Source organism: Seriola dumerili, unplaced genomic scaffold (assembly GCF_002260705.1).
Source record: "Seriola dumerili isolate Sdu_G_001 unplaced genomic scaffold, Sdu_1.0 BDQW01000149.1, whole genome shotgun sequence".
NCBI classification, from domain to species: domain Eukaryota; kingdom Metazoa; phylum Chordata; class Actinopteri; order Carangiformes; family Carangidae; genus Seriola; species Seriola dumerili.
Window position 1 is genome coordinate 8,729,261 of NW_019174404.1, and position 72,089 is coordinate 8,801,349.

Genomic DNA, 72,089 nt, shown 5'->3' on the forward strand with positions numbered 1-72,089 from the left:
TGAGAAACAGAGGACGAAGGAGGAAGAGAAGAAAGGGACATTTGGCTTCTCCGAAATACTGAAAGGAAAATTGGAACTGTTTAAAAGGATGAGAGATTGGGGAGGAGATGGCAAATGAGAAGAGTGGTAGTAGAAACAATAACAGAGAAAGCACAGAAGGACCATATGATCATCAAGTCTTGGCATGAGCACTAAGAGCTCTGAACAGTATGTCTGGTCTGTTTTTGCTCTATCAAAAAGTCAAGCAGTGGCCATGAAGAGGACACGTGACACTCTCTTCTGAGGTTGAGCTGCACCCTCCGACTGACAGACAAATCTAGAGGATGTAGCTTTTTGGGTGGTGCGGTCTATATTCTTTAAATGGGTACTTTAAAGTTGGGTTAGAAAAAAAAAAGGCTTTTTCTCAGGGAACCTTGTTCTGACGTAACTCAGGGAGGAGTTCCCACGGAGAAAGTATTTTTTTCGCTTGAACCAAAATACAATCACTCCAAATGTAAAAAATATATATGAAGTTCAAAAAAAAATTAACCTTACAACCAGTACTACATGTCATTTATCTGCTCAGCAAGTAGAAGCACATGGTGCAAGTCTGAACTTATTGGGACAATCTAGCTTTCTCACTGTATCTCAAGGCACAGATGAACATACTGTTGATATTTCTAACAAAGGGTAAAAGTAATGTAAATTAACATTAGTGAAAATGTACATTTTGAAGGTAAACAGACATTTAGTTTGGACTTATCACTACACAGCCACCACCTATGATCTGTATGATCCGAATGATGACTGACAGTTACAGACATTGCATGGGGGGTGGGTGGGTGGGGGGGCAGTTAGATTGCATATAATCTCCTGCTTGCATAAACAGTAAAGTGACAAAGCGGCAACAGACCGGGCTCCTGCCCACAGGCGGACCTCTTCACAATATAAGAACCTGTACATACTGTTTATGGAGACTAATAAATATTACAGCTAGATGGCGGCTGGTAGAATACAGAAGAACTGAGAAATGTAATAAGACTGAACCAGATCATCCCCAGCGGGGTCTGACTCAACAGCACTTAAATACATCACAGCAGAACAACCAAATGAAGAGCAGGCTTTGAAAGTTCTTCAGCAGATCCCACATGTTCAGAGTTGTCACAGTTATGGTTATGTTACTTTGTCTGCCATTTAGAAGATTGAGGAGACAAACAACACTGTCCTGTTGGGACTGGTGCATCAAGCCATTAAGCAATTGGTCATTCAGCTGCATTCCTTAGCGTCGTTCATAAATTTTATTCTGGGATCAAAGTTTACATCATCTGTCATACTGCAGTTAATCTTGTGTGTTAAACCTAAAATCCAGCAGGATCCTGTTGAAAGACTCAAACAATGTCAGTGAGGTTTCTGTCATAGATATGCACCATTTACCTCAATCAAAACAACTTATTTCATTACTGGCCACAACTAAATCACTTTCTATGGCACCCCCCATTGCTGCTATGGCCCCCCACCAATGAGAGTTTGCTCCAACATACCAACCACAAGTTGATATTTTATGATGTAACAAAATAATACACCTCTATAGAAATATGAAACGGAGAAAGCTTGGACGATTCGCACGGCGAACCCAGTCGCACACGAGCTGGACTGTCAGTTCCTCGTTGTTAAAAGTCCAACCCTCTTGTGTCTTTCCTATGACTGGCTGGCGTGTACACAGTATTTACAGCAGCCCTGAAAAAAATGTCCGCCCTGCCAGGCCAGGTTTGCTGGTAATCCAAAGTCCAATGTTCAGTTTAATCAGAAACTCCACTTTGCTATGGCTCTCTCAAAATACATGACTGAGGACAGTTGCAACAGCTGTAAGACAAAGCACCATGGAAACTGTAGCATGGTTTGAGGTTATAAACAATGCCCCCCCAATCATTCTTTGTTTTTTTTTCTACATGTGCATTGCATTTCATTACGTGCAAACTACTTTTCTTCTTGATATGGTTGAGCAGAAAGGGAAAGGATGATGCAGAACAGGAAGCGAATTACAAAAAAAATCTAAACAACTGGTGAAAATGACAAAAAACATAAATAAGGTCCCGGTCTGTCAAAAATAATGAGTGTTTGTGTGTGTGTTTGTGTGTGTGCGCACTCCAAAAATGCGGCAAACCAGCAATCCTTTAAGCAGAGTGCATGCTGAGTCACAATCTTTCAAGTGCTCTTCATTTATTACTTAGAAACATGCAAATGTTCACGCAAAACATCCCAGACCCCAAATTAAATCCAGTTTGAGGTCACTGCATGCCAAAAAGTGGTGATACTGGTTAAAAATAACCCGAAAGTTTGAAATGTGCATGTGTTCGCTTGTTGTTTGTGCATTTGTTTGTGTATATATGTGTGAGAAAAGCATAAAGAAAAGTAGACGGTCTGACTGAATTGTCGAAGCAAAAATGAGCTCAGTAAGAAAAAGAGATACGGATATGCAGAGAGGGTAATTCGCTTCCTGTTTTTGGTCACATTTAAGGTAAAGATCCTTTAGTTTGTGAAGTATTCTGCATGAACATCCAGCCCCTGCGAGATGAAGATACGTCTTTAACATCGTACTGTTGTTAACTGCAGTTTGGGTTGTTTTTCAGCATCCAAGAAAAGGTTGAAATTGTGATTCAAAAGCGACATATCCAGCTGTAATGGTCCTCTGAGAAAGGCATTCTCAATGTTTGAGTCCTTCTTCCTCTAAGAGTATTTAAACCCTCTCTGGCAGGCAGGAAAATCTCCAGATGTCCACAGCAAGCCAGCCTCTCCCTTGTCAAATTTCGGGATTACACTATAATACATCCAACACAAGAAGCAGAAGAGGATAGGTGGGCTGGTGAGGCGACCTCCACAACGCTGTGCAGGCAATGTCTTTCCATTTATGCCTCTTTTGGGACAGAGAAAGTTCCGGATAGGAAGAGCCGTTCACATCTCCGTGGACGCTCAGGGTCAGATGTGTGGTTTGTTGTTCTATATGGCTGCAACTGCTATTTTTCTTTTCTTTGTTTGTTATAAGAGCTGCAGATGTTGGAGATGGTGGTAATAGGTGCAGCCATTAGTTGATGGGAGACTGGTGTTTGGCTCTGCTTTTGCCGTTGAGAGCTTAATGGAGTGCTGTTAAGGAAAAATGAAGAAAAAGATCTTGCTTAATCTTTCATATTTTAATACTTTATCACAACTATTCATCTTTAGAAACATGATTTGTCCATAGTTTGGTAGAAAGTTTGCCAGAAAGAACAAGGTAATTGGGCACTAATTATGGGGAAAATAGAGCCTGTGTTCAATTGGTACACTTCCAAACAAAATTATTACTGTTAATTTCAAGGGAGTCTTTTAGTCAGTGCACAGCAGATCAGCTGGACATGGAAAAATGTGAAATTTGTTTCAAGTTTCCAATTATGAAGAATTAATTAATGAATATTTAAATGGGTTTAAATTTGTCCTTCAAGGAAATTCCAGCTTCGACAGAGCTCTATATTATGGAAATTTTATATTTGGAAATTACGAACTCTTAAAAAAAGAGGATTTCTCTCGAGGTTAGCTTGCAGGTTTAGCTGCAGTATTGTCTAGCTTTAAGGACACCTCGACAGACTGTTAAATGCAGTGAACCTGGGGCTTCCCGCTGAGGGGTTGCGGGGTGGGGTGGGGTGGGAGGGTGACCCTTATTAAACCACCACAAAGCTGCAGCTTCATGCTGCAAATTTGATGTGAAAGTCTCTTAAGAGATGTGGCATCATTGCACAAGGGTAATAAAAATTTGTTTCCTTTAATTAATGAGTTTCAGGAGTCAGAAGAGAAGAGGAGACTAGACAAGAAAAGCCCACCTGTTCTCTTTGTTGTAGAAGTCCTGTTATGACCAAAGAGGTCTAATGATGATCAGTCTGACGATGGCTCCATGGTCGGCTCCCCGCTCCACCTCTTCCCTCTGCTCTGGCCCCTGATCCTTGACTCCGACTGGACCATAGGTCCCCTCCTCTGGAAGAGGCCCCTGCTGTCCTAGATGCCCGGTCATAAGAGCTCCCCAGGTGGTGTGAGTCGCTGCTGGGTAGCTGTCGTCTCCAGGAGGCCGGGCTATGGCTCGGGTTTGGACTGGGATCTACGCTATCAGCAGCCTAGAGGCAATAGAATATTGGATAAAGAAAGAAATCAGATCAGATTAGAGCAACTCCTTGTTCATAAGTGGAGTGGGTTGGTGGAAATGCAAACAGAGGCCAGTTCATTCAATCCCATATTCTGGACTTGTGTTTAGGAGCTTTGGGCATTTACTTTGGATGGTCTTGGGATGGGCCTTGTTTAGACTTTTTTTGTATTATGTGGGCATTAAATACATGCTGTTTATGTTAACTGGTGTGTGACAAGGAAAGTCTGCCATGTGGACTTTTGCCAGGAGAAAAATCCCCAACCAAAAACCCCAAACATACCCCAAACTGAGAGATTTATAATTTGGTGGGCTGACTAGAAAACAAACCCCAAGTTACTAGTCTGTGGTGGCTACAACGGCACGTCCCCTCTCATAACCTCAGTAACCCTGCTCTAAAAAAGTGAGAGTTAGATGACGATGCAGTTCCTACAGCACACAGAAACAGCACCCCGCTCCTGTAATTTCAGCTTTAAAAAAGCACCATAATTAGTGACATTTGGTGGGTTGGAGTTGGCTTCTGATGCAGTTTTAGAATGCATTCTCGCTAATTGGCTTTAATGGAGCCCTGCTGGACTGCCTTTCTTGGTCTCCCGGGGTAACAGACAGGAAATCAGTCACCAGCGAACCCTGCCAAGTGGGTGTGTTCAGTGTGGTCACTTCCTGCTTCAGTCACTGGGGGAGGAAACGGGAAAGTGGCATATTCTCCTTCTATGGTAAGCTGCTGCTGCAAGACCGTGGGCTTTCACAAGGTTGCCATGTAATGCACTTCCAGTATTCCTCCTACACTCGAAACAAGGCTTGTTCATTGTTCAACACATTGTAACAGACTTAAAATAAGAAAAATCAACACAAATACACAAGATTATAAAGATTTGACAAGTAATAATGGAAATTTACAAAGAAAAAGCTTAAAAATGACAATGAGTGTATTGCACTATACAACTAAACAGCTTTTTAAAGATGTGTTGCGTCAGTAGCAAAAAGTTGCTGTGCTCCACAGAAAACTTTTTCCCATGCAAGTGTTAATTTAAGACATATTTGGGCAAGAGGAACATCATCCTGTAATACATGCTGTTAAGTAAGGTGATGTGCAACAGCAGAGGAAATCTACTGGGAACAGCAAGTGCTGTTGTCATCACAGACCTGCTCCTGCTCACATGTGAATGCTTTCAGCCTGGAAAAACCCACATTTACAGGCTGTCATAATCAGCAACACTAAATTATCTCTGGTAAAACAGCATTTGACAAAAAAAAAAAAAGAAAAAAGAAAAGGTGGGATTAACAAAAGGGACATAACTTGTACCAAGTTATACATCAAATGAACAGGATAGTTATGGTCTGTAATATTTAAAGCAATCTTGGAAAATAGACCTGTTAAACTTACTCACTAATAATTAGAAAAGAAGAGAATCGATACCACTCATACGGTGAATATGAAACAGCCAATTAGCTTAGCATAAACATTGGAAACGGGGGGAAAAAAACTAGCCTGGCTCTCTTGAAAGGTAATGTAAAAGTTATGGGGTGAACTATTTATTGGCCGGTCTTTATGCTAAGCCCAGCTAAGCTAACTGGCTGCAGTAGTAATATTTGCTGTACGCACATAGGAGTGGTTTCGATTTTCTAATTTAACTCTCAGCAGGAAAGTGAATAAGCCTGTTTTCCAAACTGTCAAAGGATGTTTTATTCTTTATGCGAAGCTAGTTATTCTCTACAAATCCTTCATTCAGCTCATGCACTCTGAGGTTTTAAGACAAAAAAAAAAAAAAAAAAAAAGGCTCTCCATTTAAGAATTAGTTTTCCAGGAGTTCATTTTGAAAAACAGACCAGAAAGTGTGAGAAGACTCTGCTTTCTAATACAGAATCAAGGCTAGCCAATTTAAGAACTAACACACATAGGGTGTCAGAACTTCTGCAGAACAAATTATATCCCTGCTTTAAATCTGTCTGCCCTTGGTCTCACGCCCAATTTTTGGGAATTGTGTTGTCTTGCCAACCCAAACTCTTAAATCTGCTCTCCAGAAAGACAGTACCCTTGACGATCCAAGTGAAATGTTTCAGAAAAGGTGAAATTTGAGTTTTTTTTTTTTTTTTTTGCTCAAATGATGATCTGTTTATTGGTTATGATTTATAAAAGCCGTTCATTTATTGCTTTTCAGGGGTCATTTGTACTGTGACTGTTGTCTGATGTTATAACCTACTACTGAAAACACCATGCGGTCCAACTTCAGCTGCTGTGCAGACTGTTATTCCAGAGGGCTTTTTCTGTGCGGGTCACATCAGGCGAATGGTGAATAGTAGAGCAGCTCTGATCCCACACTTTACCTTGCTGCCACTGGTCTTTGATTCAACAAAGGATGTTTTGGTATCTCGCTCATAGGCCATATCGGCCCCGCTGTCCTCAGCCAAACATAAGTTCACGGCTCATTCATGTACAGGCTGAGGTTTCCTACAGCTACAGCAGGGAGGAAGTACTACAATGCTGTTCTGTTCTGTACTCTGAGGTGTGGAGTGACTGCTGCAGAAAGCAAGCACTCCCAGTTTTAACACTGAGCTGTGAGGCTTATTCATATCAGAACTGGGCCTCAAGTGTGTTTCAAGTGTCTTTCCCTGCTACCAGTTCTGCTCACCATGTCCATTATCATGACTGTAACAAGAAAGAGTCTACAGCTACTGGATGTGGCTGTGCTTGTGTTTTGACCTAAATGCTGATGCCAGTATGCTACAGTTCAATGCTCAATGGACTGCACGGCAATTCATCTAATAGTTATTGAGAAATGCTCGCCAATAACACTGGACAAACCAAGGACAAAAGTCAAGGTTAACCAGCAGCCATGATGATACAACCATGACCTTTTCATAGATGAAAAGACAGTCTCGGTCCCATAAGGTGTTGAATCAATTACATCCAAATTATCTATACATGAGGTTAAAAAAAGAAAGAAAATCAATAACCTATTTTCCCAGGCTGCTGCAGGGTACTTCAAAGAATTGGAAGTGTTGTCTCCTCCTTAATGATCAATGATCAATAGTCTTTCTGGTCTAAGGCAGGCTTATTTCAGTCTTCACTACTCTCATTACTTGGACGCCTTTCATGTGAAAGGTCAGTACGTACAGATACCCAGCGAAAAAATGATCAATGGGATGTTAGTAAATGATGACCAGCTACATTCCACTCCCATCAAACTACATGTCTCCATCTGCAAGCTTGTAATAATACAACCCTCTTCTATCAACCTTTGACACTGCAATCACAAACTAATCCCAACCTCCCACTGTCCTAACTACAGCTGTATTTATCCAAACCTCTTGGGAATGGACGGTTTTCAGACCACTGAAATGTTCTGAAAATCCAAACCAAAGATGATTGGCTGTGCTCCAAGACATGCTTCAAAGCCCAATTATGATTTGAAGTATGTTTTTTTTGCACTGTAGCAATTTTCGTTCATAATTGCTTTCCAAATGAAGTGGTCAGTTCATGCATCAAGCATCAGGATGAACAAGGTTTTACTGTACCACAGCGCCAACCAAGTGGGTTTAGGAAATTCCCATAGTAAAGTACAAAGTGCATGACTGACAAAAAAACTGAAGTGGTGACAATAAAACATGCAGTTCATCAGGCCGCTGATGATTTACCACATTTGTGACAGGGCAGGGACCGGTTCGATAGGATATTTCCAGGGTAACCGGGGATATTAGGGGTGAGTGATGTGGGACAGGGTCAGAAAGAGGAGAGCAGGAGACTTATGAACTGAGCTGAGGAAGGAATAAGTGATCGCCGCCCGCAAAAGCAGAGCTGGGGTCAAGGCTATGTGTTGGAAATGATGTGGGCGCTCACCCTGACAGAGCTCCTCAAATGCATGATTTAAAGTCACTTTGTTCATGTCAGGACTTGAATGACAAATTAAATGGGAGGGATGGGGGAAGGATGGAAGAGAGAAGGCGGTAGGAAGGGAGGGGAGGAGTCAGAGACAAAACAAAGGTGGCTGTGCCCTGACGCTCTTTCTACCATTTTATATCGGTGCTGAAGAGAGGGTGTTAAGGGTCAAGGCTCAGTGGCAGACAGATTTCATCGAGGCTAACGAGAGGGATAGACCCTGTAGGCAATTACAGCTCGAAGGCTTCAACGTCCGTGTCCATTGTCTTTGCTTTGACTTAAGCAGTGATGTCTTTGTCTGCGTATCCTAAACAGTTACATACACAAAATGCCAATTCTGAAGATGTGAGAAAGATAATGATTTTTCTGGTAGTGCTGGTATAAATGCATGAGTTTTGGAACCCATATATAAACATATTTTTCTACAAAAACCTTTTTTTTATTTAACAAAAGAAGCCAAAACACTTACATGTTAAATTTTAGATGTAAGTTAGATCAAAACGCAAGCAGCTATAGAATAACTGCTTGGACAAAATTGTCTAAAATTCAAGATTATAAATTTGACCAGGAATTTGATGCAAAATTTTGGTACTTTGGGACACATTTTAGTTGGCACAAAAAAAAGAGATGGTCAGCACTGAGCTGGGTAAAGGGTCTCAGATGAAGAGAAGCCATGAAACTGAACGATGGCCACGACAAAAAACCCTGAACAGCACTGTGTGGCCATGAGTCTTGAGTATAAAAGCTACAAAAACAAGAACATTTTGTTACATCACAGGATTTACTCACCTACAACTACAGATATCTTTATTGCCCTAGACCATGAATGAGACCAAATATGATGGATAAGACAGCAGACACTTCGCATATGTGGGTCTGTCTCCTTGGCAACATCCAGTTTATTTATAGGGAAAACACAGGGTTCTTACCCAAAGGCCTCTAGTCCAGTCTAGTTTGTCAAAGTGACACACTGACATGTTATTGTAGCCGTGGAGCCTGCTCTGTAAGCAGTATTGCAGTCATATATTATAAACTAATAGACAAGTAAGTTAATACTGTGGCCCGTTGGTAGTTTTCACCTCATCTTTCTGATGACGACTGTATAAACGTTCACACTCCATTAATTAAATCATAGATATGCAAACAATCTCACGTGTGAACGCATGTGCACATGTACATGCAATCACCGGGCTCAATCTACCTCTTTTCTACAGAAGCAAGTTGACTATAACGCAGCTCTACAATCAGTCTGAAGCGTTAGAGAAGTTATATGTCAGGTTGTGCTGACAGTTCTGCCATACTGGATGTGAATATAAAAGCTAAATATCACATTATTGCTAATTGCAGATGAAAACTTACAAGTATAAGCTCTTGCCCAGTGACTTATGTACACAAGAGCATGTGCAAAAAAGAAACTTGTATGTGGATCAATTCACAAACACACACCTATACATATACTATGTGGAGGTAAGTTTGATCTTCAGCATGTTTGTATAGAATAGAAAACGCAGCCTGGCAGTGGCACAGACTGAAATGTGGTCGTGCATTTAAATACAAGAAAGCTATTTTCTTCTCCTTGAGGTTTTCCTAACCTTCTTTTCCCCCTGTTGAGGTCTTTTTCATTTCCATCCTCCCTCTTCTTTTTTTTTTTTTTTTGTCCCACCCTTTTTTCTTTGTCCTTACTGGGGCAGCAGGAGCGGGGCCTACAGAAGTGCTGTGCTAAGCTTGAAGTTGCAGAGCCTGGCGTCAGGGAAAAATACAAGCTGAGCTCTCATGCAAAGTGGACACACCAGGAGCTAAGCCCTGCGGCTGTACTTTCTGGACTTTTATCTTCGAGACAAAACTATTTGCAGAGGGTTACAGAAAATTTTATCTGACAGAGACTTTTTTTGAAGCCACATTTGCAGTATCAGCTTTGGAGGATGTTTGTTTTTTGCCAGAAATGTTTGTGAGAAATTTACAATGAATGAGAGGGGCAGGACAAAAGTGTCAGTGAATTACAACAACCTAAAGACATACATTTAAGGAAATATTTGTCATAATAATTGTGACAAACAGAAAAAAAATAGTTTTTCCTGTTAGAATAGTCTCTGTTGTCCAAAACAACAGCAGTTATCACTAACACATGGTCTATTAGCATCTGTTGGTTCTTTCTTGAAGACCCTGTTTTCCTCCCTTATAGTCAAAAGATGAAGTAAAAAGTAAAAAGTTAACCAAACCTTGAAAATTGGTTTGTGCTTTGTGTTTCTACATTGTGCATCCCCTTTAAAAGTTGGTTGTCCTACCGGTGGTTGTTGTGTGTAAGATCGGCTCCAGGACTGGGAGGTCACAGGTGCGTGGGGTACGGTCCTTCCCAGGCCTCCTGTTTCAACGGTGGGAGACTGAGAGCGCTTGCCTCGGCGCGGCACTGGTTCCTCCACTTCTCTAGTGTTAGTAACCCCACTATTGATCCTACGCATGTACACCTAGGAGAGCGAGAAACACAAAAGAGCAACATAATGCAGCCATGAAGTCTTACACCCCTTTCCTCCAATTTCTTTTCACTTTTGTGTGAGGACTGCGGTCATTCTCTCACCTCTGCGGGGGATGGCTTGGCTCCCTTCTGTGCTCCAGCATTCCCACCAGCTACTGTGCCACTGTTTATCGTTTCTTCCATGTCAAAAGTGGTTGCCCGGTAAGCCCTCCATGTTGTTGCGGCTTCTGCCTCGTCTTCAGACCCACCATCTGTCATTGTCTTCGTGGCTCCTCTTCCTCGGGCTATCTCATCCACTGACGTAGTGCCTCTGTTCTTCCAGGTGCTTCTCACAGTCACATTTTTCATATCTGGTAAACTGTCTTCTTGGGAGTGTTGGTTTTGTCTTTGGCTTCTCCAGCTGGTGACCGTGGTGGTGCTGCTGCTGCTGCTCTCGAAGCCTGACTCTGTGTCATTGAAGTCTGCGGACGTGGCGTCCGGCGACTGGAGGCTGAGGTTGCTGCGCTGGCAGCACAGATGGCTGGTGGTGGTCTCCACTCTGGAAGTGTTGTGGAGTTTGGACCTTGATGAAGAATCACTGTGGTTGTCTGCCCCACAGTCCTGGTCCTGGCAAGGTCGCAAGGTGATCTCACTCTTTGGGATGGAGATTTCATATGGGACGGAAATACTGCCATGGTGCTCATTGCTGGGACCTGGCAATAAGTAAAATGATATCAAATATTTTTGAGAAAATCATTTTATAGATGCAAAAGTAAAGAAATATTATTCATAATATAAATATATTTTTAGGTAATGTCAGTCTTTGTCTAGTACTTCAGTTTATGACCAAAGAACCTGCCAAACTAATGGCATTCTCATCAGCCTCACCTTTACTTTGTGTTTAATGCTCAGTGAAATGTTTGCATAATATGCTCTTGTGAACATGGTAAACATTATATGTGCTAAACATCATGTTAGCATTGTTATTGTGAGCATGTTAACACGCTGACATTGGCATTTAGCTCAAGTGTAGCCTCACAGAGCTGTTGGGTCAGGCTGTAGACCTTATGTGTTATGTATTAGCAAGTTTAATTCTTTGATAGTGCCGATAGAAAACATTAATGCCATTTTTTTTATAGAAATCATCATGTGGTACTTCAACTGATCCATGAAAACAGAAAATAACTTCTCAACACCGGGACAGGATTTCAGACTACAGATGGCTTCTTACAGATCGTATGTGTGTAAAGTGCCTGGAGAGTTCAATGAAGGGAAACTGGTTTGTGTATTGTTTAAACTCACCTATGAGGATGTTACTGGTAGAAGTGTGGCGTTCTTTGACAGGCATGGTTTCACTGCACACACTGCTGCTGCGGCTGCTGGTTCTGGAAGAGCTCGGGTCGTTGGGGTAGATGGTTATACTACTGGTCATTTTACTAGTGGTGGTCACAACTGGTTTGGTGGAGATTTTGGGTTTGCCGTTGGTAGGCAAAGGTTCTGAAATCATCATTTCCTTCCTGTCAATCTCAACAATAGCAGGCTTGATGACAGCCTTTGACCTCAGCGCCTCACGTGGGCTGCACAATCGCTGGATCTCAATCCCTTGGGAAGAAAGCACGGGCGCCTGCTGGCCCCCCTCCGCTGACTGTGTTCTGCTGTGGAGTTCCTCGTCAAACGAGCTCCTGGAAGAAGAGCCCTCTGAATGCGAGTCATGGACATGGGAGTATCTTGGGTATCTTGAGCTTGAGGTCTTACTGCTTACAGTTGTAGTAGTCTTCTCAATCACGGGCTCTGGCTCAGATGGCCTTGAACCAGTAGATTCTGTTTCTGAGGCAGAGGAATGACCCTCTGACCCCTGGTCGTTGGTCTGCAGAGGAGTGACGTGTGATCTGTAGGCTGTGTACGATCCATTGGCTTTGGACAGGGAGGAGGCGACCGAGACAGATTCCTGAACCTGGTCTATTGATTCCTGATCCGAGGCAGACGCTGTGTCCTTCTCCAGTGCAGAGATACTGTTGATGTTACTGGAGCTGTCGGGCATTACATCAGAGTTGTTCGATTCGCTGTCACTACCTACGTACAACTTTGAGAACTTGTCTACTCTGGTCTTTTTTGTCTCCCCATCAGTCTGTTTGTGAGTTGTCCTCATTGGCTTCTGGTCATTAGCAGCTGGAGGGTAGCGACTAAGAACAGACACCTTTTTGATATCACTAGAAGCTGTATTTACAGAGCTGTACGTGGCTCCTCTCGTCTTCTCCTCAGTTCCTCGTCCTGTGTCTCTTATTCCGTTATCAGATGAAATTGCAGTAGTTTTGGGTGTCCTCCTGCCTTTGTGAGCGGAGTGAGCAGGACTGAGGGCTCTCCTCACAGACTTAGGAGAGCTCTCCTCTGAGTGGCTCAGGTCTTTGCTCCTAAGCTTAGTCTCTCTCTTATGCTGAGGAGAGAGCTCCCTGTTCCTGTGTTTGGGGGAGCTCGGTTCTGAGACAGTTGCGGCGCTCCTGTATTTAGGCTTCTCTTGTCTGAAACCACCCTTCACAATAATCTCTTCACTCTCAGCTTTGCCATTCTCCAGGACATTAGCAGGGCTGTTGGGGCAAATGTTACTGCTTCCGTTGCCATGTTTCTCCATATTACTGGTTCCATTTCCACCTTTTCCACACAGCAGCGTCCTGAGCTGTTCCACCTGCTCACTCAGTTGGCGAGCCCGGTTTCGTTCCATCTGGAACTTCTCGAGAAGTTCGCAATTTTTGGACTCTGAGTTCTTCAAATCCCCCTCTACTATCTCCAGCTGTTTAAGGCGATTCTTCAGCCTCTCTACTTCCTGTGTCAGCTCCTTTACTTTGTTGTCCTCCTCCTGTGAGCCTTCAAGACTGCTGTTCTTCTCGTTTTCAGATTTGTTCACAAGACTGATGTTGTCATCAGGCAACTTGAAGTACTCAAGGTTCTTCTTGTGTCCAGCCAGTTTATTCGTAAGGATCCCTGTGGATGACAGCTCATCTTCAATTCGTGTCCGCATGAGATCTGCCCGGCCAGGGTCTGCTGACATGCCAAGGCGATTCTTCTGGAGCTCCAGTTTTTCTGTCAGCTTGAGAATGATCTTCTCGTCCTCTCTCTGTTTCTCTAGTAGCCTCTTACGCTCACTCACAAAAGTCTGGGTGAATCCCTTGAGCTTCTCAAGCTCCATAGCCAAAGCCTGCTCTGCTCTGTCCAGCTTTGTCTCAGACCCTTCCACCTCCTTCAAACGGGCTTTGAGGGTCTCCAATTCAGACGAGAGCTTCTTGGTCAAGTTCTTCTCCTCGTTGAGGCTGAGGCAGAGCTGGCTGCAGTCAGACTTGCTTTTCCCAAAAGCTTCTTCCAGTTTCTCCAACTCGGCCATTCTCCGTTGTAAACGTTCGATCTCGGCTTTTAGCTCCTTTGTAAGGTTTTCCTCCTCTTCCAGTTTCTCTCTGACTGTGCGGCAGAGGTCCTCAGCTTTGCGTACCTCCTCATCTTTTCCCTGGATCTTCAGGAGACGTTTCCTCAGGGCCTCGATGTCACCAAGCAGGGACGAGTTGCTGCCCTCTGCCTGGATGATCTTGTCCTGTAGTGGAGAAAGAGTTCAGCCATTCATTAATCTATTCTTGCACTGCATTTCTGTTGTACCTCACTGCAATCTGTGCTTCTGAAAAGCACACACAAACAAACACACCATCACAAATCAACCAGTTCTGACCTGTAGGTCGAGCAGCTCGTCCTCAGACTTCTGCAGCTTGTTGGTGGCTTCTTCAAGTTCATCCAGTCTTCGGCCAAGACTCTGTAGCTTGTGCCGCAAGTGGCGATGTGTCATGTCTTTATGATCAGACATGGCTACAAACCTCTATGTTTTATCGGTTGTGTTTGATTTGTTGCTCAGATTATTTGATGACAGTGTTTCGGGAGGTCCACATTTGTGTGGTAGTCCTTTAGGCTCTCCAGGAAATACTCTTTTCTCTGGGCGGCCTGTCTTGTTTTCTTTTTGTGACTGTCGCTTTAAAGCTTTGAAGATCCTTCAGAGTGGTGTTTAGCAGGGGAATCTGTCATCTGTAGGAGGAACACAGGCAACAACAGTTAGTCATTGCTAATTTGTCAATGACAGTCATTTGCATTCTCAAAACTCAGCTCTCTAAGAGAAGAAAAGGAGAGAGAGAAGATTAGCTGACTGCACACTGGAGCAGACGAGCACAGAAAGCATACTGTATGATTTTACAGTTCCATCTAATTGCTATGACACAAACCATAGGACAGGACAAATGAGGCCAAACACCAACGCATGGACTATAAAAACACACACAATTTGGCACATACACAAATAAACCTTACTCTGGCTACATTTTATAGCAATTACAGATATGACAGGGAATTGGTTTTTCAATTACCATGAACTGCACAGTTCTTCCTTTTTTTCCTTTGAACCACCATGTATTTCACCTTGTGTGTCCTATGAAGGACTCACCTGTGTAGTATGGGGGTTTCAACATGCCTGCACAGACATACTCACAACAGACACACAGACACACACACACACAGACACACACACACACACACAGACACACACACACACACACACACACACTTTGTTCTCTCCCTGCTGTTGTATCCAACATCGATTTCCGCTTGCCTGCCTGCTTCTGCTGACAGCAGCATATCTCAATAACACCAGCCTCCTTCACATACCCTATCTGCACACATACACGGCCGTCACCGTGGTAACCACATCTCAGGCCCGTTACAACATGACACCATTCATGGTCACTTGGTTTCACTTTGCAATAGACACTATCAGGCATAAATAAATTCGCTCTGATGCAATAATCGCTACAAATAAGGATATCGAAGCTGTGTTGTCCTTAACCTTGGTAGTCAGTACAATTATGTCACAGGCTGGCTCATATCTATGTTTCTACAGCCATTACAATTTGCTAGTCCCCATCTGTGGACCCAGCGAGGCTCAATGTGATGAGAACATGGACTATTAGCACACAGCAGTCTACCTGTCAGCACGACCTCCATAAATCTAACAGCAGATGCTTTTAGATTTATGCATGATTCAGGTAGCGGGCTTTCCTGCTCCTTCTAAATCCCATTACTCCCCTTCCCCCCGTCATTATGCTGAGCTTCCCCCACTGACCGCAAGAGAACAAAACTGACCCGAGGCTAGAACATAACATCTGCACACATCATCACTTATCGATCCCATGACAACCAGCCACCACTACATGTCTCCTCTTCCTCCTCACATACAGTACCATGTTCAAAGACTGCCTTTCTACAGCTAAAAACCACTACACATAGAGGCTACTGTAGTTTTCTTTTACATTAAATCACTTTTAACGCTGTAAAAACATCAATTAGAGCAGTAAATTTACTAAATCTTTTTATGTATTTGAACATGGTATACAACAAGGTATAACTTGCCATTATGGTTTGCTCCAGCATTGCTTCGTATATTTTCTATCGTTTCATTTGGTGTAAAAAACCCAAACCACTCTTCCCACAATTCATTAAAAGTCTTGCTGAACATAAACCAAGGCAATAAGCTTTGAAAGTCAATATGGCAACGATTACTTTATGAAGAAGTTCAATCTAAACTCAAAAACATTTAGCTGTAGCATTTTAATTATTCTTTACTTTCATGAGGTCTAGTGGTTTAGTAATCGTCTCAGTGCAGTACAAGATTTTAAGGAAATAAAGAACGTGGATTGAAGAGGGAGCAGGGGAAAAGACAAATGGGGAAAAATGTTGGAGAGAAAACTGCTAGCCTAGCTGTCCACTTGAATGCCAAAACACCTTAGTCAATAAAGTCATTTTGTGTTACATTAGCTTTGCCCAGCTGTGGCTTGTTAAGTGAGTTGTAGACCAATTTTTCTCTGTTGTCTTGAGGTGGTCGCTGTGGTCCAAACCTGTCTTGACTGATCCCGTTCCAGTGGAGTAAAAATACTATGAAAAATTCCCATATATCCATTAAAAACAGAAAGCGCTAGTTGGCAACAAAAATAGTTCAATTCTTTATGACAGCTCTTCAAACTGCACTATGCAACTCAGGGAAAATAAAACCACTGAAAAACTTCAGAGAATTACAATGTGCCTGAAGAAAAAAAGTGATTTCTGGACACCAAAGTAAATTAATATTTTTACGATCTGGTGGTCCTACTGTCCTGTTCCTCTTAATAATGAAACATCCTTCAGGTTCAGTCTTTATAATTTTGGCTTCAACAGATTCCTGATTGGAGTTTGGATGCCTACATATGATTTTTGAAGTTCAACAACTCTGAGAACGACTCTGGTCGAGCCTCGTCCTGGTTAATAATGACGTTTTCGTTAGGTCCAGCTACTCCTGGCTTGGCAGGCTGCCTACCTCTCCTCTCATTCTCCCTTTATTTCTCTGCCAGCTCTCTACCTCCCTCCCTCATCTCTCCGCTCCATCTCTCTCTCAGACACGCACACCAGCATGGCCAAGTGGGCGCTTTTAAGGGGCGGCGGTGCGTGCAAAGCGACTCTGGCAAGGGCCCGCCTCTGCCAAACCAATCAACATACCTGATTCACTTATCGCAGGGCTGGGGCCTCATTAGCTACATTCACGACAAGACGAAGGACGGCGGGTGAGGCGGGGAGAAGAAGAGAAGAAACCAGTGGAGGAAAAGGGAGATGAGAATTGAAGAAATGATGGAGAGGGAATGTAGGCCATCAGTATTTAGTCTTAAATCACAAATTCATTCCATTTAGAGCCGTGACCCACATGGATAAGTTCTCATAAACTCTAATTTTCCTATACTACTTTAATTTTCCAGACCTGGATACTCATTAATCAGGAGGATATTCCTAAATTTATTACTCATCATCAAGACTGCAGCATAAAAAGCAAAAGATGAGGAGTTGTTTGGCCAAGAACAGGTTTGGAAACATAGAGAAGGGAGAGAAGGAAGTAAGGTGGGAGGCCGGTTGCTGAGGTATTCAGCGCTTGGCTCATATTGAGCGCAGAGTTTCATTCCCCTGTTCTGTGCTTTGTTTGACAATTATGGAAAACCTTGAGGGGGGTAAGGGGCTGTGAGGCAGGGAAACTGACCCCTTTTATGCAGACGCATTCCTAATGACAGACTAACCAGGGCACTGCCAGTCCCTCACTCTGCCTTGAATGCTCTTAACCAGGCCACTAACAGGCTCTCCTCAGCCCTCTCTCGATGAAGCTCATTCTAAACCAGAGCATTGTCTGGGTTTTAATGGTCAGGACTCAGAGAATATATAAAAATGTTCCTAAGATTTTGCTTTAGTCTGTTCTGAGCATCAGATTGAGTCAAGATTTCAGTCACAGAGGTCCAAGTGATTGGTTTCTGCCCGATTGTCTTTTGTAATAGTTGTATTGTCCTGACTATGCAGCGAATCTGTGTGAAATTTTGTGATTATCTGACCCAAATCTGACCACAGTGTATCATCTGTATCTGAAAACACTGAAAACAGCTTAAACCAAGCCCCAACTGGCTACCCAGTACAACACTGTGTGATTCTGGCACCTTCTACTTCCTGAAACCTGGACAAGAAGTTCCCTACTTGACCTTTCGCTCCATTTTGCACTCCTACTGCCGTTGATACGAGACACAGGGCACCGAGACTGTTGATCGACAGGAAAAGGGTCAGCTGCCAGAGAGCACAGTTAGTTTGAGATGAGTATCGGAATAAGTCTTAAGGGCTCTGCGAATAGACAGTGAAGATGGAAAGTTAGTGTGGAGGCGAATCAACTGAAGAAGAGGGTAGAAAGCCGGCAACTGCCTCAGTGGTCCTGAACCCTCAACGGTCTCAAAGATTCAACGTGTGGCAATTAGTTTGAGATAAATTAATTAACTGAAAGTGTGTCGTTTAATACTGTATGCACAACTAAAGTACATTATAAACTGAAATGATAGGGAAACTGGCTGCATTATAAGGACATTTATTAAAATGTAGTTTTAGGACCTTTAATTCATTTTTTTCACATTGTGCTTAGATGATGCTTTTAACATCTTGCCATCTTGAGGCAAGGAATGCAACAGCGTCTGCAATGTTAACACTTGAGCCACCAGCTAGACATGAACATTAGGACTGCAGTCTAAGGAGTTATATTTTATCTTTTAAACAAACAAAATGTAGGTGTTCTGGTACCTGCAGCATCCTTTCTGGGATACTGGGAAGTGTACATAATAACTATAAAAAAACCCTATGAAATTATTTTTACTTTAACAGCAATTATTAATCTCTTTGCCTGTAGGAGGCGACATAAATGCGTCTTCATCTTTAGGTCTATGCTGCTGCTATTGTTGTCCTTTGCTGTAGGTGGCGTAGGTTGGCATGTGTAAAACTGGTCAGAACTCCCCCTTGTGGTGAGTCTGCAGCCTGCTAAATATGAATTAATAAGCATGTGAATGAGTAGCAACCATGTTCCACTAGGTGCTTCATAACTAAAAAAAAATAAATGAGGGCTAATACACACTGACAGATAGATAAAGATCGAGGGTGTGGGGATGGGAGACAACAAACAAAGAAAGGGAAAACCAGAAGGGCTTCATTTTGTCTTTAATGAACAATACCAAAGGACTTGTAAGTTAAACTTTGAGAGAGTGCAAGCAGAGTGGATGGACCTCTTCAACAAACACACACACTCTCTCTCACACACACATACAAACCAAGGTTACAATCATATACCATATCATTAGGGCTTTAGCCACTCTCTTCCTGCCTGCCTGTTGCCTTCAGTACATTCTGTTCTCTCCATGAAAGAGAGAAGGGAGGCAAGAAAGAAAGAGAAAAAAAATCCCCTTCTCTTTTGCACTTGACGTTGGGTTGGAACTTATGGGTTTGAAGCTCTTCTGCCTCATAAATGGTAGTTAATAAAGGGCCCGAGTCCAATCAAAATGCCTCAACCACATCTTCATGTAGGAGGGTTATTGCTCGCTTGAATATGTGAATGTGTGACAAACACTGTATGTGTGTGTGTGTGTGTGTGTGTGTGAGAGTGTGTGTGTGTGTGTGTGTGTGTGTGTGTGTGTCTGTGTGAGAGAGAGAGAGGAGGGATGACTGCAGTGGATGGATGCTGGCGCAGCAGTGGAAGCCACAAGATGGTGGAGACCTGATGCTTGGCCTGAATTTTTCCGTTTTTCCAAGAAAAAGAAAATCTGCATCCCATAATGTTCGGTTTGTCGTTTCCTGTGCTGTCATGTTACTTCTTTCTCTGTTTCTTTCACCCTTTCAGTTTTGCACCGCTTCTGGAAAAATGGTAAAGAAATGAAAGGCAGTGTTGCGTTTCAGCAGAAAAATGGATAAGGAACTAAGGTCATGTAGCTAGTTCATACAGCGAGCTGAAATGGGATGGGAACACCTACTCTCCTTGGATTTTTCCTTAAGATCCTGGGTGAAATGACCACTTACAGTATAAGTATCGAAATGTGGTGAAATAGTGGGGAAACATAATGTCTTCTCTGGTAGAAAAATAGATTTGTTTATGGGAGAGGACATGGAAATTAACCACAATACCACCACAAACGACAAAGCAGATGCTGTCTCCTTGTCAGGGCAACATCATTTCATGTTAAATGTTATTCTTTAATGACATTTTAGTGACATTATTTCCTTTTTTTCATATTTTATTATTTTCCACCAGTTATTTGTCCCATATAAAAAATAGACTGAATGCGAAATAAATCCTTTCTCCAAGGCCTAGCTGGAAGTTTTAACATTTTAGTATAATTTAATTTTACATTTTAAGAGGAACAAGTTCCTCTTTATGGTTTTGGACGCTTGCATGGAGTGAAAAAATCAAAATAAGAGAGCGAGAAGGAAGGAAAGACAAATTAAGATAGAAAAGTCTATTGCTAGGTAAGGAAGTTGTTAACAGTTTGTGAACATAAAAATTCTATATATTTAATCTTAAGAATTTGGAATATCAAAAAAATAAGGTTTACCCCATCTGGACAACGCTGACAATTACAGGTAAGCTTTCAATCAGAGTATAAACAACAGATTACAAAAATAAATTAAAAAAAAAACAGAGCTGAAACAATTAGTCAGCTAATTGATGAGCAGATAATGAACCAGCTGCAGGTCTCAGGCGAGCCACTGAAGTCAAGGGTTATGCTTTATAGGTGAAGGTTCTCCTCACGACAAACTTAGATGAATATCATGGTAAGTTTTATTTTGAAAGCTTGGCTGGAAAGTTAACAACCCTCTCTCCGGTCTCAGACCAGTAACCCACAGCCTTTTCTGGGTCTACTCCTCCCCTCCCTGTCTCTCTACATCAAGAGTCTTGTTGCCAGGGCTTAAAAAAAAAAAAAAAAAAAAAAAAAAAACAGCACTCTGCTTGTACAAGAGGGCATGATAAGAAGAGAGAGTGAAATATGGGGGAGGGGGATGAGAAATGCCAGAGACAGGAGGAAGGAAGGGTGAGACAGGCATGGCAGGATGGGAGAAAAAAAAGCCAGAGGAGTTACAGTGTCTGACATGTCAGCTCACAAGCAAGAGCATGATGGTTCTACACATGCACAAAATTTCTGGCTCGTCTGTTTATGACCTGATTGAAGATGCGACTTTGAAGCTAGACTCAAAGCCCTCGAAGCTTTTCAGCTTTGCTCCTGATCTTAGTGGCAGAGGAGTAAATTAGAACATGTTCTTCATCAGGAAACAGCACTACACACACGTCGGATTACATGCACCAGTCACTGTTGCTGCGTTCAAGAGGCAGAGCAGGGGAAAGATATTAGATGCTCTATTTAAAAACATCGGCAGCTGAAAATACTGGCCAGTCAAGCTGATAGCTGGTCCTCAGGCAGAAGTGCAGCCAAGGAGATCTGGAGCAACTCAAATCTAGTCAGCTCAATGAAAACACAAAGTATCACACAGAGCAGTCGGCGATGGGATTCAGTATCTTGCTCAACAACACTTTAGCCAAATGGATGCTCACCAACACAGAGAGCGGGTTTCTTCACTCTCTACATTTCCCTGTCACAGATAATATCGTTCCAGTACCTGCCTGTCTCTTTCAGCACTCTCAAAAACCAGCTGAATCAATTGCTGTGTGTTTGTAGTTATTGGCATTTTAAGTGCTACTACAGATTAGAGGCCGTAGCAGTATTTTAAACTAGTAATCTTTGAAATGATACTGAGTATAATCAGGTCAGGCAGAGTGATAAATTGGCCCGGATGATATATCGACTGAAACTGTGATTTTTGCAGATCACCTGTATCATATCAGCAAATATATATCAGCTGATAGTATATGAAGATATTGTATGTTGGAAGTAACTGAGACACCGTGTGTGCATCACTTAGATTTTTCTCCACATATAAAAAGACTGTTATTGACGGGATTTTTTATCAAAAAGTGTTATCTTATATGACAGCAAAATTAACAAACTGATACGTCATTGAGTTGTTCACAGTCCAGAAGGTGTTGTTTTCCTCCTTTCTCAAAACTCCTGTCCTGCTAAAAATCAAATTTCAAGTGTGATGGTGTTGCTATGGACAACCACTGAATTGCATAATGCAATTATCAATTTTAGAAAAAGTAATCAATGCAAAAATGATAATTTTTAAAATTGCAATAACTACATACAAAACTATGAATATAAATACATGCACATGCATCACTGATACATATGAATATGTGAGGGGCTGTGTGGATAAACACTTGAATATGTGCTTCAGTCAAACCACAAGTTTGGCAATGCTCTTGTTATTGTTGTAAACACACAAATTTATGTCCCGTGTGACTTGCCATCAAGCTTCCATGAAATATTTCCTAACTCTACTCCGGCATGTCCTCAGCCTGCTGCCCTCTGTGTTCGGGGTCAGAGGTCACTGACACTGTAAACATGCAAAACACCCCACACGAGACACAGGGGCAAACAGGAGGGAGGCCCTGATTAGGAGAGCAGATTGTGTTGTTTCATACTGCAGCTAAGCCAAACTAAACTGAGCTGAACTGCATCTGTCTGAGTTGGAAAATGAGATGAGGGTTTTTGCTGCTAAATAATGCGGTTGTTGTACAGATAACAAAAACCAAATGGATACTTCAAATCTGGGGGTAGACAATAAAATCTTAATGATCGGTGCTTTGTACAAAAACTTCTCTAACAAATGAGTAACTTAAGGATTTTCCACAGAGTATATGATCAGACAGCAACATGAGATAAAAGCACTGCATCAGTCATACACATGAACTCATGTGTCCATAAAAGCCATTTGCAAGCATAAACTCTTATCAAAGCAGAAGCAATGAAAAAAACATGTTTCACATATAGACGTACTACTTTTGACCACACAACAATAATAAACATCTTTCAAGGCCATAAATTTAGACTTTAAGAATTTAAGATCTTAAGGGTCAGCAGACTTTATTGGTTTGTGAGTTTATGTGTATGTGGGTGTCATTTGCTGTCTGACTGAAACCACGGGAAGTCCCTGATGTGAAGTGATAGACAGGAAGACTCCAGTAGAAGACGTAACCGTCCAGCCTCGCTGACATGACATTAATATGAGCCATGATTAGATAGCGTGACCAGTAAAGAGCGAGAGGGAGAGAGAGATAGAGATAGAGAGAGACATTTGTGTAAAGAAATAAATCATTCAAAGCCCCAATGATACTGGATTTTGAGGCCTTGGATTTTTTTGAAGAAAAAAAAATTACAATCTGATAACAATATATTGATAGTGATAAGATAATATCAACCTGGCTGATTCATCAGACTTGCTCTAATATCATTGCTGGATTTGTTCAACTCTCAAATATTGATTTTGGCCTCAAAAATGCAGTAAAGAAAAAAATTAAAAAAATAACATCAGCACTGTATTTTTCATGTTATTTTGGAGACAATCAAATGTCAGCCGCAAAAGTCTTCAACAGAATTAAAATGAAGCTTCTTTCTAAACATAAATATTCTTTTGTTTTCCTGATGTAGTCACCGAGATTTCTTTCACTATCTCTTTCATTTTTGTAATTTTTCTGCAAAGTTATTTGGAAGAGTTGGAGGCACAGCGATCTTGGGTCATAAATTCAATCTCCACAGCAGCCAATGAGTTCATGAATTGCTGTGTGTCTGGGTGAAATGGTGGGATGTGAAGAGCCAACCTGTTCACCTACTCTGGTTTACAGCATCAACCTACTGTATATATCAATGCCTAACCCTTTTAACGTGCACGTGATTTTAGAAGGGTAATGTAAAAATACAAAATGTGATCACCACGGAGAAGCCTTGAATTTGTTTCTCAGCCTTGAATTTATTGACCTTGAATAGGTGAATTATTAACAAAAGAATACAAACAAACATCAAAGCAGACACAGACACTTCAGGAAAATGTCCGGCAAGCTAAGTCTGCCTAAATCCAACTGAAGAGAAACTCTTTGACCTCCCATTAACACAACGTTTCTGTCAGGACCAACACTGGCTACCTATTTAAAGCTATGCCTAACAGCTGTTCAGGCACTCTCAGGTATCAGCAGACGTCAGCTGCAGTCCTTATATGACTCAATGAACACACACGCATATATGGAGCAGTGTGTGATAATGACCTGCTCTGGAAGGAATGTGTGTGTGTGTGTGTGTGTGTGTGTGTGTGTGTGTGTGTGTGTGTGTGTGTGTGTGTGCGCGTGTGCATGTGCGTGTCACCGTTTCACACCGATAAGAGAACATGAAAACATCACAACATGATGACACTTGTTAAAGTCAACACTGGGTAACTACTAACAATCTGCGCCTGTGTGAATAAGTATGAGTCAGGCTGAGAAAGAATGAGGCGAGGCAGAAAGACAAAAACTCAAGAGAGGGCTAAAAAAAACAGAGAAGATAAAGATAAAGAATTTTGTCTTTTATTGATTAATTACCTGCGCCTAAAGAGTTCATGTTTTATATTATGTTTTTTTGCCCCTTTGTCTGTGGGATATCTCAAAACTAACTCAAAATTTCAATGATATCTGGCGGCAAGTTCAGCCAAAGGATTTAAAAAAAAAAAAATTTTCTAAACATTGCAAGACTGAGTATTTTTGAAGATATTCAACATTTTCTCATAAGCTAGAAAACATGGTAAATGTAACCAGAGATTGTCTATAACTATGTGTATTTAATGTAGATCTAAATTTAAAAAAAATCCAATTTTTTTTTGATTCATTCTAACAAATTGGAGTATTGCCTTGGCAGATGTATGCAAGCTCTCAGTGTTTTCTACCTTACTTTAGACTATGCTCACACTCTCTCAACCAAACATTTCCCAACGTAATGCTTCATTTCCAGTCAGAAGATAAGAAGAGCGACTGACAGTTGTCTGCAGCATCCGCAGAGTGCCACTGGCAGAGGGTGTCTGCAGACACACTGAGCAAAGTGTGAGAAATGTAACTACGCACCAGGTGTGACAGAGCACACGAATGCATTAACAGGCTTATCAGACTGCTGAGGTGAGATTTATGGTGAAAACTCATCCCAGATGGACCGGGTCAAGAGACGTAAAGGAACTAACTGTAAATCAAGCAATAGTCTGTGACTAACAGGAACATAACACAGGATAGAAATCATGTAGTAAACTATGTAGTCAATGACAATGCCATTTGAATGTACTGGTGTTTGCTTTTTTAATAATGATTCTCATGATTGTCATAGTGTGAAACTGAACTGAAGGTCAGCAATTATGTGTTTTGCCATTTTCTTCAGCAGAGGTCAAGGAAACAACAACAGCGCCCTATTACTATTCATTTTGTTTCCTCACATTCTCTATTTCTCTCCTCTTTACCACCAGTCTGTCATTGTCATCCCCCTTTCATGTGACCTCTACATAACACCCCCCCCGTCTCTGCTGCTACATTCCTCCTGTTTCCTTCCCTTGCACTTCATCCTCATTCCCCTGACGCCCTCCTGCACGTCTATGTCCCCTGTACCTGAGAGAGGAGGAGATGAAAGCTGATCATCAAACTCTCTGGCGATGAAGGGTTGTGCATTTTAACAGGCCAACAGGCCAACCCCCCCCCCCCCCCCCCACACACACACACACACACACTGTCAATTCATAGACACATCAATAGCTCTTAACATACAGCCCTTCCACCTTCTGCCTGGCTGCTTGACATCCTGCTCATTCATCGGTTTCCCATCCTAGCACAGAGTATACACACACACACACACACACACACACACACACACACACACACACACACACACAGAGCTTGGTTGGCAGAGTTTGGCAATGCTTCATCAGCCTGAGCCTTGGCATTAGCTGCATGCTGCGGCTGAATGGAGACCTCAGTGGCTCTCTGATGAGGAAGAAAGAGAGAGAGAGAGAGAGGAGAGAGACAGAGAGAGAGAGAGAGTGGCGTAGCAGCAGAAAAGCTTCGATGAAGCAAGTGTGTGATAACGTGAGGTAAGCAAAGAAAGACAGAGAGAAAAACAGACGAGGAAGAGAGAGAGCGAGGGAGACAGAGAGGTGAGATGAGGGGAGTGACTCCACAGAATGCAGAGCAGGTAGCTGCCAGAGTGGATTACTGCAGCAGGAATGCAGCACTGGCTGCAGGATGGAAGGAGGGAAGAAGAGACGAGGAGAGCAGGAGAGGTAGCAGGAGGTAAAATGATGAAGCTGTGTATCAGGGGAGAGACACAGACATACTGAATCATACAGTTAGAACGGATTGTCCTATTAAGTAAATAAGGTATTTGGACTGTGTACTGTATGTATGTTAAGGCTAAGAAAGAAACTGATGAGCTGAGCTGCTTTTGTATTTCTCATCAAAGCATTCAAAAACACATGAACTTTTAATATTAAAATTTCATTATAAAATAATCTAATATTAATAGGACACTTGACTTGGATTTTGATATGACTACATCTCCATTTGCTGTGTAACCAATTGATACTGTACGGTAGACTTGAAAGTCAATATTTGTGCAGTTCATGAAGCTGTTTCATTTACAACTTTTTAAACAGCCAATGTTTTTTCCTTGAAGTGACCTCTAGTGCTCAGGAAGCGGGTGACATTGTTTGTTTTCAGCACCAGCGAGAACTAGAATTAGGCAGTTTGCATGAGGAGCAACAGCCAACATGGCTGAACAGACAGTAAGAAATGCGCCAGCACCAGAAACTTCACAAACAAGAAAATCAGCATTAAAAAAAAACAGCCTGGAAACCTATAACAATTAGCCTGGCTCCAATTTCTGGCAATCTTTTCATGTAACTTTCAGCAAGGAAAAAGTATAAGCATGTTTTCCCAAAACGTCTAACTATTCCTTTAAGTATGATTCATTCTTAACTGCAGTCAATGACGTCTCTTTTTTAAAAAGAATCTCACTCCTGATTATGAGAAACCTAAATATAAGTGGGATGTACGTGCCTTTAGTAGCAGGACACTGACATTAGAAGATCCTTTTCCTGTTTTACTGTCGGTTTTCATGGTCTTTGTTAGTTCCGGGCTATTTAAGATGAATTCGGCTCAAGCAGGATGTGAACTAGCATCTGGAATAATAAATGCATGTAAATGCAGCTCAGTGAAGACGCACAGCACACGCCTTGGCCACACACTGACCTTAAACAGTTGTGTGAGCAGACAGTGACACACATACTGTCTCTGCTGACTAACCTGGCCTGATTAAACACACACACACACACACACACACACACACACACACACACACACACAAGCTGCTGTCCCTGAGAGCAGTGTGTGAATGTTTACGTGTATGAGTGCATTGACCCCCATGTTACAGAATATGCACAGTGCAGTATATACACGTGTGCCACTCCTGTGTGACTTCAGGCTACGGGGAAGGAAGTGCGGCGCCGGCGTTTGTGCCCAACAGGAAACAGACTCACAAAGACAAGAGGAGGGGCGGAAGAGGCGAGGAGGAGGAAGAGGAGGGGGAGAGGACGGGAGGAAAAGGTGGGCAAAGGAGGAGGATGAGGAGATGAGGAGAGGCGGGGGAGTGGAGGAAGAAGAAGTGGGGGGAGAAAGAGAAAATGTTTGCAATTCTGAACATTATCAATAGTTACACTAAGGTATCTCTAGGTTTCAGCCATGTTCTTCTGTTGTTGAATGCTAAAATGATAAATGTCACTATAAAAGCTGGACGCACAGGTAGATAGCTAACCTGGCTCCACAACAGAAGAATATCCCTAAAAATGTGTCCTTAAAGGGGGAGTTACATGCTGTTACTGTTTCTTCAGAGAAAAACAAGCTGAGCACAGTGACTTCCCTCGATCTTGTCACATTTCCCAAAAGTCTGAACTTCCTTTTGACCGAGATAAAATGCAGTTGTTTTGAATAAAAACCTGTTATTAATATAAGACATTTTGATTTGACTTTGCAGACTGTCAGTGACCAAGAGACACCCTGTGTACGTGCAGAAACAGAAGCATTATCCAATGAACAGGGAGACTTACATTTTAGATGGATCTTTATGTCTGTGGCACGTTAAGCTCCTCTCCGCAAAGTCTCCATCCTGTGGTTAAAACACACAAGCAGGGCATGAGGTTAGTTAAGTGGACTCACTGGTCATCATAAGATCAAGACACACACACTCATGCCATCTTTCACCATTATTATGTTTGGCAGTTGGCAAGGCCCTGAGCCTGCGGCCGGACTGACAATGCAGTCACTGTAGGGGAGATCGTTCACAGTCAAGCTAACGGGCTAAAAATGAGCTAACTGCTCAGATATGGGACACATTCGGAGGCTTTGCCGTAGACTCATGCATGAGCAGACAAGCAGTGTGTTTGGCCACGACAACAGAAGGCCCTATTCAGTTCTTTGGGGAGGCACTGGTACACACACAAACACACACACACGCACCATTATCATAATCATCATCATCCGAGAAGCTCTCATCGTCTTCAAAACATGTGCATGGTTAAACACACACACACACACACACACACACACACACACACACACACACACACACACACACACACACACAAAACAACCCAGACTTGGAGCATTCCACTACAGTAGCATTCCATATGTTTGGTTAAGCACAGAGAATCCAGATTTAAGACAGGAGTCTGGACTGAATTTAAAGGATGAGAGAGGGAAGTGGAAGGAGGGGGAGAACTGAAGAAGAAAGGGGGGGGCTTAAAGAGACGGGGAACATTCCTGAGAACTATGTATGAGCAGCAACAGGACACTCCGGTGTAGAACTGTGCATTAGGAACGACCATTACATTAATAAAAATAGTCAAGAATGAACTGTCAGCTTAATCTTTCTCCAAACATTAATGAGAAGTCCTTGAGGTGCTCAGAATAAGTGAGAGTTTGGGTATCCATGACAACTCAGCAAACTCCATCTGAAGGCTATGTGATATGTTTGAAAGATCCAGAACAAGTGAGTACATGAACCTTGAGATTGTGTTGTCAACTTTACATTAGGAGTTTTACTGTAACAGAGGAGGAGGCAATGGAAAAAAACTGGCATAAAGGGGCTGCAGCTAATGATTATTTTCACTATCAATGAATCTACTGATTATTTAGGCAATTAATCAACTAATTGTTTGGCCTATAAAATATGAAAATGAAGCTCATGTATCAAATTTACAAGTGAAGGCAATTTAGCCTTAAAAATGATTTTAAAGATTAATGGATTGATTAATAGAATCATCAAAACTTGCCGATTCATTTTCTGAAGATTGACTAATCATTTCAGCTCTGAATGAATATAATAATAAAATGTCTATTTCATTACCATCTGTAAACTGTTCATAAAGAGGTTTCTCTGTGGACTACATCCAAACTAAGTGAGGATATAGATGCAGGTGACATGCTCACAGACACTTTGATCATGTAAGTAGCTACTGATGGACACGGAGCGTCAGTCTTTTAGTTGCTCCTGCCACTCTCAGCTCCTCCCTGTGTCATCCCTCCTGTTTTGTTCCCACACATCTTTTTCTTCACAGGAAGGACGCAACCCTGCTGGTCTGTGCTCAGCTGCATCATGTTAGATTCATGAAGGCAGCGGCATAACATCAACACACAGGTTTTGCTGAATCATCCGGCATTCTCACGCTACACAACAATGCTTGTGCACTGCACAGAACCAAATGTGTAATTCTGCTGAGTATAAAAGCAATTTCCTATATGCGGTGCGATCAATAAATAGTTTTAATTAAAACATGCAATTTTACAAATGAGATCCGACACATTCTTTGCAATCCGGACGAAGCCAAATATCCTAGTTACCAGAGACCACATGTTTGTCTGTGTTTGTATGTGTTGTTGGGTTGTGTGTCTGTGTGTGTGTGTGTGTGTGAGTGAGTGAGGGTGAGGTGATGGTGGTGGGGGGGGGGGGCTCGGAGCTATTCATTCAGACAGTTAGCCAACCCGTAACCATACAAAAGTGAAAACAGCTGTCTCCTTCTCATCCCTCGCTCCCACTCGCGTCCCCTCACGCACACAGCATGTCAGGTTGGGGAGGATTCATTACGTTACTCAGCAGAACACACTGAAACACTGTGAGGTGGCACTTCCTCCGGGCTGTGTCTCTGTCTCTCAACAACCGGTCGTCAGCTCAGTTAGCACATTTTCCCCAACAGAGTGTCATTTCTGGCACATTGAACTGAGCTCCACATACACTCATGAAATCATTCTGATAATAGTATAGGGTTTTTGTTGATATGATATCAAGATATAACAAATGTTTGAAAAAAATTACATATAAAGCAAATAAACTGATGTTCAAAGCCATTAACTGTGTTCCACTGTTATGCAGTGCATGAGATCAAACTCAATACAAAACATGCAAAACAGAGTACATTGCCCTAAATCATGAATTTAGATGACAGAGATTTGTTGTCATCATCAAGATCACATCATATTATGATTCCACTGAAAGAATGCATAGATAATCTGTACTGATATATAATATTTGTTAAATCAAGTGCATTTTTTATTTTAGTCCAAATGAATTCCAGCATTATTCACTTGAGTCATTAGAATTTTTTTCCTTGTGTCATGAATGTGAATTTTGTTGTTCTGACATAATATACAGCTCAAAAAGAGATATCCTGTCATACTTAAGTTTCATTTTAACTGTAATGTCACTTGTGTCCTTTTCTTTTCCCAGCAAACACATTAGTATGTTCTGCATTGCACTAAATGAGGAACCAAACTGTTCCTGCACAGTCTGTGCCAATATGTGATGTGATTACCAAGTATCATGCATTTATTGTCCCGAACCACAATGTCCAGTCAGTGACTTAATATTTTTTTTTAAAAAAAGCACACAATATACATTATCTGACGTTACAAACACTGATATGTCAAATCCCTGAGGCTGGCTTCTCTTTTCATTCGACATAAACATTTTATCATGCAGTGTTTATCTTTGAGCACACCTTTATCACACATATCCGATATCAGTAAGATATCAGTGTATGCTTTTGTGCACTTAGGCTTACACTTTCCAAACACAAACGGCATATGTGAGGCCACACACACATATCCGTTTTGGCACTGTCTCTTGCAAGAAATGCTTTATACTGACACAGGCCGACACCGACAGCACAAGAAAATATAATTCAAGCAGGCACAGATGCTTCTCTAAGTGTCATTTCTATCCACATACTTCTAACTGCCAACCTTGTAACATATTACTTCATTCAAATATAAGTGGCGCAGAAGATATTCACCAGTGTTCCCACAGAGGAGGAACTCTGAATGTGTCCATTAGCTGGTCTGAATGGCAATGTTTCACAGCAAAATGGATGCATTCAAACGTAGCGTGGAGGAAAAAAATTGTGTCAAAAGAAAAGGACAGAGGAACCACGGTGAGTAAAACAAGAGAGGAAACGAGGGAGAACGAAAGAAGGGGGAAGAGAGAGCTCGTGTTCAATTTCCTCCACTGGAGAACATTTCAAGGCCTGAAACTCCATCCTGGGTTCCACTGGCCAGGCGGGCCTCGTTTGCATGGGAGCCCATTTCCTGTGAGTGATTAGCAGAAGGGAGAGTGTGTGTATATATGTGTGTGTGCGCACTGGGGGCTGCAGTTCAGAGAGGTCTGGGGTTGTTTTGTCTGCTTGGGGAGGAAAGGAATGCCCAAATCAAACACAGTGAACAGGATGCCTAGAGAGAGAGAAAGAAAGAGAGAGAGAGAGAGAGGGAGAGAGAGAGAGAGAGAAGAGGACAAGGAAAAGACACAGATACACAGAGAGGAGAAAGATGGGGAGAGACAGGAAGCAGATCTTCAGAAAGTAGCAGACAGAAGGAGCTAACAAAAGAAAGGCGGAGGGAACGCCATGGCAGAACAGAGCGAGAGATTGATTTTTCATTTGCTGCGGACAGCATTCCTCCTACTGCTATTTGCATTCCAGCAGAGTGGCAAGGTGGAGTAAGAATGTCACATGGAAAAACATCCACCTCTTTAACTTCACCGTGAACCTGCAGAACCTGTCCTAATATCTAATGACTTGCAGCCCTCCCTGTTCCGCAAACAGCGTTCACACACTACTGCTGACTGCACAGATAGATGAGTGCAGACTATTATTCTTTTATATAACAACAGTAATATGACAACTAGCAATGTCACAGAGCAGCTTTTGTGGGCTTATCCACTTTAACACGGCTCAACTATATAGACACCTCCTGACATGTGAACTAGGCAAAATGTGACAAGTATTAAAGGTCAAATCCACCATTCAAGTCTGGAAACCAATTGAGATTTCATTAGGATCTGCAGTTTCAAATACACTGGTATATGTAAAATACCTTAACAAATATAAGTCAAAGAGCAGAGTCAGCTACATAATAGTAGTGGGGATTTTTTGTCTTGCTCAAGTATAGCGAATCAGCATTTGCTGGCACAGGGGTTTAAATCTGAGGATGCAAACTAGGGCTGAACAAATATCTCCTCAACTATAGGATGGATTGCCATTAAATTCAGTAAAGGTGTTGATGGTCCCCAGAGGATGAATCCTACTGACTTTGGTGAGCCCCTGCCTTTTCCTGGAGCATCACAACTACTTGGTGACGCCTTCACTTTTCAAGCACCCAAAATTCAAAATCAGTTTGTCCAACACTTTCTGACCATCAACCTCATCTGTTAGCTTGCTAACATGCAAAATTAAGATGGCAAACATTGTAAACATCAGCACGTTAATATTGTCATAGTTATTATGTTAGCATACTGACTTCAGCATTTAGCGCAAACAACCACTGCACTTAAGTGTGGCCTCATGCTAGCATGGCTGTAGACTCCTGGTCTTGTTCATCACATGAGGTGGGCATTTTACTGGCTAATTCGAGTTAAGTATTAACTGAATAAAAATAGATTTAAAATAATGATAATAATATTGACAATCTAAATTCCTGGTCGAAATTGTCTGACATGGATATTGTTGTGTTGTGGGGATTCAGACTCATGGTACCTTGGTATTTCTTAAATCGTTTGCAGCCCTGTACTGTACACACAGTACACAAAAAACTCTGCTTGGGTGTAGTATGTCTCTCTTATTTCCCAGCAGTTTCAAAGTTCAGTTTCCAAACACTTCCTTGTGCCGTGCGTGTGAGCTGGACCCTGCCCATGCAGGAGTGAGCCATTCCTTGACTGGCAGAGCAGAATTGATAGGCCCCTATTGTTTCCTTTTAAGGTCAATTGTGTCTAAAATGCCTGGCATGGCTGAGAGTACAGATGCAGCTGGCTGGCAGGAGAGATAAAACACTAATTTAACTGCATTCCTCGGTGCGAGTCCACACCTAGAGAGGGAAAGTGGAAGGGAGGCAGAGAAGGAGATGGAATGACAGAGTGGGTGAAAGTATTTAAGACAAGCAGAGAGAGAGAGACCAAGTGGGTGGGCGAGAGCTGCTCTTTGCCACGGGCATCGAGCTCTGCTGTACCCTTCTTTGACCAAACAGTCAAAACACACCACCACATGTGGTAGGACTGTTTGTCAAGGATACAATAAGAGAGTATACACATACATACATTTATACATGCCTACCCACACAGAGACCTAAACTACTTTTCACAAGCCATACTGTGTAATTCATCTCATGGCCACAAGTTCACATGTTTGAGTCCTCAGCCAAGTTCGCCTGAGCAGCATACAGCTCACTCTCACAGCAAGTTACTCTGAATAAAGGCATCAGCTACATTTCTAAAATGTAATGTTTTAAGTGTTCTGCTCCAGAGGGAAGGAGAAGGGGGGGGGGGGCCCGGATGGCCAGACCGGCTTAGCTTCACAAATAAACCCAGACACGGGGAGAAAGAGAGGGAGCCGGCTGAAGGTTGGATCATAAAATATGCCTGGTATTCCACAATGTTCCACAGTGCACAAATGAGCCACTCAGGGACTCTGGAGTGTTATGGGATTCTTGTGAGGCTCCTGTGTCTGAATGTGTTCACATGCACTCACATATGTACACACACAAACACAACCTAACTGTGGGTGAGCCAGACATTCAATGTTATATGAGGCAGGATGGTGTTATCCAATGATGAGTACACTTTAACCATCACAAGTGAGTTAGAAAACACAGAATTGAGACATATAGAAGTTGCCTACCTTTTTTTTTTTTTACTATAATTACTAACCAAACTTTGACTGAAAGAGTCTTTTGTTAACAAGCACCAACGGGTATCGTTAGCTGACTTTTAGCCGTGAATTGGTGCACAGAGAGGAAGAGAAAAGAAGTAAAGGGCAGAAGAAGGGACCACATGAGGGGAGCTGATAACGTGCTCATTATCTGAGTCGCTCAGTGTGTTTGTCTGCTTCAGTCTAAGCGAATGGGAGAATATGTGTCTGAGCCGATGAGCTTAAGTAAATACAGAGATGTTCCAGTGAGTCAGACCATTTTAAACTCAGCCGTGATGTTTGAACAATTAGTCACACAACTAATCAGTCAATCAATCAAGCGAAAATGACTTGACTATTTTTGACTTAATTGGCTTTTTATTTAGCAAAGTGGCGAACATTCTGTGTTTCCTCTTCTTGAACGTAAAGAAGCCAAAGTTCCAAAAAATTGATCACTATATGTTCTCAAACATGACAATGTACCGCTTTTCTTGGGTCTTATTTTGAACTGTTGGCAAGACAAAATAAGACATTTGATGATGTCACCCTGGACTCATCTGGACTTTTTTTTTTCAATTAAGTGATTAATTAAAAAAAATTACCTGCAGCTCTAATTCAGAGACATCACATCAAACTGTGGGTATTTCAGCAACTAAACAATTAAGAGACAATATACAAATTAATCGATTAAAATATTAATTAGTGGGACATTCAGGTAGCCAAACAGTTCCCGGAATACTAGATAAGAACAGCTGGGGGCCTTTGTTGCATGCCCAACTCCTCTCCCTCTTCCCTCGTTTACTGTCTGTTTTTATACTATCAGATGTCCAATAAAAGCCAAAGAAAATGCAAGAGTAGTTGCAGCTCTACTCAGTCAAAATTCTTCTTCTGCTACTACAAAATAAAACTTGGACATAAAAGGGTTTCATGTCTCTTAAAGTAGAATCTGCACTTTAGCAAGTCTATTTTTGTGGCCACGCCATGGCTTGCATTGTGCTGCTTGACTTCCCCTGGTCGGGACAGCTAGCATGAGAAGGAGCTCCAAAAGCAATGTTGGCATGGAGGGAAAAACCAGCCAACCCAGCCCTCAGCTGCCCTTTACAAAAGGCAGCAGTGCAGAGATCTCCTCCAAAATAAAACCAAAGCAGAGAGAAGAAGGGGGGAAAAAGGGTGGAAAGGAGGGGAACCGAAGCTGAAAATAGCCTAGCAGTCGGGGTCTGCATGCATCAGCACCACAATGATGAAAGCCCCTAAAACCAGACTTGCTAATACATGGATGGATGGATGAATGGAGGGAGGGATGCCTGTGGGAGAAGAAAAACATCTTACTAGTTTAGGTCTAAATAATGGTGAAAACAAAGGACAAACAGAAAAGAAGGGTACCATCATGAAAACATAGGAAAGTCGAACAAAGGTCACGTACATCAAAAATGCGACAAGATGATTAAAGATTATCACTTTTCCCGAACTGTTGCAAAGCTCTCTAAAGAATAAAAACAAGTCAGTTAATAAGTAGAAACAGAAGACAAATCGACAGAGGATGCGAGAAAAACCGAAGAGGGGGGGAAGTGAGCAATCGCCAGGTTGCCATGGCGTCCGAACATTCCTCTCTCAGAGAACATGTATATTTTCTGATCACAAGAAAAATAATCTGCTGGAGGAATTTTATTTTGAGAGCCGCCCTGTAGATCCCAGGCTTAAGGCAGGACAGGCAGGAGTGTGTGGGTGAGTTTTTCAGTCTGTGTGTGTGTAAACCTCACGCAGTCCAGGTGGAAGTAGAAGAGCAAAGACTCCCTGTGCCAGGCAGATCATTTGCAAAGGAAGAGCACGTGAGGATCCGAATCCAGTCTGTTCAAGTCACACATGATCAAATGAACAAACATCTGTACCCACGCACACACAGTGCACACACATGGCTACACTGTCAGCAAAGACGGTTTCTGAATGCTACTTTTGAAGATGTTGACACAGGTACCCCAAGCTCAAAGTCCATCTTTTTTTCTTCCTCAACTTCTCAGCAGTCTGTTCCTTTAATTTTGGTCCGTTCTCTGTTGAGCTGAGAGAAGAGGAGGGCTGCTGCTGGTGTACGTTTCATTACAAAAGGCAGCAACAGTAAGCACAGTAAGAAGGATGAGAGTGGGAGATTGACATTCACAAGTGATGCCCTAAGCCTGCAAAACCCTGTCAGGTTGTGTGAAATAGATGCTCAAATACCTCTTCCTCTTCTTCTCTCTCAATGAACACAACAGATAAATCACAGTTCGTGATCATTATAAAAGTCATGTTTTACAGGTGGCCTGCTGCTTCTTGCTCCTTCTCTCCCTCTGAGCATTTTACACTCAACTATTTTTCACTCGGCTTTCCTCTCTCCGTCTCCCTCTCACTCACCCACTCATGACTTCAGAGCAGAGTCTTGCTGTTTGAGGAATCTGATACACAAACATAGCCGGTATGGAAGATGTTATAGGGTGCGAAATTGGGACAGAGCAACATATTTATTTTACACAAACAACATTCAGGAATATTTTAAATAGGGTTGTAAAACATTTAGAGAAGGGGAAATGATGCTAAATACAACAAAATATGGGGTAGGGAATAATAACACTACATATGTCAAATATGCTAAATATGAAGCTAAACATCACAATTTGGGGGGGGGGGGGTTTGTGGGCCAGAATATGTTTTTGGTCAGGACCAGTAACTTCCTGGAGTTTCCAGACAGGGGTTTCATTCCAAATGGTTGATACTCTATCTTCAAAAGAAATATTTTCTACTCAAATATCTCAAATAGGTGGCTAATAGCTTCAATTTAACCCACAATATACATTATCTTCATTCCAGCTGTCAACAACTTTCTCTGTATACAGCTAGAGGCTGTAGCAAGGTAAATACGGATTTTGCAGTACATATAGTGCTATATAAAGAATCATTGCGAGTACAAATAAGTGACAAATTAAAAGGAAAAAACAACATAGGATGTCTAAGTAGGGTGTTGGGCCACCACAAGAAGCCAGCTTCCGTAGGCCTTGGTATGGATACATGAAGTCTCTGAAGCTCTACTGGAGGGACAAACATCATTCTTTCAAAAGACTTTCATTTAGTGGGCACATTAATTTCATACTTAAACTATTCATTTTGTGAGCATCTGCATTTGTTCTCCACTTGTTTATTCAGGTTTTTCCTTTAATTTGTCATAGTTTTCCGTTAGCAGTGGTTCCCTAATCCACATTTTTCTACTACGATCAAAACAGAAGCGACATCAGACACATCAAAGCACAAAGACAAGACAGCCACGCAACGTTTGATGTCGTCTCTCTGGGCCTCACCCAGAAACAGCAGCACAAGTCTCAGGACAATGAAACTTCCACCAAAAAGCATTATTTGATATTCCAATTCTTCACTCTCTTTTGAGTTTAGTTTGGGTCAGTGTGTGAGTGAGTCATTATGATATTAGAAACAAACAGAATTCACTATTTTCAACATAAAACATGAACAAACCTTGATTATATAAGCCTTGAGTTTCAGAGACAAGGATTGAAGTTTTGGCCCTGTTAAGTATATATTTGTACACTCTGCGCCAAATGGGCCCTCAGTGTTGACGCAATTGACCTCGCTATGAACCCGACCTCTGCTGAGCCCTGGACTGGTACTGCCACACTGAACTTCCGCCAACAATTGGCACATCAGTCAGTAGCCACCCGGCTGCAAATAACTATGACTAAAACATCATAAATTCTAGGGGAGAGAACTGTAACTATAATGCCACAGAGGAGAAGTTGAAAAAGACATATTACAGCCCTCAGCACATAAACACTCATTAAATAGCAGTGATGGTACCCAAAACATACAAACCGTGCTGCTGGGTGAAGGACTTTGGTTCAACATTTAGCCTTTTAAGGATATTGTTGAGGTTATAAACTTTCATCTGTAGGTGGCATGAGGTGGTATTTTCGTATCTTTTTACCACCTGTGTTAGCGGCTTTTTTTTATGTGAAGTCTGCACCATCTTCCACCACCAGCATCACGAGACTGATGGGAAGTAGAGCGTGATGTTCACCTTTCCTCCGCTTCCTCGATCATTTGCTGTCTGGCTGCTCAGCCTGATCTCTAGGAAGAAAGATGCATCTTGAACCAGACTGGAATGGCTCCTGAAATATGCCAGATATGCCCCTGAGCCCCCCCCCCCCCAAAAGACGTAGGCCTGCTTGTTAGCCCACCCTCCTTCCCTTCTAGTCCCCCAACCCACAGCATTCCTGCACTGTACACAGCACCAAACACACGCAGATGACCCACTCACATAGAAAATGTTAAGGGCATTAATAACACAAGTTTCCACCCAGCTGACCCAGACATGCCTTTTAAGGGTAAGCGGTTCAGATTTCTCTTTTCATTAACTTCCAAAAATACTCCTGGACCAGGCAGGAGGAGGAGTGACAGGAAAGGGGGGTGGTGGGGGTGGGGGGTGGGGGGGGCTCTTCTTTAGCAAGAAGAAAAGAGAGGGAGAGAGTGAGTGAGACAAGATAACAATCGGAAGGAGAGAAGGGAAATATTGGCCCTTTGAGGAGGAGAACACCTAAAAAAATAAAAGTGTGGCTGAGGAATTTACAAGAAATGTCTTAACTTTAGCTCTCCCCTGTTAAAATGTCTCAGTCCCTTTCTCCCCTCCCTCCCTCGCTCTGCCTTGCTGTGCCTCCTACATGCTTTTGAAGTCTGTTTCCTTTGCACTTCTTTCCTCTTCTCTTCCAGGATAAACGAGGTAGCCATTTTTGAGAAGCCTGTACAGTGTAGGAACACAACAGGCACACAAGGGAACTTCTGTAAAACGACTTGTAGGAGGATGAAATGTCTTAACAGAAATCCAAATTCCAAACAGAAACCAGTTGGAAATTTGTTTTTTTTTTTTCAAATCCGAAATGCGGAAATTCCTGTGTTTCAGGTCAACCTGAAAGCATGTAAAACACAAACACAGTAGAGGAGTGACCCACATTATAAGTCAATGTGGTCCAAACTCCAGCCATGTGGGGCAGCTGTCCTGGCCAGGCCGCAGATTAAACATTAGAGGACTTATCACCTGCAGCTATCAGGATATATCAAACAGCCGCAAACACAGTCTTGGCAGGAGTGTTTTGCTAAATAAACTGGCGCTCAGCATGGAGGGCAGGGGGTGTGAGAGAAAGAGACAGCCTGAAAGAAAGACAGAAGAAGTCGCGCTTCACGTGTAAGAACCTAAAAAAAATACACAAAGCACTACCGTGATACAGGTTATCTACAGTATTTGCACCTGTGATAGGCTGCAGTGAGGTTGCATCCACTAAAGATAAGACAAAGAAACAGATATGAGACTTCAAAAGATGACTCACATGAGAAACTTTGCCCTGTAAAGTCTGGAGACTAAACTAATGGACTAACAGTTAGCTTTAGTGAATATTTAAGATCAAAACTATGGAACTGGAAGCAGGTACAAAACTTGAAAAGTATTAAACATACATGAAACTGCAATCAGAGGTACCACATATACTAAATTATACTCTGATGTAGCATCTACGGACTCAATGGCAACAACGTCTCTGTCTGTTCCCGTGTGATAAGGAAATGGTGGACGGTTGGGAAGCCAAAATGAAGACCAGATGATGAGGTTTTTTTTTCCCTCTTCGGTTACATGCCATAGTTTAAGAACCTTCACATGGTCAACAGCAGGGCAGCTGCCTGGTTTTGGGGATTGCAGGGGAGCGATGGGTGTTCATAAATTAAAATTCTTGAAATATGGCGCTAGGAGGCAGTTTGGAAGTCTGGTACGGGTCAGCATTACAACCTGTGGATAATTCCCGAGGAACGGTGATAGAGGAGCATTGAAGACATCTGTTTGTCATAAACGATGACCAGAAGTGCAAATGTTATCAAGATACTGCTAATGCCACAGTTCTTTTAAAAGACACCTACACATGATGTAAGCAAGGTTTTATAGTTTTAGACATCTCAGTTAGTCTAGGCTACCAGAGTTTACCAAGCATAAGGTAAAGTATCAACTGAAAGGTCCTATATACAGTGGCTTCTCCTGACATGCAGTGTGAATTGTGGGGCCTTAAATACACAAGGTGTGTGCCTATGTCTAATCACTTCAGTTTGCCACAGCTGGACTCCAGTCCATCAAGGATAATTAAAGCAAACGGGACACACCTGATCACAATTTGGAGCCACAGCAAACTAAATACAATACTAAATACTTCTGTAAATAAGAGTTTAAGATTCATTTTTTGATTCTTAATACTTTTGCAGTTTCACTTTGTCATATATTGAGTGCAGAGTGATAGACAGAAATTTCAATTTTATCCATTTTACATCAAATCTACAACACAATAAAGTGTGCAAAGAGTGATGGGGTCTGAAGCAACTGCATGCTGTCATGCTGTCCTCTTGGCCGCGTAGACTGTGGCTTCCAGGAGGATTTACAGTCATAACTGGGAAAGTACAATTATAGCTTTCCATTGAGCTGCAAGGATTTCTTCATAATTACAAATGAGCGGCAATGTCCATCTGTGCGTCGACTGGCTAGCTGGTCCGTCGCACATATGAGAGTACAAGGATTCAGATGGAAGCAGAGAACAGAAGCCCGAGTTAAGTTTCAGTAAATGTTTCAAAGACAGTTCCTTTCTTTAAACTGAATGGCTCATTATTGCCATGCCCTCAGTGGCACAGCTGTGATACATACAGTACAAATTACTAACCACCGATTTTGGTTCTGCCCAGACATTTGTACTAATTTGTGTGAAAAATCCCATTTCATAACCACCTATTCATGTAACATACTTGATAACCAACCAGTCACTCAATAAAATCTTTTGCAGGTCAGTAAATACCAGAGATGTCAGTTCAGCTTAATGGTTAAATAGAAATCAAGGGTTACACAATCGTCTGCTGAACATTTTAACACAAATTACATCAACAAGACACAATAATCAACCAGAGAGGTTGGGCAGTGAAAAAGAAACTCAGATGTGAATACTTATGATTTGCTGAAATTAAAGAAAATTAAGGAAAGAAAGAAACCAGCTCAAACACTACAGTACAATACATAATCTAACATATTGATAAATTACAAACTTTTAAAACAAGATCAAGAGGCAATCCCGTGTTATTGTGGATATCTGTGGCAAGGTACTGGACACAATACAGTCACATGCAACTGCAGCCTCTTCCGTGACGTTGGTTCACAGTCACCTGCAGCACAGCAGAGTGGTGAGGCCTCAGTGAGTGACCACGGCATCACAGGACAGAGAGCCCACCAAAGCAGCTGGTAATGAGGAGGCTGTTTTGGCACGCTTTGCAGGACTAACGAGGGGGATCCATTCACACTCACATACACATACAAAAGAGGTTGTATGAACACAATCCATTCTTGCTTTGACATGGAATTCTTTAAAGAGCGAGAGCACATATCTGTCGCTCTGCGTGTTGGTGTATGTGTTAATGAGAGCCTTAGCAAGGCGTGTGAACACTTGGCGCTGATATGTGCTTCTGGCTACTACTCGCTGAGTGACTGACACTCAGTCTCTAGTATCTGATGACATATCTACATGGCTGGGAACAGCAGCGCCGGGCAAAAGTGCTTTGCAGCGCAAACATGCACGCACACATACGCACACAATGAACCTACGAATACACACAAAGTTCAAGTGGTTTGAACTACAGCTGAAATCACAGAACCCTGCCCTGCCACTGGCCCACCACTGATAAAGAAAGCTGGCAGGAAGATTGGACAAAAGAGAGTAGTGGAGGGACGAGTGGGAAAAGGAGCAGGAGGAAAGGAGGAATACCAGTGGAGGAGAGAGATGAAACAGAAGGAGATGAGAGTCAAAAGAATGAGTGTATGCAAAGGAAAGGTCTGACTGTACACATAAACAATACTGCGACTAATGAATATTTTCATCATTGATCATAGTTCTGTGTATAAAATGACCATAAATAGTAAATATGCTCATCACAAATTCCCAGAATGGGAAGTTTTAGTACCCTGTTAATTCCAAAGTGCAAATTCTTCAATTCAAATTGATATACTGTTAAAACAAAGAAAAGCAGCAACTCATCAAATCTGACAAGCAGAAACTGCAGGGCATTGATGATTGATAACGACAAACTGCTTAAATGTTTAACTGACTATAGGTTAACTGTTGCTGATTAATTTTCTGTTGATTTTGCTAATGATTTCTACAACACAAATCTAAAGATCAGCAACACAAGAGGCTAGATATAAGAACAAAGACGTGTACACACAGCACACAAGCAGCTGACATGCATGCTCCTACCTATTGATTAACCTGCCGATTACTTTCTTGACTGATCAAATCATTTTGGTCCATGAAATTGTGAAAATAATGACAAATGCCTGTTATGATTTCCCGGAGAAAAAGGTCACATCCTCAAATTGATTTTCTTATGCACAATCAAATGTCCAAAGTCCCAAAATATCCAGTTTACGATCACCAAAGACAAAGACCAGCATAAAATTCTTGCAAAAGAGAAACTGGAAAATGTTGGGAGAACTGTTGCTTAAAAAACAGTTGCAGGTTAATTTTCTGTTGACCAACTAACAGATTAATCGTCTAATTGTTTCATCTCTTCCTACCTCCCACACACACTCTAGAGATACAGTATGTACATGCACAGTCTCACACAGGCATCTTTATGGCATTAACCCATCTCCCTGCAAGTCTGCTAACAGACAGACGGCAACTCCAGCTGGCCTGCGTATCATCAACAGCAGCCTTTGTCCCGGATGCTGAGCCCATTCTTGCATTATAACAAAACACACACATACACACACTCACAAAGGATATACACTCACAGACTGTGTGTGGGCTTAAATACAAGCCTCTGAGAGCCCATGATTCAGCTGTGCTATTTCAAGGAGGCCTCCGTTTTGTAACGCCTGCAATATCACTCTGTGTCTTGTGAGTGCATCCTCTGCTGTTCTGTTCCCGGGCGAGAGGGCTACCTACCAAGGCTAAAAGTGAGAGTCTACCACTTGTAATAACCAACACCAACACCATCCGGTCCTAATTATATCTGAGCTATCTGTTACAGCTTATTAGGACATATAGGTTACACTGCACAACACACACATCTGCGTATGTGGGTGCTGACATTCCTTTTCTCATTTATTCCTTTGAGAAGGAACAACCTTCACTGACATTTTAAACTGTCTTTCACTATGAAAACTAAAGCTGAAACAAAAAATTGATTAGACGAGTGATAGAAAATGACTGCAACTATTAGAATCTATTTTAGAATCGATTAATAAATTTAGTAATTTTTCCAAGCAAAGAAAAAAAAGGTGAACATTTGCCGGTTTCAGCCTCTCAAATGTGAAGATTTGATAGATTCCTTTGTCATGATAATACGTTGAATATCTTTGGGTTTTGGAATGGTGTATAAAACAAGCAATCTGAATTGGTCACCTTAGCCTCTGGGAAATTGTAATAGACATTTATGAATCAATTAATCAAGAAAATAATCGTTACATTGATGTACAATGCAAATAGTATTCTTCATTACATGGATTTTTGTTGACATTAACACTGAAATTTTCTATACTGTGGGTGAGCTAATGTTTTAATATTGGAAAACAGTTTTTCCAACTTTTTTTTCAGTTTGTGATAATAATACAGGTTATTGGGACAATATTGGAATTTCTCAATATGTGTTTCCATCCAACTAAGCAATAACAATATCCATTCTTATTTGCATGCACTTGCAACACATGACGTCAATCTTAATGTACTGTAATTCCACACTGATGTGCTCAAGCTACACTAACAGCGGGGGCTCTATGTATAAACCTTGATGTGCGGAGTGGCAGTAATACTACCACCGACGGGCTGGGTTTGACATTCCCAGCGGTTTGATTCTCCCAGGCAGAAAACCTCAATATTTTAATTTAATCCCCAGAGCAGTCATTTAGCCACTCCGTAATCCCCAGGTCCAGTGCTTAGTCTGATAATTACCCTTATTGGACACCCATAATGATTAGTTTTGGGTTTCACCCAAAGCAGTGCAGGCAGTTTCATAGGGCGGTCGTGGCGTTCTGCAGAGTGGAAAACCAATCATGCGTGGTATAGCCCAGGTCATAAAAGAGGAGAAAGGAGTATGATTATTACTTTGCATGGTAGGCGACAACTCCTGGACAGGACATGGTGCAACTCTGTCTATGTGTAACTTTCACTTCTTGGTATGTAGGAGACTTTAAAGATCACAAAACAGGTGGTGGTGGCACTCCAACTGTGTCAGCATGAACAACTATCACTGCACTTAGCAATCATGCTCAGTTACAGGGATGAAGGTCAAAGGGGGCATTCAGTGGGAATCATCCCTCCTGAGAGCTAGAGCGACCAAACCAAACTTGGGAGCATAATTTCCCAAGACTATAAATGCATGGATCAAGCGGTGATCAGGGAAAATTTAGACATCTCACTCTTCACTTTGCTGCTACTCTCATTTGATTTTCCCTTTGCAGTTCTCCCAACATTTCCAAACTGACAGCATAAACTGCTGACATTCCCTCCACATGCGGTGTAATAATCCCTGCACCCCACCCCAACCAAAATACCAAAGGAAACCCTTCTCACACATCTACCACCACGACAAGCTGCCATGCAAGTGCCTGTGCTGCGGCCAGGAGGAAAGTGGATTCGCAGCAGCACAAGCTGGTAGCTCAGCTGGTATAATCTACAGCTGGCTAGGAGGGGGAGCCTTACTGGAAAGTCATCAGCAATTTTTTTGTCTCCTCCATGTCTGAAACAGGTCAAGGCAGGTCCCCTCCATCTCCTTCCCTCCCCGTGCCGCTCTTTACGAGCCCCACCTGGCAGATTATTATTCCACCACTACAACTACCTTTTCTGCTGTTGACACATGCGCACATACAAGCACACACACAAAGACACACACAGACACACAGACACACAGACACACACACTTCTCAAGTACTGTTCTGGTGAGGCAGCACAGGGGGACATGCTGTTCAGACTTTGGGCTCTACCACCTTGTTCTAATACATGCATGTGTAGTCTATTAATCACAACACATTCCATCACATATGAAGAAAAGTTTCACAGTTTTCCAGAGCTGTGATTTGCATCCTCATATTTCTTGTTTTGCCTGATGAACAGTCCAAAACCCCAAAATACTCATATCACAGTTAAAGAACAGACGAAAGCAGTAGATTTTAACATCTGAAAAGCTGGAAAAAAGAGAATATTTAGCATTTTATTTTTTCCTTAATTAAATTTGTCCATCAACTACAAATTTTCAACTCTAGTTTCCTGAACTAGATCCAGGGCTAATTCAGTTATTTTGTGTTATGTGTAATATTATAGTTGTCCACTGTGCACACAGGAACATGTGCCACAACTCATTTGTCACTACATGTTCAGAGTGTCGTCCAGCTGCTGTCAAAATGGCCTTAATCAACAGTGAACTCATTCAACAGATTAAAGATGTGGTGTTCCAGTAATCGGTCCTAATGTAAAATCACTACGGTGATATTCATCCAGCTGTTTCTGTTAATTCTTCACTGATCTACACACAAGTACATAAGGTAAACATTGGTGCTCAATTATGATTTCATAGTTCCTACATTGTGACTTTTTTCCACTCGTCCCATACCTAAGCATACCTGCCAATACACTGTGTATGCCGCCTTACACGAACAACTGCTCAAGCTAACATAAATCATATTTCCCACATAACATAGGCCTCCGGTATGTCCTTTCTGTGAACATACTATGAAGTGTGGGAAACATTGAAATGTGTTGGTGTGAATGTGTGAGCACAGTTTTCCTGCTTTTTGTCCAGGTGTTTTAGTAGAAATGGGGCCAGAACAGTGGTTCTTTAGTTGATTATTAATGAAAGTCAACAACAGAAACTGAAACATTTGACTTGATTAATTTAAAAAAATACCATAAAATTCCTGCATTGGCCAAAACATGGACTACATCAACGTCGAGAACAGGTACAAGCAATCTACACTTACATTTTTGTCTGTTTTCAACGCCACCGCTGAACTACAGCTTCTTATGCAGGAGCCTATAAGAAAAAAGCCTGACGTTATAATGTGCGTAGACACTAGCGAATCGCAAACATGTCACAGTTATGCCGCCAGATACGCGAAACGTTGTAAAAACAAAAAAACAAAAAACAAAAACAGCCACGTGTAAACAAAATAAGAACTAAGTGGTTAAAATGAGATGCATTTTAAGCACCTGAGGGTTTCGCCGCAGTCCTGGATGCTTCCCTTTGGCTACAAAACGAGCAGGGGAGGAGGAGAAGGACGAGGAGGTGGTGGAGGAGGAGGAGAAGGAGGGTTGAGAAACTTGCCGCAGTTCAGACTTCTGCAGTCCCGACTCACTGGGTCCAACTCAGGAAGCCGCTGTCTGAATCCCCAAATACACTTCCCATGTTCCCAGTCCCACACAAAATACACTAAGAAATAAAAAGACTCCAACTTTACCTTAGCGGCTCCACCGCCGAGTCGGAAAAACGATACGGTAAATCCACAACTTCCCCCGGTTTGAGTTCATGCGGACGGTAGGACTCGCTGCTGCCGACACGGCGAGGACAAGTTCATCCACATATTCTTAGACAAGACCAGAGAGTCGGAGGCGACAGGGGGGTCTGCGTTTTTAGTTCCCCCCTTTCCCTAATACGCTTTCGTCGGTCCTTTCCTCTCGGATATTCCCCTCCCTGGCCCGTACGAGATCAAACCATCACATTCCACCGCGTCCTTAACAATGAAAAAAGGTGGGTTTTCCCTTTCTGCTGCCGGAGGACCCACCCCTCGGGATGACTCTACCCGGTCTGGCCGCAAAGAGAACGCCCTTCCCGGCTTCGAGGTCCCGCCTCTCTCCCCCCACACAACAGACAGAGGCAAGTCTGGCCGGTGAGGAGGAATGAACCCAAGATGAGGTTGTGTGGATAGTCCAAGTATCCTAATAAACTCTCTCTCTCTCTCTCTCTCTCTCTCTCTCTCTCTCTCTCTCTCTTTCACCCAAAACATTTTGACCATAAATTGTCAATATGATGAACAGCACTGAGCAACATATGGTCAGTATGAGTCTCCACAGCAACATTATAGCACTACTTTAGTGATACCACAGGGAATATAAAATACCATTAAGAACACAGTCTTACTTTAAGCTTACCATTGTGTATCACAATGTAAGTCCCTATCCCAGTATTAAAAGTAGTGATACAGGGATTAAGTATCATCAAAAGTATAATAAACCCAATGAGTAACATCTGTAGTAATGTTACAGGAGTGAAATAAGCAAAGGAGGCAACAATACTAGTAAGATTACTATAAATATAGCTTCCAGTAGCATAGACATATTATAAATCCCTTTTGCATTATTATAAAAAAAAGCTGGTTATTCTGCATAGGATATCTGCAGGCTATGATATGACCTGTAGGCTAAATAGTGACACCCCAAACCCCACGTCCTATCTAACTATTCCCAATCCACTGCTCTGTGATCATGGATGATGTTGGACAGTTGCTGGGTCGTTTATAGCAGCCTGAACCATTTTCTTCCGCTGAGTCCAAACCCAGAGCAGCTCAGACAGCCTGGCCTTCAACACAGACCCACGGATCACTCTGTGGTGTCACTCAGTGCAACCTCTATCCTATCTCTGTACCTGGACATGGTTCCTGGTTTTAACTGATGCCACTGAATACGCTACCTTCAAGTGCACTGCAGTAACACACATAATAACTCAAGTGTATTGTTTACTCTGTTGTTTCAGCATGATTATCGCGAGCAGCAAATTCCTCACTGTATGTTCATTATCTTTTAGTTATGAAACTGTGGAAAATATTTCAGCGTGATCATAAAATACCTCCTAATTCTTATGAATGTGATAAGCAGCCAGCCAACCAGGAGTCACCCTGTCAACACAGACACACACACACACACACACACACACACACACACACACACACACACACACACACACACACACACACACATACACACACACTCACACAGTGAAGTGTTTGTTTTTATATCTCTTGAACTGTTTAGACGGATTCTTGCAAATCATTGCTTTACTCAGTGGTAGAGGAGGTAGGCTAATAAACACTGTCGTCATTTTAGGGCTCTGCATTATTATCAAAAACCAGATCTATGCTGTTACCGCTTAACAGTAACATCAATAGGACATTGTCTCTCTATGAGAAAGGGAGGCTGAAAGATACAGTTATAGGACGTTAAAAGCCTCCCATTTAGGCTATCAGTGACCTTGACGGTGTTGGTGTGATTTAAACAATTGCGCAATAAAAACAGTCTCTTATCGAGATTCCCACAGTCAAGCTTCTGTTTCCCCCTTGCAACACGTCCCTACAAAATGCCATACTTCTCTAGTCATATCATTTGACACAATGGGCTAGGTCTAATGTCACAGTGTTGCTCTCTCCAGGTAGGGGAAAGGCCAAAGATACCAAGTAATCAAAGAGAAATTAAATCCTTTCAGAGGCAGCTGCAAGCCAAAGGCATAACCAGACATGCCCGGACACCTGAATGCCACAGCAGGAGAGCCAAGCACAGGTGTATGTGAATATATATTTCAGTAGCTACATATTTCTGTATAAACGTTATGTGTGTCTGTGTCTTATCTCTTATGTTAATGTGTCTTAAAAGACAAAGGCACAGTGTGAGAGAGGAATACAGTTGTAGAATACAGGCTTTTCCCTCATTTTCCAGAGGTACTGGTCCACACTAGACAATGAAACAACCACTGATTTATGAAGAAGCAAAGCACCAAACAATCCATCAGGGCAATAGAAACAGTGAGATGACATATAAGTAGAGATAGGCATGGAAAATGCCTCTTTTTTATGAGAATGTGTATCGGTCATGTTTCATCCGTCTCGAGATGTTTGGCTCATGCACAGACAAGTTTCTGTCATTTGGGGAATTCGCCTTAATACATCAAATGATATAAATGCAAATGCATAATACAGACTGCAATCGAATGAACGAGGACAAGGTTTCAGGGAATGCATACTGTGGGACAAGCTGATTCAGGAAGAGCTCTGTTCTGGCCAATATCCTTCCTGATCACAAACATCCGTCACCAGCCAGAAACATTTACTTGTTTGTTACAATAAGAATTTGTGGATTAACAGAACAAATTAGAATCAAATTATCTAGCAGACTGTCTTTCAAGATGGAGGCTTAAATGATTTTGCTGCTTGCTTTTCACATTTCAGGTATTTTATCTTATCCGGAGAGACTTGCAGAGACTGAATCCCGTGTAGATCGCCAAAATTACAAGCAGCCAATAGTACAGAGTGCAAGGATCAGCTCAATGGTCACCTGACAATATCATTTTGACTACAAAACCAGCATGTAAGAAATAAAATGAAACCAGAGTAGGACGATTTGAAGCCATAATATGGCTTATACTGGAGCTTTCCTACTTTATGTCCTTTTTACAGCGAGGACGAGGATTATTGTGCTTAATTCACTGTGCTCTCAGAGTGGGTTATGGCCAGTATTAAACAGATGTAACTCTGATGGATCAAAATGTGGGGCAGCTTGTCATGTAGGGAAACATGTACTTATCTGATGTTGTCAAGCTCTGCAAGCTCGACATTGTGTATCATTGTGTAACCTTAACATCTATGCAGTGTACACAAGCTATGTTTGAAGAGCTGCTCTTTGCAAACAGCCTCAATTGTACAATTCTGTTATATCAATATCAATTGCTCAAAATCAGGACACATTTTCCGAGATAAATCAGTAACGGAGGACTTCCAACATCTCCTGCTGAGTTCTGATATTTGAGGTTTTCATGTTTTAATAAGGAAATAGACAGAATGTCCCATGAGAGGGAGAGAGCTCCAAATCCTTTGATAGATATGAAAAAGTTCCTGTCTTACTGTCATGTCCTATATTATGTTGAAGTACAGATGCCTCGGCCTGCCTAGCTCAGCCTCACATGGCCCTCTATCTCTCACTGCAGGGGGACATTCCTCAAACCTCGGCCTCTGGCATGCAGTAAATCTGCCTGACCTACACTCTCTGGTCTGCCAAGAACCCTCTGCCAGGCAAGATGTGCAGTTAAACACTACTTATTCATCAATTCTCAACCTCACACTTTCTTGCTGTTTTCCTGAAATGGCCTGAGGGTACAGCCACAGCTTACCTGATTGTAAAATATCCAGGGCATTTCGTAGCAGCCAAAGGCAAAGTGTCATGGATCAAGGTCAGGTGACGGAGCAACTGTGAAAGGTGTTAATGGGACAAGAGGAGCTCGACACAGGCAGTTCCCTCCCTTCCTGCCTCCCTGAGGAATGTAGGACTCTGACTACTGACTATATAGCTCTTACAGGGTGATAGCCAGCTATCCCATAAAAAAAAAGCTCTTGAGGTCCTGGCAGCATTCCCTCTCTGTGTCTCAGCACACCTGGACTGAAAGTACTACCACTCCTTTAGAGGAAGAATTCTTGGACTGCCCTGTGCTGCAGTGCAGAACATCAGGGATCACCTGCATGAATCTGTATCTGATTATTTTTCCATTTTTCAGGGGCATTTAGAGGCCGCGCAGAAGAATCTGTTTGAGAAAAGGAATCAAATGGCATGCAGGCAGGAACCAGAGGCAGGTGTAAAGCCTATGAAAGAGTTTGTGAAGCGTAGCACTACTGCCAGTACAACATAGGAAGATTATATTTGAATGCAACAGTTTTTTAACATTACACTGTAAAACACTGCTAGACAATTCAATATAAAACAACAATTGTTTCCCATTTGAGTTAACTGAACTAAACTTGAATAATTTGGTCAAAGTCTCATGAGTTTTGAAAATCTGAAACCAGCTGAGTTGAGCTCACTGAGCTCGAGAATAAAAGTTCAGTAAACCCAAAGCTGCTATGATTTATAGTTTTATAATAACTTTCAACTCATTGGTTTACCTTTACCACAACATTGACAATCATCACAGCCAAATCTGCCCACCAGTTTCCAGTTATTTTCTCAGTTTGAAGAGCTAATTCTTCCTTTGTCACATGGCCATTATGGTGGTCTCTGCTCCTGCAGAAGTCAGCTTTGTACCAGAGTCAATGCAAATGGCTGCAGAAGACATCTCATTAATTAATGAGTTTAGACGTGTAGGGAGTTTTGGACTGAAGTAGATATTAATCTCCGTCATGGTTAGCATTGTTTTTATTACTGTTAAAACTATTGTGACTTAGCTTAAAAAGTTATACTACTTTTATGTAAAGCCGATGCTAGCAGCTGGTTATCTTAGCTTAGCACAAAGACTGGAAACAGGGGGAAAAAGCTAGCCTGGAAGACTTTTTTGGCTTTTGACAGAGCCAGGCCAGCTGTTTCCCCTTGTTTCCCAGTCTTTGTTCTAAGTTAAGCTAACAGGCTGCTGGCTGCAGCTTAATATTTACTGTACGGACGTGAGACTAGTTTAAAATCTTTTCATCTAAATCTCGGCAAGAAAGAAAATAAACATATTTCCCGAAATGTTGAACTATTCCTTTAATATATGTCTATTCCTACAGCAAGTTTCTATCCCGTATGTTTTCTTTTATTACTAGAAAGAATGGTCTCTGGAGAGTTTTAACCCTCCAACAAAGCATGCTTGGGAGTACATCATGATTTAAACACACATCAATCCAGGTCACACAACTTGAATAAACTTAATGCTCATAAGTTTAACATATATCAGAATGGTGTACAATTTTTGAGTTGAATTAACGCCAAATATTTAATAAAACTCATGTATCTACATCAAGTTAGTGATAAAAGATTAGCTGTCTCAGCTAAAGTGCTGTTTAATGTCCTACACTATATAGGATATATCTAAAAACAATTACACATGTCTAATACCATACTTTGAACCAAACCACATCTCACATAAGATACTCTCCATTTCATGACCAAAACAAATCTCAGTGACTTGCTGTGGAATCTTTTGAATCCACACCCAAACCACGAGCCGAGCAACAAGATGTATGTGAAAAGATTTTTTACAGCGTAGGCCTGTATACCAAGCAATGGCACAGCATGTCTGGCAGTCATGCAGGGCACAACCACCAAAAAGCTCTGTTCTCCTGTTCCACTGCCAAACCATAATAACAGCAATAAGGTTGGGGAGGCTCGTTAACCTTAATCTAGGAATTACACTGTGGCACCAGGGAGAAGAGGACAGGGCTGGTGCTGCTTTGAACTACACACACACACACACACAGAGAGAGAGAGAGAGAGAGAGAGAGAGGTGGTTCATGTAGTTCACACAGTGCCGTGTGGAGCTTTACCTGGGCTAAAATCACTCCAGCACTGTGCAGTTTGATGGAGGAGAGGCCTTTGCTCTTTTCTATTAGCCTTTTCTCCCCCCATGTGGTTAAAGTGCATTACTACACATTTGCCTCAGCTGCTGATGAGCCAGAGTAAGACCCAGTTTAACCTCATATCACTGTTACATGCACAAAAGATTATCTCGATAATGGTGATTAGAGGCTAGAGCTAGCTATGCACTTATCCATATATAACCTTGATGAAAATCATCACACAAACACACACACACACACACACACACACACACACACACACACACACACACACACACACACACACACACAAACATACACACATGCACACACATGGTCTCATTTGTGGTCTTTTCGCATCAATCATCATGTGTATTAATAATGAAAATGCACATCAAATCCTTGTGCATACAAGCGTATGTGTATTGATGTGTTTTGTCATACGATTTCATGTAGTGTGCCAACATAAGGTGGAAACATGGGGACAACACAGTGGGTGTAACCATAAAAATAATATGACATTCCCCTTTTAAGTGCACATCCCAGATGGGCTGTATGAAGAAGGAAGAAGGCATACTAATGACAATAAATGAAACATCAATCAAATCTGAATTCACACAAGGCCATTAATTGTCATCATTCATGCTATTAGTCTCAGTCATGACTCACTTAGAAATTAGAAACGTGTTTAATCAGACATTTGACAGCCTGTAAATTAATTGCAGATTAATTAATTAATGAAAGGTTAAATGTAGGAGTAAAATAAATAAATAAATAAACTTAAGCATCTGTTCAGAAAGTTGACTTTTCTGCTTTCAGTGTTTGTCACTGAAGTTGGAGGTGTGATAATCCGAGGGAATAAAGTGTGTTTTTAATACGCAGAAGTGAAATTAATGCATTCAATTACCTAGTTGGAAATGATTTTTGTTGAAGTTATGTGATAAATAAGTAAAATCATTGCAATATCTAAACCTCTGTAATTCGTTTTTCTTTAATTTTTTTTTAAATAAACTTATTATATCTCTAAAGATTGAAGTTATTTTCTCAAGGCAAAAAAAGAAACTGTGTGGCAAACATATATGGCTTATATGTTTGCCTTGTGGTATTTTCAGAGAAGTCGTGTTTTAATAAACCACACTACACTTGCTCAGAACAATAAGACACATTTCTATGAAAGGGAAATATAAACCAACCGCAAAACTCCAAGATTGCTCTAAAGTGGGCATCTCTTTTCGTTTTGACGGGCAGGAACTAACACGCCTAAGCATGTGAGTGGACCGACTGGTTGCACCATGTGGGGTTTTCCCTAGAAGGCTGTAAGAAGTTCGCACCTCCTTCGTCTTGACCTAAAACACTCACACTCCCACTGATCGTCGCACACCACGTCGAACAGATAAACAGCACTTTGTATGTAATTCTGAGCTACGGAGGCATTCATAGTGTTAACACCCTGAGCGATATTAGAGCAGAAGAAACAGTCTGGTAAGTCGACATCCTGTAATTTGCTCTTTTATTATTTTTCTTTCAAAAAAAAAAAAAAGTGCGGTAAATGCTGATCAAATGAAGCCTGTTTAAAAACTGCGAAGCTGGTGTAGACTAGTTAAAAATGAAGCAGGTTGGAGTTTCTTGAAACTCATAAATGAGCTGCGACCTAATCATTAGCAATTAAGTCATCAATTAAAAGATACAGCACTGAAAAAGGCTATTGCTGAGAGAAAAGCATTACATTTAATACATACCATGTAATAATACTTAATATTTAGTGATTCTGGTTTTGAAATATAAACATTTCTTGTGATTGCTTTTGGAATTGTATTGTGGTTAAATGATTAGTCGGTGTGGTTTAATGACATGTAATGTAAAAATGTCATATGATAATGATGATATGATTTGTCATATCGTTGCAGTTTTGCTTGTATCTCCCGTTGAGGTTCAATTCCTTTCGCAGAAAGGGAGGCTCAAGATAAGGTCCCTGCTTCCGTTTTTGATGTTGCTTCACTTCTTCCATTTCTTCATAACATACCAGGGGCATCTGCTAATGTTGCGTTTATCTAGACAACACAGACTACTAACATAATCACAGAGAAAATACATTTTCATCTTAAAAACGTTAACAAACATTCACAATATTGAAATAGATCATTTTTAAGACAATACAACTGTGTATAAGTGACTCATCAAGCATGTTCAGTTGAATAAACTGGATAGATTTCTGCAAAAGTCTCTGCCTTATTTGATGATTTTCCTTCGGGGGTGTGTGAGAAAAGAGCAGGCGGGTTTTTACTGTAAATGGACATCCAGCATAGATAACACCCGCCTTCTAACATTGTTTTGTGTGAGCTGCAGAGACACAGATTTATCATAAGTGTCTTCCTCTCTAAAGCCTTGAGAAGTTTTGCACCTGCAGTTCAAAAGGCAGTTCATTTATAACATGGTGTAGTCCAAGGATCAAGTGGCATCATCAACTTTTGCTCAGGTCTGTGCCTTTCTGTTTTGATTCTGAGACATTACTCACTTTGATTTCAGATTTTTATTGATATATTGATACAATAGAAATAGTTCAGTCATAGTGACTTATTCACATAATTTACATGAAAGAGGTGATAACAGCACCTCTTTCAGTATCAGTGTTGTGATTCTGATAGGATCTCAGCTCTAAATCTTTATGATCTTACTGGCAAACTTTAATGGTCACAGATTCCACCTTAACATTGGTCTGTGATTGATTTCTCAAATGTGATGCATTGTCTTCCTGGAAGAAATATCTCATTTAGAAAATATGTGTCAGTGAATAAAAGCAGTTTTTGAGCATTGTTCCAGTCATTTTGATGTGTTTTTCTCAGTTTTGACACATTTGTCGAATGATGATTGTCAAACACTGTGTGCAAATCTCTAATCCATAGTTATCACAGCAATATATCCATTTCTTGTTGCTTCAAGTCAAATGTAGTACAAATATCTTAAAATGAACCGATGATGCATTGAGTTAGTCTTGGTTACCAAAATGGATACACAGGGGAGGGGGTGAAAATAATGTGAAATAATGTGTGAAAATACACAGGAAGAGTCAGCGTGCGCGTGCGCGTGCGCGTGTGTGTGTGTGTGTGTGTGTGTGTGTGTGTGTGTGTGTGTGTGTGTATGATGTGAGATGCTGTGATCAGGAGAGTTTGTGTGCCCAGTAAGAGATGATTTACAGTACATACTATGTTTTTTCTTTTCTAAATAGTTCCTAAATTACATGAGTATGTTTTGACCTTTGTATTTTCAGTTTTTCATTGTTATTTCATATGATGTGTCTGTTGTGATTAGGGGACATAAATAAGAGAAAGGTGACTGTTGCCAGTGAGAAACCTGTTTGGTTGTAAGCCATGAATTTATTTAGTTGGCTGTAGAGGATATTTGACTTTCTTATTAGGTTGATATATGTTATTCTGACACTACAGAAAGACAATGTTAACATCTTGTGCTACGCTGTCACAGTTCCTTTGACTGTGCCTTGACAATCATGTGGGGGTAATGTGCGGGAAGTTAATAGTTAAAAGTTTTGAGTGCGTGACAAATGAGGTGTATGAAAAGGCATGGTGATTGCTCTTAATGTTTGAGAACTGCACAAGTGTTTCAGACAATGTAATTGCAATAAGCAATAAGAAATTTAAAGAGCAACTCCACAAACAATTCCCCCTCAATGACCCCCTTCCTAACATTAAGACTTTCAGACCGAACTTACAACTGACACACACATATTTATTTCTAACCCCAATCAACTCTTTTAGACTACAGCTTTGATTCAGTCGACTGCACAGATTTAGACTAAAAGCACCACCATGCTGTATGTTATGTTACACTGATGCTTATATGATTTGTCTCCCACAGGCGGAAATGTTGGCATCAACCACAGAACAAGCGGGCATGACAGGAACCCCTGGTTTGGGCTCAACAGCCAGTAATGTCTCAACCTTCTTGGACTCTGAATTTCGTTACATCCTCTTCCCAGTTGCCTATGGCATCATCTTCATCCTGGGCCTCTTTGCGAACCTCTACGTGCTGTTTGTCCTGCACTGCCTCCGCGAGGCCAGGGCCATGGGTGAAATCCGCATCTACATGACCAACTTGACCATTGCTGATCTCCTTTTCGTGTGCGCCCTTCCCTTCTGGATTGGTTATTACAGTCGTCATGGTAACTGGGTCTACACGGACTTCATGTGCCGGCTGACGGGGTCGCTGTTCTTCATCAACACCTACTGCTCCATCCTCTTCCTCGGAGCCATCAGTGTCAACCGTTACTGGGCAGTCACCCGCCCGCTAGATGCGGCCTCTTCGGACCACAGGCGCCGTGGGATCATTGTGTGCACTGTCATCTGGATGTTCACTGTAGTGATGGCTATTCCATCTCTGGCATCTCCAGGGACCAACACTGATGTGAACAATGTCACTCACTGTTTCGAGGGGTACCAGAATGAAACCGATATGCAGAAGAAAACAGTGGCCGCCACTCATTTTGCAATAATTGGAATGTTTTTTGTTGTCTTTTTTCTTGTCGTTGTATGCAATTGCCTTATTGCTCGAGCGTTACTTTCTCAAAAAACTCCTCAGTCGGAATTCAGGTCTTCAACAATTAAACCCCAAAAGTCCAAAAGGACCCTATCTTTTGCAAGGATAAGACCCAGAGGGGTGAAACGGAGGGCTCTCCAGATGTTGCTGGCAGTGGTGGGAGTGTTTGCTCTGTGTTTCCTGCCCCACCATCTAATCCAAGGCTTCTGGACACTAGCGGTGTTGCAGATCAAACAGGGCTGGGGCTATGTGGACTGGGACCAGAGGACTCTTCAGGTGTTCAACGATGCACACCAGATCACCTTGCTTCTCATGGGCCTCAACTGCATTTTGGATCCTGTAGTTTACTTTTTTGCCACGAGGAAATTTAGAAGGTTCATCATGGAGCACATTAAAAAGTTAGGAAAGGGAGAAGGGTGCGCGCACACGGTCACCTCTCAGATCTCTATGGACAGCAGGAATCAGAGCCAGAAACTTCAGAGCGAACTCGAACAACCTGAAAAGGATTTGTAATATTTGTAATAGAAATAAAAATATAGATATCGGTTACTTGTGTGTGAACGACCTCACCTCCCTTGTTGCTGCTGATTGAAGATACAGTATTTTGTTTCACTTCTGGAACTGTGAGCAGTTTAAGGTTTTATGCAGTGCAATGTGTTGGTGGCTCCTCACCCTCAGGGTCTCTGTTACGAAACTTTAATGTGGTCTCAGACAGATATCTGTCTAGGAGCTGTCTGAGTTGCAGCAGGCCTTATGCACTTCCTGTGGGAAGTTCAAACTGAAAAGCAGAAGTTTTGCAAGCACTTATCACTATGTGAAATTAAGTGAGGAGACACCAGGCACATTATTTAAATCCTCACACAGGTGTTGTTCTGCATAAAGTAGGGCGCCAAAAACAGGAGGGAAGTCAACAGCAACAAACATATATTCTGAGGCTAATGACCTCTCCTGGGGTGTTAAGGAAGTAGCTTCTCACACTTAAGCTCAGTAGGCGCTGTGCCTGACAATATGTCAGTAAAATACAGTGATAATGAGATTGTAGTTTTGCATCAGAGAAGTTCCTTTTTATTTATTCATTTTCTTTTAGCTTTTCTCAGACAGGTTTATCTGGTATTGTGAAAACAGGGAACAGAGGTAATACTGCTTGAGTATTGTTTTGCCTCTGGCATCCAGGTGTGTAAGTTTGCATCTATGTTTCATGGTAAAAAAAAAAAAGATGCCCTGATTGACTGTAATAAGAAAGTTGTTTAAATCTGCTGTATATGTACTTGCACTGTGATTTTAAAAATACTATGATCTTACCTGCTGTTGCAAAACAGAGATATGTTTTTTTTTTTTAATTCTGTGGAACAGCTTTGGTTATCTTGTTGTCTGCAGTGTTACTTTGATCTTTCAAAAGGAAAATATGCTGGGATCATATCACATAATCTTGTAATTAAACTTTTACTTGTGGATTTAATTTGCTGTATTGTGATAATTAAAGTAAATCAAAGTCAGTTCCTGACTTATCAACAAACAGGGAGGCATGTATTCATCTTTGTAGACATTACAGGTTTTATTAGTCAGTATAAAGAGAAAGGGGAGGGTTACTGTTTGGTGGGAACATTTCCACATACCTAGAACTACAGATGTGTGTGTCTTTTTTTTTTTTTACCACATTCAGATGGTGAATGTTGATTGTGAGGTTAGATTAAAATCAAACAAAGCATACACTTCGAGGTAATGCGCACACTGAAAAACTTCACAGCATATGGTAAACCGTGTCTGTCAGGTTAAACATGACGCTGAGCTGTACATGCAAGATATTAACGAACTGTAATCTGCTGCTGAACAAAATGTTCTGTCATTCTTCCTCTTTTTATTGCACGTCTCCACCTTCCCTTGGCTGTTCATGACAGACTTGAGTAGACATTATCCCCAGTCATATTGGTTGGGTCCAGATTAGTGTAGGCTTGGTTGGTGCTTGTGTAATTCATGTACACATCTCCATCGCTTTCTGTCTGTGGGAAATCTCCCCTGGTGAAAAATGCAATCAGTTAATACGTACATCCTTCTGACACAGCTGTCTTACAGCATGTGAACAAAGTACAGACAATAATGTAACTGTTAGTGTATAATTCTCCTGGCAGGACTTACTTTGGTGCCTTTTCAGGTCCTGGAAAACCTTTAAGAAAACCAAGAAATTAAAATGATTCTGAGAACATTCGCTTTAAAACCGATCCAACAGTAAAATGCTCTATGGTGTTCTTTACCTTTAGCTGCAGTGTTAGAGATGGTCATTGTGCCACCAACTCTTTGCAAGCCCAACCAAATCAGAATAGTGAGGGTGATGATCAAGGCCAGGAAAGAAAGGACGATGGCAGCTATTCCTAAATTCTCACCCACTATTTTCAGTAGGGGAAACAGCACAGAATTGGAGGTGAAAGGTTTTCGTTGTGTGTCAGAGTAAATGGATAAACATTTGGAAAAAAGACAAACAAAAACTTTTTTAGTTAGCTGTTTGATATACAGTATATTGGATGACATTAGCCCAGTGCAGATATCTGTGTCTTAGCTGGAAAAAAAAAAGAAAGAAACTTCCGTATATATAAATAAAGTGTTTCAGGAAATACAGAGGCAGTGTCATAGAGGGCACTGTAAAAAATTTCCACTGAATAAATGTCTTAGTAACAACTCTTTACCAACCAAACTTTAACCCACAATTGAGTCACTTAGAAACATGCTGTAAACAAAACACTAACATATCATCACCATTGAAGTTTACATGAGGAACTTTTTCACAATTTTCCATTTACACGCCCTGCAGTTACGGAACAACATCAGCATTCACTTGGAGTGGTATTTCAAGCCCAATGTGTACTCTTCTTTTAGCTTCTTCTTTTGGCTCTTTATCTAGTAAATGTTCCACCAGCTGGTCTCTAACTGTCTCCTGTTTGTTTTCTACTGGGCAGGTAGTGTACGGTGAGTTTTCAGAACCATAGCCTGCTGTGGCCGAAATCAACTCAGGGAGAGCTGTGTGAGTCAATCAAAACAGTAAAGTCGTAGCCCATGAAATCAAAACTATGAGCTGAGAGCCTGGGGAACGTGCAGAGTTCAGTGATGATACAAGCTAAGCCTTTCACATGCGAATAGTCATGCAATACACTCTTTGTCATTAATGTCCTGACTAATGAGGAGTCAAATGGAAACCATTGGCACTAAAAACAAATGTTTTGCAGAAGCAGCTGTGCAGACCAATAATGATTTTACACTGTTTTCATTCAAATATGCAGCAAATCAAACAGACCACCAACCTGTTGGCTGCATGGCGACGATATAGACTGAGAGGTTATGGCTCACACCCTGATTTAACAAGGTCTTAGCACAGCAGCGGTACAGCCCACTTTGCTTTGGCTCTGTGAGGGTGAGGTCCATCTCGCTGCCCACCTGTCGCCAGGCCATATTTTCTAGGTGTTGCCAGGACCAATTGACAAGTGGCGGCATGGAGAAAGCACTGCAGTGCAGGTTGACTGTTTGACCTGCTGCAACAGGGTAGTCTGGTGTGGCCACCGCCAGCAGCGGAGATAGCATTTCTGGGAATGGGGGGTGGGGGGTGAGCCGTTATGTGACGGATACAGAATGGAGGATGATGGATGGATGGAGGAAGAAACAAGTAGAGATATAACAGTTACGGACAGAAGATTTTGGTATTGCACAGATTTTCAGCTACACTAGCAGTGTGGTTCTAGATATGGTAATGTTTATTTGTTGGTCTGCCTACCCACCGCTTTGGTCCAGACTAAAATATCTCAGCAACTTTGGGGGAAGAAAGAATCCTAATTACTTTTGTGATCCTCTGACTTTTCTTTTAGTACCACAACAGGTCAAAGGTTTCACTTAACTAGTGAAATATTTTAACATCTTCTTAATGGGTTTGCATGAAATGTTGTACAGACACACACGTTCCCCAGAGAATGAAGACCTTTAGTCATCCCCTCATCTTTCCTTAAGGGCACCATGAGGTTAACAATGTCTTGAAAACTATTGGATGGATTACCATTAAATTTGGTTCTAATATTCATGTCCCCCACTGAATGATTTGTTATACCTTTGATGATTCCCTAAATTTTTTATGCAGCACCATCATCAAATCAAAATTTCAGTTTGTTTTATGACTACATACCTGCAAAACTAATGACACTCCTATCAGCCTCATTTGTATTTCATGTTTAGTGCTTATTAGCAAATGTCAAATTGCTATCATGCTAAACTCTGCCAGCATATCAACATTAGCATTTAGCTCAGAACACTGCTGTGCAGTATATAGCAGTGTTTAAGCTCCCAGAGGTGCCAGCATCATTGTGGACTGTTAGTCTTGTGTTTAATAATTTAATTTGATTGGACAGCTAAAGAATCACATTCTCTATTACCTGTCATTGTAGTTCTAGGTGTGTTCAGGGAAGTAACGTAAATAGGCCATTTTGTAGTCAGGAATGTGACTGCAAAGACAACAAGAAGCACAAATAAATTTGAAACCTATATTCTGGATTCTTTTATAGCATTCAGGAATTGAAATGTCCTTACCTGTGCTCTCACAGAAGAAGAACAGCAGAAAAAATCCAAGCAGCATGTTGTTTTGAGATGACAAAAAAGAATATGCTACAGTCCCTTCAGGCCAACAGGAACAAGAATAAATCAAGAGTAATAATCAAAGCACAGGTGAGAATGACGGAAGTGTGCCCCCGGGAAATTAATAGAAAGGGAAGTTTCAAGTTCCTTTTTCCAAGTATTCAACAAAACAGCTGCACAGAAATACAATGCATTCAGAAAGTATTCAGACCCTTTAACTTTTTTCACAGTCATTTCATATTCAGCCATTTTCAGGTCACTCCAGAGTTTGATTGGGTTCAAGTCGGGGCTCCGGCTGGGTCATTCAAGGACATTGAAAGTTATCTCTAAGCCACTCCTGCGCTGTCTTGACTGTGTGGTTAGGATCATTGTCCTGTTGTAAGGTGAACCTTCAGCCCAGTTTGAGTTCCATGGTGCTCTGGACCAGGTTTCATTATACAAATGATTCTAGCTTAAGGCAGCAATATCACAAAATGCGAAAAAAGGGGTCTGAATACATTCTGAATGCACTGTAATAAATAACATTCCCCAATTTTTTATATTGGGCAAGCAGCAGTATGCAATGGGTCCACCTCTTGTTATTGGAAATCTTGGTATGGCATTAAAACAGCAGGAAAATGGTAAACTATCAATATAGAAAACATTAGACCCCCATCTAACAAATGCACAAATTTGCATAAAGATAGTCACAATTAAACTTATATCTCACCCATGACAGCCCTCAATTTGTAAAATTTTAACTCTGTCAATCAATTTATGACCTGCAGGAAAAACAGTTAACCAGACTCCACAGAACTTTTAATGGTTTTTTAAATGTCAGAATGTCAGAGCTGGCGGGCAAGTCTATCAGACACTCAACACACTTGGTTTCAAACATTTCATATCTCCAACGGTGGTCACCTTCAGGCTCAGGCTGTGATGACAGCCAAGATTGTTGGTTTTGGACAGTTTGACACCAGACCTCTCACCTGAGGCAAACGCTCACTGGCTGCCAGAGTGGGTCAGGAGGAGGAGGTGGTTCTGCTAAAGGCATGGAATTGAAAGACCAATATATTAAGCTTCATGTGCAAATGAAACCAACACACAGGATGGAAAAAATGACAAAAAGGTGTATAATCTCATAACAAGGGCTGTATAAAAATATGACTGTTGGAAAGCTTATAATATGTTTTTGTTGTGTCAGAGAAGAGTTGATTCAACTCTGTGGTCAGCAAGGGTCACAAAACCTCATATAAAAAAGCTTGAAATAAATTTTTTTACGTTATTTAGCACTATAAGTGAACTACTATTGTTGGCTGAACAAATAGTTTGACATAAATACATTATGTGCCTAAAATGATATTAGAGCTTATCATGTTATTGAGGATGTCGAAAACAAACTGAGATAGCTTGCAACACTAGCATTAAGCTTTGTTTACATACAAGTATTATACAATAGCCTTTTATACTAATTAAAGATGCTTGTTTTATCCAATATTTTTTTCAGCTTTTTCACTTTTACTATTGTGTTTACAAACATAACTTATGCAAGTAAAACTTCAGCAGCATCATAAAAGTTTAACTCTGAGTGACTCTTATATTAAGACCAGTCAGTCAGTTTGAGAGTGACCTCAAGAGTTGAGTTTTCATTTGTAAAACTGGGGCTTGCTTTATTGTACATTGGTTTAAGCCCTTAAGCTTCTAATGTTTTATTATGCTATGTTGTCACAGACAATAATACAGTAATTCTTTCTCAATGAAGGGGCCAAAAGTAATATGGATTTCCACCTTAGTCTTTTGCCAAAAAAAAACTTTGATAAAAATGTATGTTGCATATGTACAAGGCTCAGATTTTTGTGCTGCCACTGCTTATATTTACACGTGGCTACTTATTTTAATCACTTGTGCATCCATTTTATGTTTTTCACTCAATCATAAACCATAAGTATTACATGATGAAGCCCAACCATAACATTACCATAACTTGTGTGTAATCTCTAACCAGAACCACAAACCAAGTTCTGAGCAAGTGGAAACCTCTGGGGCTAAAAAAATATTTTAGTGCCAAAAACTGCAGCTCCTCGAACGGCCACTTGAGGCTGGCTCCAATCCCCATAGACTCTTCATGTTTAAATGCCTCTCAACTTTTCAGCAGAAGTAATAATGTTTACAGGCTGGTACAAAAGCAGTTTTGGTCTCGACAGTCGATTTCCCCCTTCATGACAGCTGTACGGAGGTGGGTTTTATTTTAATTCACTTTAAATTTAATTAGGCCTCAAAGTTATGCGCGAAGGCGTGGCCAGTTTGACAGGTGGGTGCCGTCACAGTTGACGAGCTGCCCGGTGTTTGCTAGGTGTCACATCAGCTGATGCCAGTAACTGAACGTGACCTCTCGGCCTTGTTTGTCGTGTTGGTGCAACTGGGAGATTTTTCATGCAAATATCGGATTAATAGTATAGCTTGCTCTGCGGTTAATTGAGGAGGACGCGAGCGAGGACGCCCGTGCTCTTGCTTTCTGAGGTGAGTGAAATTCTAGTGTCGTTCAATTAATGTTAGCACTAATTAGCAGGTATCAGTGTCTGCCCTCACCATACTTGGCTTGTTAGCTTAGCTTGTTAACTAGCTAATTAGCCAGCAAGTGAATTACGTAGCGTTGGGTTTGCCTTCCAGCAAAACGGTCAGATGCTCAGCAGTGCTAACAATGCTAACGGGAGCTATGCTTGCCATAGTTATTAAGGTCTTGGATCCACACATGCCCCACCTCTTTGCCTATTTTTCATTAGCCGGGAGTTTGGCAGAATCAGGCAAGATGGCGACCGCGGGGCAGTCCACTCTTAGCTTCAAAACCACTCTTCAGAAACCTATAGGCGATGTCTTCTAGGCTTCGTCCATCTATATATGAAGAAGTCCTAGACCTCTGCCACACTAATCCATGTAATTAAAGCTGAGGTATTGTTTTGCTCATCGTTTTCGCACATTGCATGAACAAAATTAGACCTTACATTCATGTCCCTAAAATCCAGGATGTGGTTTTTCTTGTATCACGAAACTGATGCTAAAACAAAAAAACATCTGCTTTATCATACTGCAATGTTTGTAATGGGGCGGGGGGCGGCGGGGGCGGCGGCGCCATTGCTAAATGAATGTAGTGGAAACACTGACATCAGTTCCCTCTATGGAGAAGAAGTAAAAAGTAGCACAATAACAAAAACTTCCTCTAAAAGTTACTTGAATACAGTAGCTTAAGCAGATGTTCTTATTTTTTTCTGCTGACATGACTTCTTTTATTAGAGCTCGTCATAGCCCATAAATAGTTAATTTGTAACACTTTATGATAGATCCTTTCAGCGCATTAATTCATCATGAGCCATGAATGAAGTATGCATGTGATTTGTGCCCTTTTTATAAATGTTACTTTCAGCAGGACTCCAACTATAGCAGCAATTATCTGTATTTTTTCTGTGAGCTGAAGCCCACTTTACAATCATATCTAGTCAGCTTTACTTAGTATGTATAGTAGCCAAGAGTTACAGTTTTTGTTGTGCCACTATATAAAGATAAATAGTAACATAAGTCATATTGCTATGCAGCATTAAAACCTTGCTGTTTTTAACCTTGTTATTGTTTTCAGAGCAGCATCAAACATGGATTTTTGCTGATGTCATTTACACCTCTATTTCCTGAATTGTTTTTATTTCTATTCTTCAGCTGTAGATGAGAAAGATAGTATGCAACAGTGTTTCTCCACATGCCCTGCAGGCATTTGTGACTTCCTCTTAATGAAGTTGCGTACACCAGAGGGGACAGAGGAACCACTCTCTTTCTCTCTGAGAAGAAGATAAATAGTGATACTGTATAATCATCCATGGCTGTTCTTGTGTGTGCATAGTGTGTGCATACGAGTGTGTGTGTGCATGTCTGTGTCTTTTTCCCCCAAGTCATTACTCTTCATTATTCTTCTATTATTCATAACTCATTCATTATTCTGCCTGTACCGCTGGCTAAAGTCATGCGTGTTGGTTCTCACCACAAACACTACTGTGGTGCTCCTGCCAGTAGATGACAGTGAAATAACGGGATGAAATGTGCGATATGTGTGTAATATTATCCCAGAAGTCAATATTTTCCTTCATGTACATGGACAACTGCAAATAACATATTTCATGTTATACTTAAATGACCCCCTCTATGAATATTGACTTTATTGATCTCTAGGTGGCAGCATCTACCCAACAGTTGAAGAAGCTGGTTTGTGAAGATGAATAGTGAACAGGACAGGCTACAGACGTGTGGAGAGGGAAAAAGAGGGGAAAGGGACTCTGAACTAATTAGCTCATTATTTTACAGTTATCCTTTGATAAATAATTTCAAACAAAAACATAAATCTGTACTTCCTCATGCATTTGTTAGAGCATGATCTAAAATATCATCATGCTGTTGTGCAAAGATAAAATAAAAATTAACTGGGAGAGTCTTGCTATTTACTGGGGAGGGTTCAGTTCAGCAATTCAGCAGCACAGAAAAGCCATCCCATGTACATTTTCATCATAATATTACACAACATAAGGAAATAAATAACAACAAATAATAAGCTGTGGTTGGATTAATGATCACTTCATCTCTATGATGGAGTATATAATCACTCTTTTTAGCTGTTTTTTGTTCTCTTTCAAGTCCTGAATGACATATCTGGCTATGTTCACGTGTTGTGCCATGTGGTGCTGAACAGGTAGTGTACAGTTGGTTTTTAGTGTTTTTACACTGAAAATAATGCTATGAGAGTGATAAAAGTAAATCCGATTTGTACAGTTGTGGGCTGGACAGCTAAACAGTGAGGGGAAACTTGCTATGAAGCTCCATAAAGTTGTGTGGAGCTGCAGATTTGGGTGATAATTCTCTGTAGGTACATCACTGTGAGCACACATTTCACATTTTCACAATGTTTTTGCATTGTCATTTTATACATTGTTATCATAGAATAATGGTGAAACTGTGAAAAGTATTTCATGTGTTTGAGGGTGGATTTTCCATTTTCGTGAGCCCAAAATCTGTTCTTTTCAGTGGGAGCTTTAACTGAACAAATAATCAACCACTGGGTGGTGCTCTGGACACATAGTTTCCAGGCCATGCTCTGTGTTCATGCATCAAAGCTTCAGGACACACAGTAGCCTTCCTTTCAGCCTTTTTTTCCTGTGATCCCATACCATCAGTCTGCAATTTTAGCTGGTTGATGTAGCTGCTTGATATGTTTGGCTACAGGTCTTGTTCCTATTGACTGTATAGTTAATGAGAAATCCATCAGGCAGGTTTTCCACTACACTGGAAGATCATGTTCGGTCTCAGACCATGAGATAGTTGACGCACCACATTTTAGCTATTTCTATGTTGTGTGCTTCTAATTGTTGCATTTTATTGTACAGCTCTTTGGTTAGCCCCGGTTGTTTCAAATGTGCTTTATAAATAAACTTGATTTGATTTGATTTAGATATTGACAGTTTACAGCAGAAATATTCCGTGTATTTACAAATGTAGAATACAACAAGAGCTTTGGGTGACATTAATCTAATTTTAATCACAGTCAGTTTCTTTGGTTTTAGATTGTGTAATAACATCTCTATGTTTTAGTAGCCTATTTTCTGGTTTATAGGTTAATTTCCTTCAGATGAATTCATGCTTTTGTCTACAGCAAAACCAGACACTTGCTTTCAGTGTCAGTGTGACAGTCTCTGGCTCTGGGGTGTTTTTTTTCTTTTTTCTGTTCTTTTTTTTTTTAGTTCACACTTGAATTGCTGTTCCTGTCCTCTTGTGCTTTCAGTTTGTTTGTGTGTTCTGAACATTAACCCTATGGGGGGTTATAGTCACTTCATTACGAGGAAAATACATTATTATGTCGTTGAGTGGAGGAAGCATGAGATTCAGTCAGAGATTTCCTCTTTGAGGCAGTTGTTCTTGATGACCCAAATGAAATATGAAGGAATTGTGTGTGTGTGTGTGTGTGTGTGTGTGTGTGTGTGTGTGTGTGTGTGTGTGTGTGTGTGTGTGTGTGTGTGTGTGTGTGTGTTGGTGTTGGTGTTGGTGTGTGTGTCGGTGTCGGTGTCGGTGTGTGTGTGGACAGAAATATGAACAAGTGCACTCATCCCTGCATCATTTTTTGATGGATAAGTTTCCTTCCTCCTCTTGTCACGCGTTGGTTGTCACGGTGATGACGAGTGGCTTCCTTCTGCTTTTCTGGCGGGAGGTAGGATGTGACAGTTGTACGGGCAGCTGCCAGCATGCATCTCACTGCACTTCATCCTACAGACCCCCCCCCCCCCCCCCCACACACACACACACACACAGTTTCTATTACTCTCTCCACCCCAACCCAGTTCAAATGATAAACTCCTCACTTGTTGTCCATTTTACCAGTTCTCTTCTTCATGATCCACAGCTCAGCATCTTAAACTGAATATTATTTCTTTATCCCCTATCTCCCTCAGCTGACCTGTTTGGTGCTTCAGAAATAATAACAGCACCGAGAACAGCAACAGCAGTGACAAGAGCTATTACAACGTCGTGCAGCACAGCAACAGAGGACAGACAGCACTCAACTCCAGATGGGCGCTTCCTGTGCCAGGCAGGAAATGGCACCGAGCTCCCTCGCCATCATATTTCATTTTAGCGGAGAACAGAGATGATCATCACTTCATCTTCGGCACATCCATCCCCCAACGGGTGAGCTGTAAATTCATTTCAGTCTTTTTGTTCTCCTTCTCTGCGTGGATCCCACTTGGGTTGTTGTCATCATTGGTGAGAAATACTGGGTATTCAAGCTCCAATATTTAGCCCCAGAGCCTTTCCTTTCCCTGGTGTGGCGGCTCTCTGAGTGGAATGGAGACGATTTGATTGTGGCTGACCACACACAGATGTGCACAACTGCATGACGTGTGTGCTCATGTGCAGACAAACACACTCGCTTAAATACACATTGATACAACATGAAAGCCCTGTAAACATCCTGACAAATAAAATGTATTCCACATTATGTCCATTAAAGGGCCCCTGATTTTACACATTAAGATATAATGTCGTTCTGCAGCTGTAGTGAAGCTTTTTAAACCAAAAAAGGATTTCCTGCACGCCTCCAATTTTACCCATGAAGGTCAGTGTACTTATCATGCTGTGTACTACCCAGCCTGTGAAAACACTGTAATTTCCTCTGGCTCTGGAGGAGCTTTCTAAAGTCTGAAAAAGTAACTAATAATTATCTCGAGTAATGCTTTAAACTTAAAATATTTGACTGAAAATTTGAGCTATAAACTAGGGGCATGTAGTTTGAAAGATGGGGGGGCCTTCAACAGGCATGGAGAAAAATGCTAATAAGTTGCATTATGGGAAGTGTAGGATTAAGTGGTTTTGAATCTTGACTAATACTCAGGACTAAAGGTTAGGCTAGGTTAGGATCTGCAGCTACAATTTAACTCTTCTGTTAAACTGTTCCTTCAATCTGTCCTGCACAAGTCCCTCTACTTTATGAATGTGGAGTATTAACTTGAGTACCCCTTATTGTCACGATGTCTCTGCCTCTTCAATTTTGATGATTCTTTATCTAATACGACTCTTGTAATCCCTCAAGGTCATGGAATTGCCATACTAAATTGCTGGAATTTTTTTCATAGCATTTATCTTTCATTACATCATTACATCCTTCAGATAATTCGTTCACAGTAGAGATCCAGACAGGAAATGGCTCAGGGACAGACAAAGGGGTACGGCATGAAACAAACGCTGGAATCGAACACAGGACGTTGTGATCGTAGCATTACAGGTCAGGGATCCCTCTTTCAGGACAAACAGACGTGCAATAAATGTCACATGAATGTAGTAGACAGAAATAACATTATATTAAAACAAGAAGGAAAGAGAGAAAAAACTTGGAAAGCATCAAATACCAATTCCTTGTGTATGTGTATATTTTGTACTGCATGCATACACATATTTGCAGCGTGTGTGTGTGTGTGTGTGTGTGTGTGTGTGTGTGTGTGTGTGTGTGTGTGTGTGTGTGTGTGTGTGTGTGTGTGTGTGTGTGTGTGTGTTAGGCTACATCATCGCTGTGCTGTGCAGAGGATGTGCTCAGTTCTGCTGTATAGGCCCTGTGTTGAACAGATGTCGGAGACACTGATACTGTCCCTGCGCTGAACAGGAACAAATTACAGGCCGATACGCACACGAACACGGACACAGACACACACGCACGTATGCCGCAAATATAACCTTCAGATTACAGATGGCCCCTATCAGAGACTGCTGGTAGGATTTGCAAGATGTAAATACTGAGGGGGTAATCCAGCACAGGGAAGAGGGGGGTATGACATGGGGCAGTACCGGCACCAGATGGTGTGTGTGTGTGTGTGTGTGTGTGTGTGTGGTGTGTGTGTGTGTGTGTGTGTGTGTGTGTGTGTGTGTGTGTGTGTGTGTGTGTGTGTGTCAGAGGAAATGTTAAGCATGCTGTCGCACTGACATTGGGATTATGGTAGTGTGTTTTTGATGTGCCACAGATGGACCTGTGGTGTTTTGTTCTCAACATAAAATGCAGGTGGATAATAGTCCTCAACAAGAAACGCCCCCGTTTCATTCTCCCCTGCTCTTTGCCCACATTGCTCAAATGGTTGTGAACTTCCATTATAGGCTAATGGAGGCCTACACTAAGAACGACCTTGAGTTGCATGTGAGAGTGAGCGTTATGACTTTCAACCTGGATTGCTTCGTGGTTGTGTATGGTTATCAGACAGGCAGGGAAGAAGAGAAAAAGAAAGAATGAAACACAAACGGTGAGAGAGAGAAAAAGAGACACGGTGTTGTCATATCAGCGAGGCCTTATTTAATTCTTTGACTTGCAGAGGCCACAAGCCAATCGAGCTCACATGCTATGATACGGTGTTCCATCCTGGGGAACATTTTCTCCCTGACATCCTTTTTCATTTCACCTCCTCCTCTCCTTCCTCCCTACCCACGTCTCTTATACCCTTTTTGTCCTTGCCATAATTTCATCTCTTTGCACGTCATTAGCAAGCTGGCGCCTAATGAATTTCTTATCTCTCCGAATTCAGTGGCTGTCGCGATAACGTTTATTGTTTTCAGTTTTACTATTCCCCACATTGGAGGCTGTGTGTGTGTGTGTGTGTGTGTGTGTGTGTGTGTGTGTGTGTGTGTGTGTGTGTGTAACAGAGAGGGGGAGAGGGAAAGAAACAGAAACAGTGAGACAGGCAGATATTTAGACAGACAGACAGAAGCTGAAAAAAAGAGCGGTCTCACCAGTGGTGGCATTTTAGCAGTGTATCATCCAATATTTAAGTTTAAAATGTCAACACAAATGAAGGTATTAAAATGTGCGCGCTGTAGAGGCGGATGGCAGCACACTGGGAGGGATACAGTACATGGAGAGACGTCAAGAAGAACAGGTGGCGGGAATGACAGAATGAGGAGATGAGGAAATGGAAAAAAGGGAAAAGAGACAAAATGAGTGGCTGAACCTTTTCGAGAAGAAAGAAAAAATCCTCTGACTGGAAATTCATACAGCAAGGGAGCAGAGAAGAAGAAGCTTAAGATGATTAAACAAGGGGAGAAAAAAGGATGTGAGTCGAAGGACAGCAGTGGCAGATGTGAGTGTTCTGGTCTGTTACTATTGTTTCTCTGAAGAATTAAAGTCCAGGAAGAGGTTAGTACACACACACACACACACACACACATACACACACACACACACACACCGGTACGTACACACACATGCAAACTGTCAGCTCAGTGTGTTGTGTGTTAGTGAGGACCCCTGTAAACATCAGCAACCCCCTACTGGCTTTCCCTCGGCAGTAGTTAGTGACTTAGTGACCCATGCAACCCCTCACACACCGGCATCAGCCCCTGTAGTAGCGCATGGTCGATCCAAAGTGTCACCTCGCTAAATACAGGCACCCGCACACATGTATACACACACATCGCTTGCTGTAAGTGTTAAACACACTCTTTTGACACCTCTCCTGATAACAGCATGCATGTGGGGTGTGATGTGAGGAGGAGAGAGGGAGGGATTGAGTTAGGAAAAGAAGAAAAGGAGATTGGATGGAGAGCTAATAGCAGCTGTGTCACACTTTCAGCATTAGTGTAATGTGGTGTCAAAACAAGGCCTCAGTTGGGCACTTGAAGCGTATTTTAATGTACAAGGAGTACGGTAGCACTATTGTGCTTGGGAACCAGTTTTTCTGTATAATAATAGCATGCTGAACGGATGTGCAATAGTTGTTTTCATATGTTTTGCTTGTGGATGTCTTAAGTGGTTATCATGGCTGTATGTGGGTGATGTACTGTAGCAAAGCTTTTCCCTGTATCAAGTGCATCTTATCAAGATGGTCAGTTGTTTAACATGTGGCTTGTCAGGCTGCGATGTAAATGAGGATAATCCCACATTTTACTTACTATACAGTTCAAAGCTGGATAAAACCTTATTAAGATGAATTATAGGTGAGTTGAAAACCACAAAACTCCCCTCAAAAACCTTGCATTTTAGCGTCTTCTGGTAATAAAAGTAGAACATCAGATTGAAGTTATTCTGAGAAATATCAAACTTTGATTCCCTCTGTTCACAATCACCTGCTCC

At 41.5% G+C, this 72,089-nt stretch overlaps 3 protein-coding genes across 4 annotated transcripts; 1 reads left to right on the forward strand and 2 right to left on the reverse strand.

Moving 5' to 3' along the window:
* Positions 1–861: 861 nt before the first annotated feature.
* luzp1 (leucine zipper protein 1) lies at positions 862–27,908 on the reverse strand. The gene is made up of 7 exons (XM_022750258.1): positions 27,871–27,908; positions 14,189–14,535; positions 11,779–14,056; positions 10,600–11,189; positions 10,310–10,489; positions 3,831–4,118; positions 862–3,120 (listed from the first exon to the last, which is right to left on the reverse strand). The coding sequence occupies exons 2-6, from the start codon at positions 14,318–14,320 to the stop codon at positions 3,873–3,875; spliced, it is 3,426 nt and encodes a 1,141-aa protein (XP_022605979.1). The 5' UTR covers positions 14,321–14,535; positions 27,871–27,908; the 3' UTR covers positions 862–3,120; positions 3,831–3,872.
* A 25,776-nt stretch (positions 27,909–53,684) lies between these two features.
* On the forward strand, positions 53,685–58,328 carry ptafr (platelet activating factor receptor). Of its 2 annotated transcripts, none has more exons than XM_022751159.1 (2): positions 53,685–53,800; positions 56,192–58,328. In XM_022751159.1, the coding sequence occupies exon 2, from the start codon at positions 56,198–56,200 to the stop codon at positions 57,380–57,382; it is 1,185 nt and encodes a 394-aa protein (XP_022606880.1). In that variant the 5' UTR covers positions 53,685–53,800; positions 56,192–56,197; the 3' UTR covers positions 57,383–58,328. The 2 variants fall into 2 exon arrangements, with proteins under 2 accessions (XP_022606880.1, XP_022606881.1); XM_022751160.1 differs by lacking the exon at positions 53,685–53,800 and adding an exon at positions 54,353–54,794.
* LOC111226072 lies at positions 58,181–61,517 on the reverse strand. Its single transcript, XM_022751161.1, has 6 exons — positions 61,433–61,517; positions 61,279–61,347; positions 60,163–60,441; positions 59,122–59,253; positions 59,006–59,033; positions 58,181–58,885 (listed from the first exon to the last, which is right to left on the reverse strand). The coding sequence occupies exons 1-6, from the start codon at positions 61,476–61,478 to the stop codon at positions 58,759–58,761; spliced, it is 681 nt and encodes a 226-aa protein (XP_022606882.1). The 5' UTR covers positions 61,479–61,517; the 3' UTR covers positions 58,181–58,758.
* Positions 61,518–72,089: the final 10,572 nt, after the last annotated feature.

Excerpts from the sequence above, each read along its gene's own strand:
- luzp1 (XM_022750258.1), bottom strand. The coding sequence starts at position 14,320 with ATGTCTGATCATAAAGACATGACACATCGCCACTTGCGGCACAAGCTA. Across the intron at positions 14,057-14,188 it reads ACGAGCTGCTCGACCTACAG|GACAAGATCATCCAGGCAGA; the intron begins GTCAGAACTGGT and ends TCTCCACTACAG. Across the intron at positions 10,490-10,599 it reads CCAAGCCATCCCCCGCAGAG|GTGTACATGCGTAGGATCAA; the intron begins GTGAGAGAATGA and ends TCGCTCTCCTAG.
- LOC111226072 (XM_022751161.1), bottom strand. The coding sequence starts at position 61,478 with ATGCTGCTTGGATTTTTTCTGCTGTTCTTCTTCTGTGAGAGCACAG. Across the intron at positions 59,254-60,162 it reads CGTCGCCATGCAGCCAACAG|TGGGTGAGAATTTAGGAATA; the intron begins GTTGGTGGTCTG and ends TACTGAAAATAG. Across the intron at positions 59,034-59,121 it reads CTCTAACACTGCAGCTAAAG|GTTTTCCAGGACCTGAAAAG; the intron begins GTAAAGAACACC and ends GTTTTCTTAAAG.
- ptafr (XM_022751159.1), top strand. The coding sequence starts at position 56,198 with ATGTTGGCATCAACCACAGAACAAGCGGGCATGACAGGAACCCCTGGT.